Consider the following 72,089-nt stretch of genomic DNA (forward strand, 5'->3'; position numbering starts at 1 on the left):
ATACTAGAGCCCACTCTCAAGCATTTGGGGTAACACTGGGCAAATGGAATAGGATAAAAAATGGATAATGTGTTGGACACACACGTTAGAGACTCCCAAATTTGATATTGTAATGAGAAAACAGCAAACAAATGACACTGTACAAGGTGGAATGCAGAAGCAGCTGAGCTGTTAAGTGCAGCCAGCGTAACTCTTAGTCAGCACACTTGTACTGCTTTGAGACCTGGGTGGAGCTATTTTGGAGGTCTTGTCACTCATGATAATCAGTGCATAACCTGAATAATCTTCTCAGAGATTAAGAAGAGCAGATACCACACCTGATAATTGCCAAGAGACCTATCAATTTACTTTTTAGAAACACTTTAGAACATAATAAATACTGTATGCAGTAAATCAAAACACCTTCTTAAAACATTTCTCTTCCTAACATTTACCTTTTAAAAAGCTTCCTCCCTGCTTGACCTGATCTCAGAAAGCATTCCAACAAACTTCTTTCACAGCTATGAACCTACATCAGTATTTAAAATGTAATCCTAAAGAAGCACCTGGAGAATTCCAGTAAGCATCATCCTAAACAATTACTTTTTCAGATAAGTTATATTCTAACATCCAGCTGGAATTAAAATATCAAATATGTGTCAATTTATAAAAAAATATCCTAACAGTGCCTGCATTTATGTCATGAGCTGTAACAAGCCCTTGGCTATATGAGACAGAACCATGAATATTGCAATAGTACCACAAATAGCACCACACTGCCAGGTTCTTTTAAAAACTGAAACTTATTAAAAATCAAAGCAATTAACTACTGTATTACAGAAAACACCCACCTCTTAAACTCATTTGTCTTTGTGACAAGCTCTTATGAAAACTTTTCTTTCTTCATTCCAGCAGAAATTTCTGCACAGAAGACAGAGAAACAGTGATTCTTCATTTGGGGAAAAATATCAGGTGTAATGGTAACATTCCAAACCTTAAAATGGAACAGAACATAAAATCCATCAGAATGTTAGCATCATCATCTACAATCACGACCTAATCTTTCTTCTAATACCTGTGACCTTAACTGATTATGACAAAGACTGGTATTGCAATTGAGCTTTTAGTAATGATGCCTTATTTTATTATTTTGAGACCCAGTCCTGCAAGATGCTGAGCCCTGAGAACTCACCAATGATCAGTAGCTGAGGATACCCTGGTCCTTTCAATTCCCATAAGCATCATATTGTTACACTGGAATATTGCAAGCAGCCTCTTTACTATGACATTTTGGTCAATATTCATGTATATGCTATCAGACACAAACTAGTTTTGCCTGCATATAAATGTTTAGAAAATTACTATCAAAGTAAATTTGTACATTTGTCATCATACAGCATACTGCTCTTTGTTGCTTCTGCAGTATGTATTTGCAAAGTACATTAAAAATACATAAATTAGAAGAAATATTTAATATTAAACACTCTACAGATTCCTAAGATTTACCTGAGGACGTAATCCGCCACTTAGCCCAACTTCAATTGTGACTTGACAGGCTGCAAATTATGTATTTTAAGAGGTAATAGTCTATTTTACATATTGCCAACCGAGTATTTTACTGTTTAAAAATCATATTATTCATACTGAGAAATCATACCTTCTTGCTTTTAAAAATCTGTCAGACAACCCCAATTTCTATCAAACAATTGACTAGATTTTATTATCTGCATTAGAATTCTGAAATAAAGCATATTTCAACCTTAATTCTCCAAGTTTCACTTATTCTATGTGATCGTGCAGTTTTAAGAACACCAGGAAGTTCATCAAGAATAAACTTACTTTCTTTTCAATCTTGCAGAAGAGAATCTTAATCCTTAAGTTTTATGATATTTAAAATTATAAAAGTCTCACATAACCAAAAATACACTTAAAGGCTACCCTGCTGGGTTTGTGTTGTAATGCACTGTCCAGATTGGCAGTGGAAAATACAGAAAGCTTGTGAGTAGAGTTCCATAATCTTCTATGAGAAGCGTCCTTGGTAGATAAGCATTATTTATAGATGCTGTCACTTTTACAAAGTGACATTCCTACATTTCACACTGATGTAATCTTTAATTACGTTTTCCCATTTCTATTTAGACAGTGATTTAAATATAAATATAACTGAATGTAAATCTGAAAATACTATAGCTATATTATGCGCTAAAAATTACAATAGCACCTAAAAGGCCAAAAGTAGTCCTGAACTTTGTCCCACGTGAGCAATATTCCTGTATTTCATTAAACATCTACACACCCTTCAAATGGCTAAATTAAATTAATTAGTATTTTACTGATTTTTCTATTCATCTGGTTTAACAACACTAGAAGTGTTTTGTTTCTCTCATGTTCTTTACAAATGTAATCAAATACAACACATATCATAAAAGTTAGCTTCTGTATCATTGACAGTTTAATTTTGGTTCTATCTTTTCCTCTCTCTTTAGTCTCAATGAGACATCAAAATCTTTTCTGTAATGAAAGACGCATTTATCTCCTTCAAGGACATTTCAGCTCTGTAAATGTCAGCAAGGGTCTTTCTCTCTTTCCAGTTCCCTAAACTTTTAGTTCTGATAATCAGGAGAATGCCTAGAATTCCAAATCTGGACCACTCTCCTAACTTAGTAGAAAATTCAGCACCCATGAAATATTAACTGTAAGTATAAGACCGATTTCATGAAAAGTTTTCTTGTCTAGAAAAAATACTTGATAGCACCACAATTAAAAAGTTTTCACGTCACCTGCTATAAATAAAGATTATCTTTCTACAGATCCATATGTATGCTGTCCTTTTTCATAACTCCCATCAGTATTTTCGAGCTGTCAAACTCAGATTGCAAAACTTTGAACTTATTTATATATAATGTGGTACCTACATCCAATTTATCAACTTCTGTGTACCCAAGTGAACAAGTATCTGCCTTATTCCAAGTGCCAGCAATACATCTTGCAATACGGTGTGAAAAAATATAGTTGTAACTTCAGCCACACACTGAGAATACCCTTCACTATCTAGACAAGCTGTATTCAGTGTGTGCCACCATTTTGCTAATACTCTGATGCCTGCAGGAAAGATTTTGATATCCCTTCTCTTTTCTATCACAACCAAGTATTTACCCTGACTGCAGCCATCTCCATACAAAGAATTCAATGAGAAATGCAACTCACATAGAATTTCATAGGTTTTAAGGATGATTAAAAGCTTTGTTAGAGAGAGATCTTCACAATCAGGTATTTCCTTGCAACTTCAGGGCATACAGCAGAAATAAAAACTTCTCATGAGGACTTGATTTTTTTTATTATTTTTTCAGATACACTTTAACAAACAATTATTTCAGATACTAATTGCTAGTGATTCTCAGCAGTCTTCAGATAGTCTTTTCTGGTAAAGAAAATATTACTTGTCAGGTTGCTAGAGGGGGAAGGAATAAATCTATAATATATTTTTGTTTTCTTCTTGATAGATTGTTAAAATAAAGTAGAAAATAATTAGGTCATCTTATGCTATCCTTTTGAAATATATTTTGGTACCTTTTCATATATCAAACAAATTATTAATTTGTAACACATAAAAGTATCTGATGAGTTCAGGAGATCTGAAGGCTCATGTTTTTAGGGGCCTGGGGAATCACTGGTTTTATTTTTAACTTCATATTTCACTGATTTCAAAGACAAATATTCCAAGCAGCATCAGGAAGTGGAAAAACATACTGCATCACTGAAGCTCCTCAAAAAGTTTGCATTCTACGATTAATTTAATGTTTCATACACACGTATCTATGACAGACAGGAAAAAAGAAGGGAAAAAAAGCGTGGAGAAAATAACGGTAAGGAAAGTTAGCGGACTAGTCACTGAGGGGCTCTAGAAAAGATCTAAATGCCATCAATCCTGCCTTTGTGCCGTCAGAATCTATGTTCTTTTTTCACAGGAAATTGTTTCTTGTGAAAACACCATTCACTTTGGGGAACTTGAAGCTTTCACTGCTTTGGTATCCTTACTTTATTTAATATTGAATCCATATGAATATATGCAGCTTTTTTTTTAGTGTTATTTCATAGAAAATTGAAGTTTTACATGTTTTCTACAGAAAAAAAATACTAACTAATCTCCTTTCTGTATCTTTTATATTTTCTTTGTAGAAGCCAATTCAATAGAGTCTGTATCAGAGGGGATTCTCTTTCAATTGTTGATCCTGAAATGTCAATGCAAGCTTATTGATAAATTCTATAATTTCCTTTCCGTGTCATAAAGAACCATACTTTGTAGATCTACCTTCCACGGAAATGAAAGACTGTATCTTTGTAAAAGATACTGATGACCAAAAGGGGATGTCTAAGGTATCTTAGCATAAAATATAAATTTTAATCCACTCACAAAAGCAAATCTAGTTATTTTAATCCAAGAAGAAATTCAAATATATAATAAAACACTGTAAGAAAAATCAGCAATTTTGATCTGGGAACACTATGCCAAGACATGCAATGTTTTCAGATAGCCTGAAAGCAGAACAGTTTCTGCTCCATTTGTCTTTCAGCAGTGGTCTTAGCTTTTTAAGTCAAAAGAAACCAATCTTCTGGACCCAGAGACAGTGAGAAAACCATGCCCTGTCCACACTTATCCTAGTAAGACACTCAATGAAAACACCCTCTCAAGATTGGGGTTTGGTTTGGTTTTGTTTGAGGGTTGTTTCCTCACACTTATGTTTTGCTTTTTAAGGATACTTTTAGCTCATTTTTCTCTTTGGTAACATTACATAGCACCTAAAAAAAAAGCAGAAGTGTGTTGGCCTTTCTGTGCTAGCTGCTGAAAAAGCATATAACCTAGACCCCAGAGAATCTAGTTAAGACCAAAAAATCGCTATCTGAAAAGCTGAAAATCACTTTTATATTCATCTTGGCTATGCCATAAGCAAGATTACCCTGCCCATAGATCTTGAGCTTGAGTCTTCTAAGGGAAAAATAACTGAAACATTAACATAGTTTGCCCGTGTTAACACAATAGTTCTGTTATTTTCACTTGGGCCGTACTCAGCTGTGCTGAATGTGCGTCCCTGAGGCAGCCAAGTCACACTCCTGCCTGTACTGGGGAACTGACCTGCACAGGCAGAGAGGAGCTCACCCCGCGCCTCGGCTGGCAAAGCAGCACTGTCTGACTGCAAAGGTGCTGGCTGATCTAGAGAAAAGGAAACTTGATTGCATGTTACATGTCCTTGGGAAGGCTTTCAAGGGACTCCTCAACCAATGACCTCCACCAGCCTGCATCTACACAGGCTTTCCCACCTCAGCCAAACCAAGGAGACATGCTGGTCCCCTGCTGGCCCACGGTCCAGCTAGGGAGCAGAGAGCTGGCTCTCCCCTCACCAGGGCTCAGTCAAGCCCTGAATTAACTTTCTAGGTGGGGGAGCGAGCCGGCGAGATCCCCCTGAGGAAAGCCCTCTCCCCGCAGCTCCCCCCTTCAGCCCACCCTCGCCCCTTCCCGCTGCCACGGTGCCAGGTGCTCCTTTCCGAGAGCCGCCCCTGCCCGCCCGCAGCCAGCGCAGAGCGGTGTGGGCCGCACGCTGTGCCCTCCACAGAGGGACGAGCCCCGCCGGCCACTGCAGGGGGGACAACCCGGGTGAGGGGATCCGGCGAGCCGCCCCCTTGCACGGGGCACCCCGCGCTCCTGCAGCTCGACCGCGCTTCTGCCCAGCCCGCGGCTGCCGCTGCCCTGAGCCCCCGGCCCGGCCACGCCACCGCCGCATCCCCGGCGCCCCCCGCCCGGTCCCTCCCGGCGGCGCTGATGTCACATCCGCCGCCCGTGCCCGTCCAGCCGCGCTGGCTCCGCCGTCTCCCGGGCCCAAAGTTTGGCGGTGGGCTGGCCGGGGGCGGAGGGGAGGGGCGGGGGTGGGACGGGGCCGCGGAGCCGCTCTGGCAGCTCGGGCAGCGCCGGCCTCGCCCGCCCTCCCCGCGCCGAGGCTGCCCGCGGAATGAGCGTTCCCCGGGCGGCTGCTGCTGCCGCTGCCGCCTCCAGTCGGGCTCGGGCGGGCGGGCAGGGAGCGCAGCTGCCGGCGCGGTCGCTGCAGCGGGAGCGGAGTGAATGACCGAGAGGAGCGGCGCGGAGAGGCAGCCCCGGGATCAGGATGCGGGCGGCCGCCAGCATCCTCAACCTCCTGCTGCTGTCCTTGCTGGCCGGCCTCGATCCCTCCAAGGTAGGAGCCGGCCGGGCGGCAAGTTCTCCCGCAGCGGCGGAGCCGACCCGCACACGGCGTATGCGGTAGCGGGCGATGCGCTGGGCGGCCCCGGGGAGAGGCGGGTGCGTGTCCTTGGCCGTCCGAGGGGCCAGGCGGGAGAGCTCGTGGCGGGAATGGCTGTCCCCGGCCCCGGGATTCCCGGCCCGAGGCGGGACAGCCGCCCGCGGTCAGGGGGCTGCGGGCGCGATGCGGCGGCGCCCACGGCCCCGGTCCCGGAGCGCAGAGCGGACACTCCCCGCACCTGCCCGCGACCCCCGCACCGCCACACGCAGGAGCTGCACCCGCCGCAGAGCGGGCTGGGCGGGCTCCCCCTGCCCGAGGCCGGCAGCTGTCCAAGGCCGGCAGCTGCACAGCCGGAACGAGCGGCGATCCGTCCCACCCAAGGCACGGAGGCGTTTATAGTGCTGGGTGACTGCACCAGTGCCGGGGAGGCAGCGAGGCGCTGGGAGCAGAGATCGACAGCCTCCGAAAGGAAATAAATTTGTTTAGAGTGGAACCGGAGGCATCACGTGAAGACACTGAATTTGGTACTATAGCCACGCTCGGGGCTGCTGCAGAGCGCCGTTATTTTCAACTGTGTTCGGGTCACCAAAAGATCACATCTGATACTAGAGTACTGATAAAAGCAAACAATATGTTTTAGCCATGCAACCTGGTTTATGACGGAGATTTTAGATTAAGTCATTTAAAAAATCGGAATTGCACTATACCACTTAAGAGCAATAATGACTGAAAGCCCCTAGGTCTGCAGCTGTCTGTAGAGCTGTATTTTATAGATGTAGAACTTGTCTCATTTGCCTTTTTGTGGTGTGCAGTCTTGTAACTCTGAACATTGAGAAAACATTCTTATAGTATTGCAGTCTATTACCAGCAGCAGTCTGTACCGTGTTGCCACAATTTATATTGTATGTTGCTGAATGTCAATTTAACGATACCATTTAGGTACCAGACAACCACGTGAGGCAATGTTCAGCTCTTCTGGGAGGTTTTTCCTTTAAAATAAAGATATTAATCATATACAAGTATGCACTGAATTTCTAACAATATGGAAAAGATGCTCCTCTTTAAAAACATAAAAACAGAACCTAAAAAGGAAGCCAGTAGAAAACTGATTTACACATGCAGTATTCTGACTGCTTTTCAATCAGTAAGATACAGTGACAACTTAAAAAAGCAGGAGGTGGTAGAGAATTAATAACATTATCTAAGAAATCAGTTATATCAACTCTATTTAATAGGAGCTATTTGAAAGCATCAGCTATTGCTGTGTCTGTAGAGAGTCATCAGGCAATGCACACACAGGAGTTTCACATCTGTGCAAATAGCAGCACATGGTCACATTATAATTACAGGTTTCCACACATGCATTTTCTTTATTTTTCTGTCTTCTCTTACCCTTAGTGAGATCTATAAAGTTAAATACTTAGAGACACTGCATGAAAGCAGGAAAACCAAAATTTGTGTCACTCTGTCCCCAGAAGAGTAAATCACTAGCGAAACAAACAGCTGATCGAATTATTCTTTTAGTTCAGGCTCTGAAATAACAGTGGGAAGAAATGTTCCATCTTATGTGTCTGTCACCATCCAGCACTGAAAACCAGGACGAGGCACTGGAATGAAGTGGCATAAATTAACTTTTGAAACTTTGCTTCCAGCCCTTTTTGCTTTGGCATACTGTGCAGAAGGCATGAAAATGGCCTTCTATTCATCACTCTGTGTGACATTTTCAGGGATATTAAAATGTTCTTTACTGGCTATTTTGACTTTGTCAAGGGTCAGGAATAAAAAAAGCTAAAAAGTCCTTAAGATTAGATTAAAATTAGAATTCTTAGTCAAAATCTGGCGTCTATCAGAGTTAAACTGGGTTTTCATAAGCAAAAAAAAGTGAAGTCAAATTCATGCTACACCACGTTAAGCATAAAAAAGATGCCACATGGCACATAATTTATGTTGTTGACTATGAACAATATATTTTATATTTCTATGAAAAATTATATCTGTAAAAATGTTTACAGGCTATTTTTAGCAAAAAAGTACAAGTTCTGACTGAACTCTCACTTTAGAAATGGAACTAGTACTCAATTATTTATCTTGCTTTATGCTAAATTGAAATAGAATAATTTTCTGCTCTGCAGGTTAGGAAGCAAATATATGATATGAAGCTAATTGTAGAAAACAAGGGGATGTTAAATTCCTTCTTTGTGCAGTATGCTCATGATTAGACAACTTTTTACATGCCCTTGACACTCACAAACTATTCAGCTTATGGAGATAAATCTCATCAGACATTTCAAGTATACGCAATACCTTCCTATTGGTGTCCCACATAATTTTCAGGTAATTATTTATTTTACTGATCAATTAGTTTGGGGGAATAAAAAAGCTCTAATTTAATACCAGGCCATCACTGACTCAAGACTGCTGTCCACAGGCACTCCTATTACGACAGAGATGTTATGCTAAACTTACTTGGTTATTTACTAATAGTGAAGTGTTTAAGTATCGCCATCTTATGGTAAAATATGTAACAAAAATTTCTATATAATTCTTCAGTCTCTGGAACATGAACATTTTATTTCAACCACAGTAATTTATTGCCCATGCTTTTGAATTCTTTTTTTTTTTTTGCTAATAACCTTGATATAGAATATTGACCCAGTGAGGAAATGTTTCTTTAACAAATTGAAGACAGCTCACTAACAATAAATTTCAACACACTTAATGCTAATTACTGAGTATCAATTTAAGGTACTTATTAAATGTTGTATTTGTTAACTTTATTCTATTTTTTCTCTGTATTTACATAGAAAAATAAAAAAATATTGATGATATTTCATTAAAGGTCTATTTCCAGCAGAGTGATTAGACATTCAGCAGGAAGCCAGCTAAAGGGAAAGAACTTCAATATAAAGCCTTTCTTTTGTCTTACTCTTGAAAGAATTATCTTGAAAGAAGAAACTGTTCAAGATTAGGACATTTCTAAGAGTTACTGCTAGATGGCATATCTGTGCTGCTTTTCTATACCTGGAGTTTTCTGTAATGGCCTTCACAGTATGTAATGTGGACTTCTTTTGTAAAGGTTGCTTTGCTGGCCATCATTTGATAATCACAGTAGTATAACCAAGCAAGCATTTTACAGTCAGGTAAAGCTGCTCCACATAGAAACCAAGCTCAGTGTGTTTCCAAGTCTAGATGGCATTTTTTAAGTTTAATTTTGAAAATTTAAATAGATCTGAAAAATCTGTTCATGTTTCAATGCAGTTAATGAACTTCAGGCCTTTAAACTTTATAATGGCTATATATCCTACATCTGTTTCATTTCGTTTATTTGAATTTTGCAAAAAATGTGTCAGAAGACAAATGCCAAGTACAATCCCAAATGGAAGCTTAGTATCATTAGGGACAGTTACAGAAAGCAACTGTGATTTATGTTCCTTGCTCAGGATAACGGGATGTTTGGGGAATGTTAACACTAAAAAATAAAAGCAAATTTGAAAGCAGTCATCTATTTTTGCATGCTTAATTAAACTTTGCATTTTGATCTTTGGAATGGCTGTGTTTCTAGATTTTAAAAATTATGATTTTCCCACATAGTCACACTATACAAATAGCCACTAAAATCTTTCTTTTCCCTGCATTTCAAGAACTTTTCAGCAGGAAGAGTGCCCTGCTTTAGTGCTACTTAGCAATGCAAATTAATTCATCTCTATTGCAAGATTTTATAAGAATACTATGTACAAAAAAGGGTTACCACAATATACTATTATTATTGGAAATATGACTCACGGGACTACAATACACCACAAAATTTAATGGAAATCCCATTACCTACTTGGAAATTAATTGACCCTGTTTCCTACAGTATTAGTAGTTAGTCAATATGGAAATCATACATAATTATTTAGCCTGCAAGATTTAAGAATGCTCTAAATCATTAATTGCTGAATGCGGTCAACTCTCACTTGGTGCCTGTTCTCCCATTTCTGTGCAACGTGATTCAAAAGCCATTGAAGAACATCTATTACTATGAATATATCCTGGGCTTTCTCCCAGATGTCTTTCCAGTTACGTTACTCTCTCTCTAGTAACTTCAGTCAATGTGTAAAAACCAGTGTTAACACTACTGGTTCTTCCTGCAGTGATCAATCCAGTGCCTTCCGACCTTTCACTCCTGGGAAAAAAAGGATGCTTCATATATTTTCTGTTCATCTACACTCAATGTCATACATCCACCATTATGTTATATAAAATCACAGAGAGGTATTCACTACGTCATTTTAAGTAACATATATTAAGATATTGGAAGAGAATATGCAAAAACACGCACATGAATGACATCTGCTCACGTGCTAACTCTCCTGGTGCTATCAGACATCCCATGGTCTTTAAAGGCTTTTTAAAACTGTTGATGCTATGGAAAGAGGGGTTTTTTTCTCTGTTTAAAAACAGATTCCTCTTCTGCTTACTATTATGACTGCTACTCCTTTAAATACACTCAAAAAACAATTCTATGTGTTATATTAAATCTCAAAAAAAATTGTATATGTATGTATATATATGTATATACACAAACATATTCTCACAGGAAACAATCATTTTTCCATTAGATGCATATTGCCTTCAGGTAACTAGGCTTCCAACTTTCTTCTGTATTTGGCCAAGTCATAAGCCAGTGAAGGAGAATCAATTCACAAAATATGCAAGGAAGAAAAAGAAGCAGGAAAGGGGACTGTCAGGACCAGGAAATGCAGTACTGCAGCTATTAAAACAACATTAAAACAGCAGCTCTAAAAATGGTGTTTCTGCTTGGCTAATGATTTACCACAGTTGTAAATTTCAAGTTAAAATACATGATGTTCATAAGGAACCTATGAAGAAATGAACAGGGAGTCATCAGAGAGAGTCCAGTCTATTTTGGGCACTGAAGTCCCCTTTTTCAATACTGTAGTATGACAGAAATGCTTCAGGGCATCACTTAAGCATTCTTACTGAATCTTCACAGAAAACCAGTTAAAATTCAAAAGCCTTCTGTAAATCTTTCCAGCAGTAGTCTGGGAGAAGTCCTCTCAAGGACCGTCTTTCACAAGAGCAACAGTCCATTGTACTGCTTCACTCCACAAGGCAGTAGATTTCTTGTTTAAGATGAAACTTAGAGAAAGGTTTTGTGTGCCTGGGTCTAAATACAGAATTCTTTTCATAGTAAGAATTCAGAAACAGTGGAAAACTTCTCTTACTTTCAGAATTTCAGAAATTTGTGGATTTACCTCAGATTTCCAGACCAGATCTATTATTCCCATGTTTTTAAACATGTTTTTAAACCAAGATGTGTGACCCAAGCACATGGTTCTATCCACGTTAACAAGTCCACCTAAGAACTTAGCCAGCAGAATTCTTAGTCCTCTAGGTCAGTAAAACACAGAAATACAGTAGCAATACATATTACTCTTAAAAGTACTTTGAAATGCATCTTGGAGACAACCTCCTATGTCACATCATTACTTCCAAAAATCAGTGATACTTCACTGTAAGCACGAACTGCAGCTTCCACTTTTTTCATTAGTGACTCAAAAGCAACTGACTTTCCATCAGCAGCACAATTTACTAGAACACTTAAAACTATTTCAAAAACATTTTTATTGTCATTGTTTTAATTCCTGACATTAAGGAGCTTCTAAGTCTAGATTTGGTTTTGTTTGGAATTGGAGAATTCATATTTCTGTCTTAAAAGAAACACCATGACACCAGAATGCAGCATAACAAGGCCCTCTGTATGGATTAGCTTATCCCCATTCCATCCTGTTTGGAATAGGGCTAAAAGATTTTTCAGTAAATAGGGAAATAACCAATGTATCAGATAAAGAAAGTTAGTACCAGTTGTCTAGTGATGTATGTGTTGTCAAAAACTAGATGATCTCTAGGGTTCCTCTTCACTGGCAAGCTTCCAGAAATAGTTGCCTAAGAACTACCTTTTCCAACAACATGACTGATTCATATTAATTAATTGAATACACTAGACAATGTCCACGCTTAGGGAAGGAAACACAGAGCACACAATATTGGTGATACAGGCAGTTAACATTGAGAAGATAACTGTATTAATGGATAGAGGAGCACACACAATAATTTGCTTACTCGGAGTTTCATGGTGGTATCACACATAGCATATGCTTTTTTGTCATGCTGTCATCTGCTGCCTTCAGCTTCCAGACAGAGGTTTACTTCTCAGAAAGGCAAAAGGAACAACCAGGCATATTTTTCATAAGTCAGTAAACAATCATAAATTGGAACTTAAGTTATAGCCAAAGGCCTATTTAATACCAGACCTGTGGATATGGAATTTTGTAAATTCTCACCCAGCTGCTTCTATAGCTATGTCTCTTCACAAGAAAGAAAAACATTTTATGTAATTACTCATAAAATATGCACTCCTATTTATTTAAAACTTTTTCCTTGGGAGGAATTAGAGAAACTTTACTGTTCTGACCTCTTCTGAGCCTTTCTCAGACTTTTAAAGCACTTAAATAACTAAGCTAAAGCAACCCCAGATAACACAAATGTAGCATGTTTCATCCTGCATTCCCCTGAAGAACAGCCATCTGTCTGCTGCACTGCCTTCTAACTGAACAAATCCTTGGAACTGTGATTTAATGTTTCTGTTTTCTTATTTCACCGAAAAGCATATCAGTCAGCATAACAGTCCTCATAACAGCAGCTTAAGCAAATTCTGAAAGCGAGTAGCCCTTTTCACCGCTCTGGTGTTGGAAATTGTGTTTGCTTTCTCTGCAAGCTGTAAAGTAACCTGTAAGGGGGGAGCCAGAACAACTGGAAAATACTAACTCTGTTCAGAGTGAGAACTGAGTTATCAAGGGCCAATCACAACATGGTGAATATTATTCTTAAATTATTGGGACATGTTATTAAAAAAGAGTTTTGTAGAGAATTTCTTGAACCTCCTAGTTTAGAACCAATGCTACAGGAAAACACTTCAAAATGTGTTTCAGTGTGTCTCCTTTGAAGGAGACAACTAAGCACTTAAATAATTTTCCATATATGATATTGTAAATGTTATTTGAGTTTGGACTTCAGTCTTAAAAATAGATTTACACAAATATAAACTTCAGCACATTTAGAATACGTTAATACCTGTGGTGACAGCAAATAATATTGATCTGATTATAAACACAAACCTATCATATGCTTCCTTACTCATATTAAATGAGGTTTTTCAGTCTCAACCTCCCTACTGCAATTATTTTTTCCTATTCCTTTTGTATAATCTCTTAAATATTATCCTAACTATTCTACCTTCTTATAGTAAGACTGCATTTTCAATATGTGGTATCAGGATGTTTTTTCCAAGAAAATACATAGAAAAAAGTGTAGTTGTAACATTGAACTATTGTTACAAACAGTAACAGATAGTACATAGAATAGATGATGATACAAAAAATGTAGATACAGCTGTAGATACCTGCACTCAGTTCAAAGCAGGTGTGTTACAGGTTTGAATTTCTTATGAGGTCTCAGATCAGTATTGCTTGCTGTCATCACAGGTATTTCTGGGCACTTGCATAAAGAATATAGAGATGTATGTCAGGCAGAGTAGCCTAAATACAAAGATTGCCGCTGACCTGTTTTCCCTCCTGTCTCTGAATACCTGCATACTTACCAAAACACTAAAAACGTGTGTATTAACAATCTCCCATGAGGATCAGCTTTAGCCACAAGCAAAGATTATGGTCTCCTATATTTCTGACTTTTTAAAACCTCAATTCCCTTCTGACTCTTTAACCCAAAGGTTAATCCTGCTTCCACCTTTGCCTGCCCCATAACAGGCAGGAATCTGCTGACTTCAGATACCTCCTCAATCCCCAGCACAAATTTTGCAAGTGCTCTTGCTTTTCTTTGTGATTAATGTGTTCATATGAAAATGATATGGACATTACTGTTCAACAAGTTCAGCAGTATGTATGTTAGGAACATATGCAATTAAACTAGGTATGCAAAAAAAGTAGCTGAAAGATGGAAGCTATATTCCATACTGTGTCACACAAAAATTAGTTTCCAGTTTTATGGAAGTGTCCTGGCCCAGAAGAATATACTGAAACCAGAAGCAAAGAATAGAAGTTCCTCTAAGGTAGAAGGGCATGTAAATAATAGAATTGGCTATGTCTTTACTCCACTACTGAATTTGCATATAAAACTACTGAAGTTATGTATGCACCACATATTCCTATGGTCTGTGATATGACAGGTTCACTTATGACATCAACAAGTCTGTTAGTTGTGGCTCTTACAAGGTTAAGTAGCTGATTTGCATTCTAATCCTCTTTAATAAGAAGTTTATAAAAATAATTTTTAATGACCTTCTGCTATACTAGTTCTGCAGACACTGCTAAAATAAGCACTTCCATATTAGCAGATGGTATAGAAATACATTTCTACCTTGTTTCCCTTCCATACTACTTGCTGTGATCAGCAATCTATGCAGCACAATTCAAGGAGTTCAGATTTCTGTGCTGTAGTTGCTGTCTTTTGCTGATCTTTCTTTGCCCTCTGGACTTGCTTTTTCTCTTAAAGCCACATGCATATGCTGTTCAAGTTCAGGTCAATGAATGTGAGTATCTTCACTGCAGTGATAGAGTAAAATAAGCATATCCAAAGTTCCAGGTACTGACCTTATGTTTACATATGGGACCCTTCTGGGTTTAGATTGTTGCTGTTGTCCTTATCTGGAGTAGATGTTGCTGATGCAATTCTGTGAGAACTCACAATAGCTGCAATGTTATGTCCTTTCTTTAAAACAGCAAAATACAACCTCAGCCTGCAGAGAGATATATACAGATACTTGTTCCCCTTCTGTTTCTCAATGAAACAGACCGTGCATTTGAAGAAAATTTTGAATGGAAAGATTGTCTTAATCAGTGTTCTCAGAATGCTCCATTTATTTAGACCATGGTGTTTATCTTTTTCAGATATGAAGTGCTCCTTCTCTAAGGTGGTCTTTCTCACCTCAAGCAATCAGAATGAAAAACTGCATTGGCTAGAACACAATGGTCATTAAAAGTATTTCATGAAGCAATAACTTGCTTTTATGAGTGCCACCAGGGACTAGATTGAGGAATTTTAGAGCAGTCAGAGAAGTACGGTTTCTCCTCCCAAAAATACCTTTATTTATACTTCAGTCAGTGCTAGCTTTCCCCCTCTTCCTCCTCCCGCTGTGAGCTCCAGAGAGCAGCATGAGGAAGAAGCAAATGCTACATATCTGCTCTTCCAATTCCTTCAACATCATCCGTGTGTGGAGGGATGTACAGGCAGATCTGTTCCTCTACTTGTCGGACTAGACAGTGAAATTATCCCTGATGGATATGATGTGTTGGCTTAATTTGTGTTTCTTCCAGCCTGAATGAGAAGTGAAGAGACATGCTTCCTTTGCAGATTTCAAAACCAGAAGACAGAATGACATGGCTTCCCTGATATCTCTGATAAGGCCACTGTATAGGAAGCCACCAGGCAATACCAAAAGCATTTTTTAAATTTTTGAGAAAATGAAACAAAAGGGATTTTGATATAATACTGGTAGTAATATGTATTATTCAAATTTGCCCAGTTCTAGATTTGTCAAGTGAGAAAGCTACAGTAATGGCTATTACCCCTATTGTGCATACAGGAGAAAAATTTACCCAGCTGCTCCTGGCACTCATACTACATTCACCAATGTCTTTCAGGAATAAAATTAATTGCTCTTGCTGATAGCTCTTTCCCATTTAGAAATACCATAGAAATTAAATAATGTTAAGACTGGTTAGGCCATTGAGTCCATCTCCTTACAAGGGACATGACCAGTTTGTGTTTTCTTATATGGTTTCCCATATCACTTTCTAAGTGGATGATAATAGTGATGTAGTTATTGAAAAATGTGCCTGATAAACCCTAATTGCCTAGCTCTTCTGTTAAATAGAAACAAGGTTGCATCTTTTCTTCTTTGGAATTTTCCCAAACTATATGCAAGTATATATTGTCTAACACTTACATCCCCCTTCTCATTAGCATTCTTGGACATAAGCTATTTGTATTTTGTGATTTTCTGTTTTTAATAGCCTCTGATGCCTAAGAATGACTGATGTTATATTTTCTCTAATTAGTCTGGACCCCTACCTCCAGTAACTATTTTTGTGTTAAATTATCACTCTTTTTTATCCATTGCCATAAATTTCAATTACAGTTCTAAAGACTTACTGTATCGTGCCATCATTAGCTTCCCAAACTTAGGCAGATTTTATGAAACTAATAAATGTGATATTTTTCTTTTCTAATATTTTTGCTTCCTCTGCAAAAAAATCTGCTATCATTAGCTAATTTACTACCAAAGTCCTTAGGCTTCTCCTTTCTTCTCTCTCCAAAATGCTCATTGTTATTCTGTACCCACACACTCCTTGTTTGCAATCTTGGAATGCTTTCTGACTAGCCACGTTCCTTACAGGTGCCCCTAACAGCTAAGGCATTTGTGTTTGCAGTATTTAGTTGCCTTTAGAGGATGGCTGCTTTTTCCAGGAACCTGATATCTTTTGGTTTTGAGAGATTCTTAAAGAGTTTTGCTAAGTTTTGACAGATTCTTCCAGTCCCCTCTATATCATTTCATATGCTGAATTTTATTATTTTTATTATTATCATCTTTAAAGTAATTGAAATAAATTCCTCTGAGCTACAAATAAGAGCATGTCAAGCCAAATGCACCGTTTACCTAAGGAAAGTATCCCAGCATTACAAGAATTCACAATTGTGGTTCATGCATCATATATGTTTGATTTTACTTGAAAGTCTGTAACAGACAGACCTAGTAACTTGTTCATTGGACTGCAAAGACTTTCAGCTAGACTTCCAAGGGCATATATCCAAATTCTGGAGCAGTTACTCCAATTAGTATCAGTTTAACTAAAATGCTTTATGGCAGGGAGTGAAGAGAGGCTGAAGAACCCACCACTGCCTAAAGGTGCCTTTTTTATATATATTCATTGTTTTGGGAGGCCATTTTTTAATATAAGTCTGCTTGAACAAAGTATGGACTGTAGCATGAGGAACTAATGGTCAGCATACCTACCACCATCAACTTAAACATAATCTGAAGAAATATTTTAAATAATCTACTTGCTCATTTTAATTCTTTTTAAAAATTATATCCAGTCAGAAAATTCACATTTGCAGATCAGGCATGTTACTTCAGAGTCCCTGCATTTTCTGCTGAACTCTGAGTTCAGAACATTTTAAAATTGTCAGCATCCAGTCAGAGACATCCTCATGCCAAACAGAGCACATCCTCCCCATTTCCAGTCAGTGAGGCTTTGCACTTCTGTTTTCATGAGATGTGCCCAGACCTACAGTCACTGATGTTGGGGGAATTCTTGCCTGACAAAATGACAAGGCTTATTCCACAGCATGAGTGCCATGGTGTCTGTTAATTACAAGACTGCTTGGAGATCAACTTCCGTGAAGAGTAGCTGGCTGAAAGACCAGATATAACACTGGAGGTCATGGGAACTTTGGAACAAACCCTTAATTGCCTAATTGTGTATACAGGCTATGCCACTGCTGACTCTTAAAAGTGAGCTCTAAATCCAATTCAGAGCTATATGCTAGACCACCTGCACTGTTTACCTTGAAACTTCAGTTGTCAAATGGCACCAAAATTGTTAATTCTGAATTGTGTCGTTTGAAACAGTGCCTACATTATAAATGCTGAATGCGTGAGATATCAGCCTTATAGAATAAAGTGTAGAATCAATCTCAGTTGAAAAGGCTGTGATACAGTGAGAGCTTGTGATGAAAAGAAGGATGAAAGTAATAAGGACTTAGCAGAATGTGCTAAATAGTGGACACATTGTGAAAAATGTACTAGATATTCTGAAAAGTGGGAAGAATAGGCTTAAAAAGGGAAGATAAGAAACCCATATGATAACAGTGTGAGGATAAAAGAAAGAATTCTACTGGGAACAGCCTGGAAACACTGAAAATGGAAAAAGTTGGATGATATCTTGAGGGCTGTTTTGTCTTTCATAAAGGCACTGATCTATTAATAAAAATAAGACTAACGGTATGAAAATAGATTGGGACTGGGATATATTTCATTAAAAAATATACTGCTGAGTGTCTAAAGAAAGCCCTGTGGTTGTACCTCTCTCTGCCTGTCAGCCAGCTGTGAGTTAGAATGTTACCACACCTGTGGCAAGGTCAGCAAGCTTATGCCCATCAAAGATTATCTCTGCCCAGACAAGCACATGAGCACAAGATGCCTATGAAGGAAATGAGGATGAAAAATATCAAATGATTCAATATTTTTCTTTCCTAACACAATGCCCTCAGCAGATAGGAAAGAAAACAGAAATAAAATCTTCCACAAATAGTTATTCCAATTTTTAAACAAACCTAGGTTAAAAATTGTTTATACTACTTTTCTAGCAAGCAAAATAAATGATGGAGTAGCACATTACTGAATATTGTAATATATTTTTTAATACAAGTTTATATTTTTACTTGCATTTATCATTTATGTAAGGTAACAAATTTTGCATACTCACTTAAGAAATACCAATATACTTAAGGCTTATCAGTCCAAAGTAGCTCAAATTTTAGCTTTCAGACTTGTGAATTATTCATAAAATAGCTACACACCAGGAATTATTTATAGAAATGTTGCTGAAAATAGTACTCTGTCTGCCAACTGATTCTAGTAAAAGAGGAAGATAATTTTGTTAAATTGTTTAGATCAAATTATCTGCTTAGCCTTATTATTGAGTATACAGTGCAGTCTATTTTTAACTATAATGGCATTCTCAGCACTTCTCAGGAGAGTATGATAGAGCCTAACAAATTCCACTGCTTATGTTCTGTAGGCCTACTGTGAATGTACAATTATGAACAGATTCAGTATGAATTTACTTTGAATTGCACTATCTTTCACTGCCTTTCTGGGAACTGCTAAGCCATCCTCTTCTGTTTGTGTCCAGATTTTTGTCTTTTGAGTATATCATACACTACTGCAGAAGAATCAATATATCTTCCTATGAGAAAGAGTAAATAACATGACTTTTACTATGGGATTCGCAAGGGATTTGTATAGTACAATATCAAGACCATGAATTTCCTTATTCTATAGCTAGAAAAGGAATGTGCTGTAGTTAAGTTAGTCTGAGGTACAATGAAAATACATTAGGACACCTAGGCCAATGTTTCTGCACAAGGATCAATGGAGTTGCAAACAGTCTGCACTGCAGCAGGGAAACAGTGACAAAGACTATGGAGTGACTTAGAGCCAAAGAACATCAGAGAAGCATCTGATCCTAGAAGCTGTGTCCTACAGAACTGGTTTACAGTTTTTATTTATTCTTGCTGCAGAGTTATAAGACATTTTATCAGAAAAACACAATCACACTGCACTCCAAATCAAATTCTTAGGGAAAAAAATTATTTTATTTTCCTATTTCAGTACTCTTTTTCTATTACTCCTTGGGGGGGAGAATAGTTTGGATTTCTTAGATATTTTTGCTCTGTCATTTCCATTAAAGGAAAAAAAAGAAGCTTGTGAGCTCCCATATATGACATCAGGAAAACATAAATGGGAGTTAATTTCTTCATTAATACCAGACAAAATCATCGTACTTTAAAGGGAGGAATCATTGACAGTGGATCTTTTCAGGCACCATATTGCTTGGATGATTCTGTGGATTCAATATGTTTCAAAAGAACAAAAAAGAATTATACTTAGGAAGCCAGAACTTGTACCCCTTTTGCTTTGGCCATTCAGTTTGTATATGGTACAGGAGGATAACATAAAATTACTTTATCTCTGGTCTCTGTTTCTAATTGAGAGATGCTGCAGCCCCTGAGCTCTGTCAAAAGTCAAACAGGCAATTATACCAGTTGAGGATCTAACTCTAACTAAATTTTTTGTTATAATTTTGTAGTGTTACTGAGTCTAGACTGATTCTGCCATCCCCAAGCCAGTAATTACTGGCTGTGCCTGGGACTGACACCTGCACAGCACTAAAAAGTTAGATGAGACAGAATCTGGCCACCCTTATTTAACATCCTTGTCCCCATTTTATTCCTTCCCTCCTCCTCACTAGAGGAATCCTAAGCTGAAATAACAAGGCATTTTTCACATCACCACTGTCACCAGAGGTGACAGTCAGGCTGACTCAGGACCCATTCTAGTGCTGAAGCAAAGTTTAGCTGGTTTATGTGTGGTGGAATTCTCAATTGCCTTTTCTCCTCTGTTAGAAAGATTTTTAACAAAGAAAGTTATTCTATTTATTCCCTGCTCATCATTAGCTAAATAAAACTTCTCCATCAATATTTAGTTCTGGTAAGACTTTAATATTCAAATAAACCCATATACTCCAGCAAACATGTCCATTATTACAGGTTACTTGGAGTTGATCAGGCACGTATAAAGATTTTTTTCCCCTAAACAATATTTATTAATTATGTTTCAAAAGAAAAAAAAAAATCACCCTGAGTGTCTTCATTCTATATGTCCAGTGAACCAACGAGCAAAAGGAATGTCCAGAGAACAAAATCCTGACATCCTTTACAGTGGTGTAAACAAGGTACCACACTGAAGGCAGTCACTTCAGGGTTAGTTAGATACCAGAAGATACCAGAAGACACAATGGGACTCTCTACTTTTTGAGAAGACAGGTAATTGAATAATATACTGACGTTTAAAGCTTAGAGTCGCCACTAACAACCACCTTAAGGTACACTCAGAATTGCATTTCATACACAGAAAGGCTTATAGAACTAAACATCATTTATATTTGGTAAGGATTTTGCTCATCATTTTTCTATTAGTTACCATGCAGACACTGTTTCATTATTTGCCAACACCAGGACTGGAAATCTGCAAAACACAGATATAGTAGTTTGAATTCATGCTGCTTTTTTCAGCTCAATTTTCAGAGACTGTTTTGAGAACAGTGCAATATCAGAGTGTGAAAAAGAGAATGGTTCTGTTCTTTCTGTACACAGTGGCAGACAACATGATTTCTTTTACCGTGCACACTCACAACCAAGTAATTATGTTTGGTGAAGAGACAATATGGAGCAAAATCCTTAATCCTTATCCTGTCTAACTGAATAAGAATTTAGGGATTTAGTTCTGCATAACAATGGCCTCACATTATTAATATATGATTACCTGTACCACGTTTAGTGGTTAGATAATATGTTGTCACCTAGTGTTTAGTATTTATTGTACATAATCTAGAAACAAAGTGCATTTATCTGAGGTTGTCTCACACATGCACTTATATTCTCCATACATTGTGAAGTACATATAGACATGCTACTGAGTCATACACAAGTTATATTTGTATTATTCCAAATCTACAGCTTACAGGCTAGATTTTATCACAGGTGTATTCAGCTACAATCAGTAGATGTCACATTCAGTTCTACCTCCATTGCTGTCACTCCAGGGTTTTAGGAATTTAACTGTAGATTCATAACCATGACAGGAACACACATTGTTCATATCATATGGAAAGTAACAAGCTTTTAGAACTCCTCTTTTTTCTGGGCTGGACTGACCACACTAAAATACTATGACAGCCTTAGGTTAAAGTGTCTGTCTAAATTAAAATCGTTATTATTACCAAAGAGAAATTAAGGAGCAATTTTAAAGACAATGAAATGGAAAATAATTTAGTCAGACTTGATCCAGACTTAAATACTTAGTGCCTTTCTGTGAATTAAAATTTGGTTGAACAAAGAACTTGAGCTTGGATAACCTACTGTTAACCCATATGAAGCAGTTTTGTGGAGTCCCTCTGAGAAACTCCTATGGCACTTAGGAGATGGCTGATTAACTGCACTGCTGTGACAGCTTCCACCCCCATGGAGTTTCCAGAGCATGCCTGTCAGGAAACCCTCACTGGACAATTAGTCTGCTCTTTACTGACTGAACCTGAGAAGACGAAAGTGCAGTAGAATTATTTGCCAACTGACACAAGTTGATTCCTTGTCCTTAATGAAAATTGTGTTCCAAACCCTTCACGGTTTTCTAGCATGTAGAGTACAACTCATTTCCAGATGAATGAAGACCATTCTTTCTCTCTTTATAAGATTGTGAAGAAAGCCTTTGGAAGCTATATAGATCATCTACCTACAAATTATGCCCTGGGGATACAATTCTTAATGATCATTAGATGGGTTTACTGTTATGTGAACAGTGCGAAGAAAGAATTATTTCCCCCTTTCCTCCAAAGATGTTAATTGTTGCTGTTAATGTAAGAAAGTGTTTACTATTCTTGTCACACTGCCTCATTTGCAGGGGCAGATTATCTTGGGAAGAGAATTGTTTTTGTATTCCTCCCTGTCCTGAAATTCTATATAGCTCCCTGTGGGAAGAACAAAAGAACAGGACTCATTCTTCCTTATTTTGCTCAGCAGTCACACAGCTGATCTCACAATATGGTGCTGAGTTCATAATGCTTTCACATGTTTACCAAAATAAGAGAGAGAATTCTGTTTGTGTGTTTGACTTCGAATTATGAGAGATTTCAGGAATATATACTCCTGTATCAACTGGAGGGGTGAAGGAATGGTCCAAAGCTCAGTTTGGTTTTTAATGTTTCTTGCTCTTTCCATTCTTATTCCTTCCCTTTACACTAGAGGAATAATGCAGAAAAATATATATTTCAGAATAAATAGTTTATAGCAGAAAATTCTCTTCAGTTGTTGATTGGAAGGAAAGATGTTTCACTGGGTACTTGTCAGAGAAATTTTTATTTATATGTACATTTCTTTGTGTTTCAGTAAAACTGAATCAGACTTGGTGTCATGGTTTAGCCCCAGCCAGCAACCAAGCCCCACACAGCCACTCGCTCACTTCCCCACCAGCAGGACTGGGGAGAGAATTGGAAGGATAAAGGCCAAAAAACTCATGGGTTGAGATAAAGACAGTTTAACAGGGAAAGCAAAAGCCACGCACACAAGCAGAGCAAAACAAAGAATTAATTCACTGCTTCCCATGGGCAGGCAGGTGTTAAGCCATTCCCAGGAGAGCAGGGCCCCATCCCATGTAATGGGTCCTTTTCCCTTAAATTTGCATTTCAGTACTAGAGCTTGGCATTTCTGCTGCATTTTCCTAAAGATTACAGGTTTGCTTTTCAGGAACTGCTAACATATATCCAGTAAAAGAACGGAAGGGCTGACATGGTCATAAATCACTTGCAGTACTGCAGCCTTGGTGTTGCCAGGAGTACCTGCTTATCTTAGCAGAAACCAGAGCTGAGCACAGCCTGCGATGCCAATAAGTGTCTCAGAGGTCTGAGAAGACAGGGAGCAAGAGAGTCATATAATTCAGAGAGCACTCCATGCTCAGACATCCTTTCTCAGCCAGTGCAGGACAGGTAGAGAGTCCCAAGGCATCCTAACAAAACCCAGAAAGCTCCTGTTTCTTGATTTATGTCAGCCTTCATTCTTACACTTGTGTTTCATTCTGTCTGTGAAACAGCTCAGTGTTGAGCTACAGCAGTTTTCTTTGGCAGATGGTTAGCATGTTACCCAGTAGGAACACCGTACTAGGCTGAGGAAAAATCTTAAGTGTCACTTTAGAATAAGGAATAAAGAGCATTACCTCGTTCAGCTTTCAATAATAATGTTCCAGATTGATTGTTGTAAGCCTAAACACCCATTGCCTCTCTGATTTCTTGACTGTCCACAGTCTAAGACAGAATTATCCATTAAATCTCATGTTATTCTGTTAGTGCATACATTTCCTTCTGGTTTAATCTGTTGTTTTTATTTGTATTCTTCTCTTTTTTCTTCTTTAATCTTGTATTAGGTTATGAAGTTGGGTTTTTTCCCCTCTTTTACAATAGATTGCAGACAACTGTTTGCCAACCCAGAAGGCTTAAATTACATTATGAGTATAGACTATAAATTGCCTTAGATTCCTCATAATTACTAAAGACTGACTTTGTGCAGCAAAGTAACTGTCTGTATGAATGCTGGAAGGCTTTTATCCTAATGGTTACATTCATAATGCACAGGACAGTGTACTATGTTACAGTTCCATTGCAGCTCATAGACCTTAGGCATAAGTAACACCTTTAAGTAATAGACCACATTCTTCTTCAAGGGTGCTTTTCTTTTCCAAGATATTGGTATTCCTAACTGTCAGCCCTTTCAGTTTCTGTTTCATTTTTAAAGGGTCTGTATAGTCATATCAGCCACACTTATTTTCCTCACATGGTCTCACAGATAAATAATATGTTTTATTATCTTCTTTACAGGCATCTAATATTTAAAACTTGACATTTTTCACATGCAGACTCTGGGGCCAGTTTTCTCTCTTTTATTATTTGGAAAGTTCTTGAGAATTCTTTTATCTAATGGAACAGCACTTGCACTTTGTGCTTTGAAACAGTGTTGTTTCCAATTCATTACATAAGGAGAAATGAGGCATCTTGTGAAGTAAGCATTAGAATATGAAGTCAAAAAGTCTGCACTGCTAAGCCAGATTGATCCTTGGGGAAATTGGATATTTCCACCCCACTAAAAAGCTATTATAATCACATTCTTTCGACTGCTAAGCAAGCTGCACTAGAGAATCCACTTGCTCCCTGCTTAATACATCTGACTTCTAATACCTCACTTTTGAGTCAAAGCAAGAGATTTTGCCAGTCTTTTTGCATCTACTGATTCCCAACCTGCATTCCCATCCTGGTTTAATTAGATTCTAGCATCCTTGCCAAGTCCAGGACAACATAAACTTGCAGCAATGCAGGAACAATATCTTCTGAATTAAACACTGATTCCTCCAAGACTCAGAGTGCAAACAGAAGGAGTAAAAAGCATAAATGGCATTTATATCTAGATGGTACTTGTACATTCAATATTTATACATTCAGCCTTGGCTTTCCAGTGTTGTCTCTAGAGCACGAGGCTACTGAGGTAAAAGCTGAAGTGTCTCATCTTCCATGTAAACCAGTTTTTTCCTATCTCCTCCACTCTGCCTCCTTGCTTTGATGTGTTATCTGATCTTGTTACATTTTGAAAGGAATTATTTACAAATCCAATATATTCTGTCTCTGAGACTGATGATCAGCTCAAGGGATTTTTAGCCATAACATTTCCTGTATTTCTGGGAATTCATAACAGGAATGAAAATCATCAAGAAACACTGATCAAGATACTATTTTGTGTTTTTCCATCTGTTCTTATAGATAATGCACAGTCCAAAATTCATTTATAGGCAATTCATCATATCCTCAAGGAACAACTAGGAAAGTCCATACTAGGAAGGCTTAGACCTTAGCAAAGCTAAGTCTACAGTCTGATACCTCAGTTTCTCACTACTGGTACCCTCAAGTTACAACTCCTAGGAAAGCCTTTGACCTTGCAAGGAAAGATGGAAAATCTGGAGCCAGATTACAGAGTTCTTCTGAAAAAAGATCCATATCTGTGAGTCTCATTCTGAACTCAATTGTTTTCAATCCAGAAAGCAAACTGTAGCACAGAAGACTAATACACGTTAAGGGAGTGTTCTACGTCCATGTATGTACATAAGCTATGTAAAATTTTTAGGAAGATGTTATGTCACTTACTGAACCAACAGACAGAGCAAATGGTTTGCTAAGAGAAAAATTCAACAATTTATATGGCTTAAGAAACCAGGAGTTCTGAAAAATCAAAAACACAAGAACTTCAAACAGCTTCTGTACAGCTCAGACATGTAACTTAACAATAAACAAACATGAAAGGCAGCAAAACATTAGGTTAGATCTCAGGATAAAACAAGATTGTCTGAATGTCCCAAGTGAAGTGTGTTTTTGTAGCCTGCTTTCCCAGGCACTGGAGCATTACCATAGGCTGTGTCGCTTTTAGAGTATGGCTATATCCAGTAACCTGTCAAACAAAATAAGCATATTTCAAGTCTCTTATCAATTTTTCAAAAGAATTAAAATATAAGCTGGTATTTATTCTAAATTCTTTGAAAAAAGAATTTATTCAGGTTACTAATAAACTGTTGCATTTATGTAAAGCAAATTAATTTGATCTGAGGATCAAAAAGTCATTTTGACTTGTCTCTTTCACCTATTACCAACTGATTAAAAGGAAGCTTTCCAAAGTGTTTCTCTTTGAATCAAAGACATTAAACAAAATCTCCAATGATAAATTTAATATTTTAAATTCATCAGAATATTTTTAATTCATCATACTACTGATGGAAAATGTGCATGTCACTAACTTTATCTACTGAATTTCCTTTTAACTCATGAAATAACGCATCTGTATCCTTAGTATGCTGAACAGTGAATCAAAAATCTCACACTCCAGTGCAGAACTTAACAACATAAGCAAAGGTAATCTATCCAAACCAAAAGAACTGTTATGTACCTCTTGTGTAAATCTTGCAAGTCACACTTTGCCTTTAAACTGATTTTGATTATTTGACTATAATGAGCAAAAACCATTTGCAAAGTGACTGTCATTTAATTAAGTTACTCCAGAGCTAAAATTTAGCACTTTATTTTAAAACTACCCTTAAATCCTTCCAAGAAAATGTGTTATAAATTCAAGTTGAAGCACCCTTCAGGATATGTCTTGTATTATCTGTAAAACGTGTGTGTGGTAGTAAAACAAAAAGAGCTCCCAACAGAGATAATTTCGAAAAGTATTATTAACAGTCTTCAGGATCAAGTAGTCATCCCTTGCATCAGATATAAGATCTACAGAAGTCTGTTTCCTAAACAGTCTGAAATAGATGAGAAGCTGCAACAAGCTAATGTGTGGTTTACTGGGGTTTACTTCTATTGACAAAGCCAACATCTTTAAAATTATCTGTTACTATCTGTCCATTAGGCAAGTTTTCTTGTTACTACTGATGGTGCACTGCTAAAACCATACATTAATGTACCTGCTTTCCTTCCCTTTTCACCACAAGAGAGCTTATGAGAAATAAGAACACAGACAGCAGACATTTCCCTGCAGCAGCCTTATTTTATTCTAGAGAATGTATTTTCACTTTTTTTTCTCCTGCATTACATATTAAAGAAAAAAAAGACTTAATTCTTGCAAATAGCCCTGTGGCATTCCAGCTGGCTCCAAAAAAGACAAATATTTTCCCTAAGCACTGGCTGAGGTGGGTTCCATCTGGAATCACTTTTCTCCTTATTTTTGACAGATTGACTGTGTTGTATTTATAAGAAAACAAATAAGCAATAATTTGTTAGTCTATCAAAAGCAAAAAGTCAATAAAGAAAAAGTGTGGGTGAAATGCAGCTTCTTCAGTTTCCCACTTTTGAGTTCTGCAAAATTTTCATTCAGCATCTTCCTATTTCTGTCAAACCATCTCTTTTTGTATAGATTTTAAATAATTTTATTCTAGTTATAAATTTAAAATGGATTTCCAAGGCTAACAGTGATGGTCCTTAGTGCTTTCTTATTGCTATTTAATTGCCTTAACACGACCAGCACTTTGACAAATTGGATAAAATATATCCATCTATTTTCCAGTTTCATGTTAATAGTTTTTACTGTTACTGTTTAATGTCTTGATGCTTTTTAAAAGCAGAAGATATGAACCTTGGCTAGAAGCACACTAATGTAAGACAAAAAATCAGAACAGAATTTTTGCTTGGTCAGGACAGGGGGCTGTAAAATACAGAAAAGAACTGTATAGTCTGAACTGTACAGTAGTTTCGATTGAAATTTCCTTTTCTTGTTTTGTGGTCCTTGATGTGAGTTTTTGCATGTTTTTAAAATTAGATTTTTGGATTGAAAACACTTTTCAGGAGCTCCAGCACCAATTGTGTGTCCTCAGTTTTTTTTGCCCTTGTGCAAGTAGTTCTTTCACTTTCTGCAGCACTGTTAGCCAAGCTGCAGAAACTAATTACAAGATTTCGTAGAAATATTTTATTAAATTTCTCTGTCACTTTGCTAATAAGTTAGTTAAATCTCCCTGTAAAATTAATATCAAATCTTGAAGGTTATGTAAATGCCTTCATTAATCAAAATCTTGGTCCTTTTTTATTAATTAGATCTAAAAGTTTATGTAAAACTTCACCAGCTTTGCCAATTAATTTTATTCTTCACAATCACATTGCTAAGCAGTCCTTTAAAGACTCACTGACTTTATGATTCTTAATTAGTGAATTTCTCCTAATTCAGGCTAGAAAGGAAAATGCCTGCATTGAACTTGTTGTGGACAGAAACCTTTCTCTCTTAAATGAAATTTGTGCTTCTAAGGTATTCATTGATGCCCACTCCTCACACATCAGAATTTTCTCCTGTGAGATAATAGTGATGTCTGTAGTTTTTGATTTTGATATTGTAAACAGAGGATTATGACTGCACATAGGGATTAAGTTATGGAGATGATAAAAAATAGCCTTAAACTGCTGAAAAACCATTTAAAAATATAGGTTATGGAGAGTGTCAGTAAACAGAAGGCTTTTGATGCCTGAGTCTTCGTCATTTATACTCCTCTGTTGTCAGCTCACTAAACCCTGCAAAACTGCAAAATTTCCAGTCATCTCCTAAATTGGGAATGATCTTGTTTCCTTTGGTCATAAAATGCAACTGTTAAAGAATGAGTGTAATCTGACATGATGTGTACTGATATTTTTTTCAGAATGCTTTGCGTTTGGAAGCTGAAATATGAATTTTTGTGTGGGCTAAGTCATTGATCAGTTTGATGTCAGAACTGCTTACTGTGCTGTAAAAGCTTTGCTCCCTTTCACTGCCATAGCCTGTGGGATCAGCCTCTGTGTGACTGCAAAGGAACACAAAGCCCAGCCATTTCCCACCATCTCCTCATCTGCTGCAATCACATTCTGTGATAACTGAAAAATCACCCATTATTAGTCCAAGACCACAAATTTCTAACTCAGAGAACACAATACAAAGCCTGTTTTGGAGACACATGAAGAAGGGAGTAAAGAGTAAAATGTGACAGGGTGAAGAATAACAAGCGTTGAAATTATTAAGCTTCAAGGACCAGCATGAAAACTACGTAGTTATATTATGAACATAGTTGTTTAAACTCTCTCATTGGTTTTTATTTTCCACAAGTTTGAAAAAATATTTACATCTATCTCAGGGTTTACACTGAATCACAGAGAATTTTTTATGAGAACTTTCAATGTACACCACTCTCTTCTAATCAAAACAACATGGCCTCTCCTAATAGTTGCTAACTCCTGCCTGTATGGGTTTTTTGAGGATTATGATGATATTAAAAGTCTGCAGAGTGGTTTGCCCGTCACACCTGAATTAAACTGCTGGTAGAAATGAAGGAAGGGAAGTCAGAACACAAATTAATTCTTTCAAAACAATGCAGATATCTGTGGTTGTCCAACACATTTCTGAGCCTGAGTTCCTGGAAAATCATAAGCTGTATGAACTACAGTAGCCTTTTTTTGTCCCAAAAAAGAGGCAGCTTCCAATACTAAGAATATTATTCAGTTCAGGATTTTGTTAATTCTCGAGGAGGGATATCAGCCTTCACACAGGAAGCACACCTCACCCGAGGTGACAGGATGACCATGCTGAGGATGGCACACAACTGCATGGCCACAGGCCATGCACAAACACCACATTTATAAGAAAAGGTGCTTTGGATTGTATGTCTTCTAGGCATCTTTCTTTTGTTGTATTCAAGTAACAAGTTAGGAGAAAAGAGGCAGCAATCCCAAATATACCTCACCACTAAATATGCCTCTGGATTTTCAGAGTGATTTTTTTTCCCATCTCTTCCTTCCTGCACCTTTCTTTTCCTTTCTCCTAATAGTTTTATAAACTTATTGTAAACTTTTCATGTTCAAACTACCTTCTACAGTCTTGCTTCTCACCCATATGCGGAACTCTGAATCATCCACATCAAAACTTACAAAACTGGCATTTTGTCATTTCAGGAAAATAGTATCCAAGATTAAACCATATATTATTTATTTTATTTACTTTTTATTGTAAAAGCCACTGTTACTGCCTGAGAGCCAAGAGTACTGATCTTCACAAGATCTGGGACACCTTTGTGGAATTTTTTATATTTACATTTCAATTTGTTTGTTGCTGCACATTACAGATGTGCCTTTCTCACAGTACTATCTTCAGACAACAGCATCAATTTAAAAAATTTCTCTTTTTGCTCATGAGGGGTTGGGAACAGAAGGTTGGACCTTCAAATTTGACACCCAAATTCCTCATCCATGAAAAACTACAGTTGCCATAAGCATTCCAGCCCTCAGCAGTCCTGTGGAGGGCAGCACCCATTCCTCACAAGGACGGACCCAGCTCAGCTACCCAGTGTCACACACCAGTTTAAATAATACCACTAAGAAAAATCATAAAAATGAGCAACTGAATCCTTTAAAGTGAAATGTGTTTTAAAACTTCTGTTCTGAAAAATACAAGTAGGAAATAAAGGCAGCTAGAAGAATAGCATGTCATGTCAATAAGGTTTATGGGATACTCTGTTATTTTTCTGCAAGTAATACAATTTTGATTCATTTCCAAATAAATATCTTCAGTTCTTCTCAGCATTATTCAGATCAGAAACTTCCAGGATTGTTACAGCCTTACAAAATAGCAAGTGTTTGCTTTCTATACCCTTATTTAAACATTAAAGTATTTTATGGCATCTTTGATCTCAGATCGTGCTTTGCAGCATGTACATAGACTGTTTTACCCACTGCTAAAATGCAGCCATCTCTGAGGCAAAACACAGCACATGTTTCATTGTATTCAAAGCACTACAGCCTTTAGAACAGACTATAGTATCCAACTGAAACTGCAGGAAGCATTTTGCTAGACAGAACATAGTTAACTTCTGGAATTTGACCATGGCATTCTGATTAACACCTCTGTCTTGCAGGAAAGATTGCCCATGAAATTTTCTCAATATTCACTTATACTCCTTGTATGCTTTCATCCCTCTTTACAAGTAAACTAGTCCTTCCAGGATGGTGTCAAGAAGCAGTATACGTCAAAAATGGATTTGCTTGAAATGAGACGTGTTCACAAAATCTTATTTTTGAAGATTTTGCAGGAAATATGTGGTGCTTTCTGAACAGACACATAATTTTCCTTCTCAGTCTTTCTGCTTCCAGAAAGAGATCTTCATGTGTCAGGAGGGAGATGTTAATGCCACCATTGTCAGAAAATCCTAACGGTAGGATGCTCCAGCCTTTAAATGCCTTTAAGTGCCATGCTGGTTAAACCTATAAACTTTTGATTAGTATCTATATATACCATAGCCTGTGAGGTGTCAGACCACTGGGAGTGAGCACTAGGTTAGACTTCTGAAGAATTTTTCTCTCTTTCATCCTTATAGAGGAAATGACAGCAATGTGTTAGCAGAGGGAATCAGTATGATGTGACAGTTTAAGAGACTTGCCAAAGACTGTAGGAAACATCATGGGATGAAGGGCAAGTCAGCAGGATAACCCTCCCCACTTCACTTTTTCATGAGTCAGTCTTGACAATTATCTGCATCAGGAAATACAGGAGGATAAAGCCAAATATTTCTGTAATGTAAAGCTGTTAATTTACATAACAGACGAAGACCAGTTTGTCAGAATGCAGCAGAAATCAAACAGTAGATGGTTCCTTTGCTCTCAGTTTCAAAGACAGCACTTGGCCAAATGCAAATACAGCCATGCTACTAAATAAAATGGAGATGAGATTCTTTCTGGACCTTGAGGTACAGCTCCTTTCCACACAGCAAAACTACTCTCTTTCCCTCTCGAAATGCTGCATCCATGCCCAAACCATGTAACCCTAAATCATGGCCTGGCAGAAAAGGAAAAGGTAATCAGGGGGTGTGGTACCAACAATAGGGTTTGCTACAGGCCAGTGTCCAACCCCATGCCCCAACCCTGTTGTATTCATAAGCACAGGCATAGCCCATTAAGACTTTTCCAAAATACAAATTCCCCTTTTACATGGAATTCCACTTTTCTACTGTCTTAATTTCTGTCTTGTGGATGTTCTCAGCAAGACAAGGGATCCCAGTATCCTCTAAAAGCATTCAGATTTCCAGCCTCTCTTGAAGAAAAAAGGAGTCTCTCCACAATCCAGTAATTCTCTACTAAATAGATACCTGTTTATATTTTAGAAAAGAAGTTCTTTTTCTTCCATTAGATCCATCATCATATCACACATTTGAGGGAAAAGCTTATGAGGTTTTATTGAGTATCTAATGTAAATGCTATTGAAAATTAAAATGGCAGAAAATCACTGGAAACTTTACATAAACAAATTCATATTCTTTCACTGTTTTCAAATTCATTTCTCCAGTGAATTAGGCTTTTTTGAGTATTTGAAGCATTTCACAGCTCAGCTTGCTCTGTAACTACCAGAAAACATTTCAGACTTGGATACACAGATTTTCTTTCTGTTTTCTATCACTGAAAGACTTCTTATAAGATTATATAATAGCTCTTAATGGGGTTTTTCAGTTTCTTTTTAAAAAATTAATTTTACATGTGTCTTTAAACTGCAGACATTTATGGAAATAATTTGGAACGCATGCTGGAAGAGAAATGCCTAGCCTTGATTGGTGTATGAGCTATCAGAATCTGAAAAACCTTCTGCAGGGGTTTAGTAGCTTTAATTAATACATTCACAATGCCATACACCTATAAAAATACAGCCCCTCAGTTTCACTACATGCAGGTTTCCCTTGTACAAACTGCCAATATTCTTTAAGAAAAAACAGAGTTTTTTGGAAGTAAATTCAGAAACAAAGTTCCCGACTACCTCTGGAGGATATGCAGTAGCCTGTCTTTCTGCAAACTTTTAAGCAAGTTTTTCTCTTCAATAATTGCTATTAGAAGTCCTTGTTCAGCACTTCTTCTTTTAGAAATAATTCTTAAAAAGTTGCCCCAATGACACAATGATTTCTACACTTTTTTTATTTTTCCCCCCTACACTTGCTAAATATATGAATAAGATAAATTGCTACTGAACCTGGAGATCATTCTACAGCACTAGAGAACAACGGATTTAACAGTGGAGACAGAGGAAACCTCAAAAATGCTACATGTGCAACCCCCAGTTTATCTTCTGATCCCCTCCAAGCAGCAATGAAGACATACTGAGTCTGCCAACCCTGGAAGTAATGCAGTAACTCTTGATATAAAAACTTGTAAACTAACAAGAACACTGAGAAATGTGAATCTTTACTGCTTTGTTGTTCTTTTATGAACAACAAATATCTTAATAACAAGGTCTACAAATAATAAAGTCAGTGCTGTTTGTAATTTATGAGAGATCAACAAATCAGGTTTCTGGTGCTTTGATGGGCAGGCTGAGAGTTCTCCCATTCTCCCTGGACAAGTACAGTGCCATTTAGAAACAAACTGGAGCATTTTTCTACCAAAGAAATGATGGGGAGTGGGGGGTTATTTGTGCTTGGGCTTTTGCATTTCAGACAGGAATACAGACCACTCTGCAAGGACTGAATTAATTAAGGGCTAATCGACTGTCTAGCACCTATAAAGAGATAATTCACCCATGCCATCTCCCACTAGAAACTGCAGTGATTATTGGCGTAGAAAAGATTGTTTATTTAGTGGTCAGCATAAGATAGTCATAAGTATTTGTTAGAGCAGAAAGACAGAGGGCAAATGAGGATATGAGTGTTTTTAATGGATGATTAAATCTGGGGAGCTTGATCTCCTTTCACGCTGTGGATGTTGTGTGCTGCAGTCACGCCTCTCACTGCCAGCCTGCTCTGGGATGATAATCACTCACTATGAAAACTCATTAGCTCCACAGCAATGAGTCCTCCACTGCTGAAGCTTGGTGCTGTTCTCAGTACCATGGCAATGATCTCTAACTGGATGTCCCAAACTCTCCCATCTCTGGTAGGACTAAATACCACCAGAATAACCACTTCAGATACTCTAGTAAGTAGCTGTGATATGTTGCAAGCCATCTTAATGCTGAATTAGTATTTAAGTGCCAGCAAAAGCTTCAGTTTGTTGCCTCTTTGTAAATCTCTTTTTAAGCTACTAATCTTCCTATCATCTCTTAATGCATGTTTCTCTATGGGCATCATAAAAGTGCACACTGGTGAGCATGTTGCAGTCTTTCTATGCAAGGAAAGATTTTAAAATAGCATCCTTAAATATTTAAGATCAAATGCCTTCATCTTGAGCATGGAATTCTAAAAAGACTACAGCTCATTTCATTTGTCTACACTTCTCTTCCTATGCTTACTGCCCCAGAAAAATGCATTGCATTATAAAGAAAATTTCTATTTGGCAGTAGGTTTCTTTTTGAAAACTGTATAGTATTACATATTAACTATTCACTACAATATCCAAAGAGTCTGATTATTTCCTACTTTTCTTTATTGGAGTACAGTTAAGCAAATAAATAGCTGAATAATAAGTAAAATTGGTACCAGGAGGTTGGATACCAGAATTTAGAAAGATTGATAATAGGAATAATACAAATTACAAATATCACTTTGTATCATTGATGCTCATATACAGCAGCCTCTGTTACTGAAAACTTACAGAAAGGCTATGATTAACTACTCATAAGAAGCCTAAATATTCAAGTAACACTTTAATTGGACAAGAGGGAACACTATACTGGTATTCATAAATTAAACTCCAATGTCATTTTTCTAAATGCTTAGTAAAACACTCTTGTCAGTGTATCTTTTTGTGCAACTGCAATCAGATGTTTACATAATAGTATGTTATGTAAAATATAAATGTAACTATTTGTATAGTAGTTCTTAATCCTCAGAACTTAGTTTTGTTTTTGTAACTCAAAATGATGCATTTACTAATCAGCGTTTCATTAATTGAATATATGCATGCAGGAAAAACACTACTGCAGAAAATCACTGTATTTAGACTTTAAATATTACTACAAAATTAATTATGTTGTAAGAAAAAATTCTTTTGTCTTTTAGAGCAGCAAGATGAGAATACAAGAAAAAGCTCTATTTTATTTTCCTTAAATGTGATTTGTTCTCACTGAGCTACAGTATATTTTGCTAGATCTTGTGACAGTATGATATTACAAGTAAAAGTTCACAATCGCATTTATATCAAACTTTAAAGTTGCAACTATGAGAGGTACACTACCTATTATAACTATATATATATATATTTATACACACCCACAGGTTTATATGTGTTTACACTGTCATGTCCAGATTTCAAGTAGTGTAAAACTGTCATGCTTCCCTTGGCTACAACAAGGCACTGCTGATATAAATGCCTAAGTATTAATTCAGGAATGCTCTTTGCACTCCTTGAGTTGGAGTTATAAGAATATTTTTTGTTTCAAGAAGGGTAGCAGGAGTGTCAGGAGAGCTGGGGAAAGCATCATAAAAACTTGATTATATGATCTTGGCAACATCTGCCAAGTAAAGAAAATATGAATTTCAGTCATGGGGTTATTTTTGCATATAAAAGCCCTGTAAATCTGCTGCCTTTCTCTAAACTTTAGATGCTGGTTGAGAGACTTTGTGCTCCAAGTGCTCAATAATACTGGGGTCATCACTGATGTGTTTTTAACTGCCATCAAGAGTTACCCACTGGCAGCTTCTCCACTGAACACTGCAGCACACACACTTCTCCAGAATTTCTCTTCTAGCACATACATAGCTCATAAATTGTGTATATTGTACAAGGTAAAAAAGAACAAAACCTCCCAGTTTCCTCCCTTCAGCTGGAGGGATGAGGGGTCAGGTAAAGGACATCCTCTTTTGAGCTCTGTTTTAGTCCCAGGATTGAAATCGCAAGACAAACTGGAAAATACTGTTTCTATTTCAGCAAACGTATTAAGTACAGTACTGCCATTTGCCCTATCACTATAGTAACATCAGAGGTAGCTATAACAGTTTAAGCAGAATATATGAGGGCAAGAGAAAAAATAAATCATTTAGAGGTAAGTGAAGTAATCCTATAGTAGAGCAGCCTGCCAAGGCAGTGGTTAATATTGGGCTTTAGAGGGACTCCTCTGTTTTCCCCAGATTTTCAAGAACTAGCATAGTTTATTATTGTTGCTGTTCTCCACTTGTTATTTCTTTTCTTGTTTGTTTACTAAGGCCTGTCAGCAGTAAGCCTGCATTTGAAGAGTAGATGCAGTATCTCCTTTAAGGTTTTGATGCCTTCTGGCTCTTTCTCTGCATGGCACAGCAGTTTCTGCTTGAGGGATTAAATGTCAAACTAAAAAAATAACAGAAAAATAAGGGAAGTACACCTCCACACATGTGCTTGTTTTTCTCTGCAATCACTCATATTAACCCATCTTAATTAATGAAGGAACCCTAAAGCCCCAAGTACAGGGAACCACAGAATACTGCAAAGAACTGTAGCCTGAATTGCTTGGTACTGTGCAAGTGCTTAATTTATGCATGGGCAGTCAATAACCATGCACTCCTGTCAGGCCTGACAGTCTCTCACTAAGAGAAATATTTTCCCAAATAGCAGCTACCTTTTTTGATCAAGTGTTTGTTAGACACTATAAGAAAATATCTGCTAAGTTAATCAATGAAGTGGTTTTGGGTTTTGGGGTTTTTTTCCCTTAGATAAAGCCAAAAGGGACACTCATTATGTCACTGGCATATATAAGTACCTTTGATAACACAGCCTGGATTATAATGGCTTTACTACAGACTGTGCAGGATCCTGCTTTCTCACACGTTCTCCACTGCAGAGCATTTACTTGAATGCAGTAAAAGCAGTTGCTCCCAATCTAAACATAGCAGGTATAAGGCTCAAATATCAGAATTTTTCATAAATTTATATTAAGTAATTTCTAAAGGAATCAGAAAGGAATCTTAGGTCCTGAATATGTTCCAGAACTTCAACAAAAATTTTGTTTCCATGCTTTTGCATGATGACACTGTTTGGGCATAAGCTCTACAAAAAATCATGGAAATTACTGGAGTAAATAGAGCTTACACTTTACAAGGGTTTTACAGCCTTGAAAGTCTGCTTGTTCAAGCTCACAATTTTAGTAGCTGTTCAAAAACAATTGTAATTGCCTCTGCAGGTGTAATTTTGTTTCGTTTTATTGTTCTCTATCTTAAAATAGATTCCCTTTGCCACAAAAATTAAGATGAAGAGAGCACCAGTATAATTTAGCACTGAACTCTGGATATAGCTTAGGGCAAGTTTCTCTTTTTACAGTCAGAGAGAGAGGTTGGAAGGGACCACAGTGGGTCATCTGGTCCAACCTCCCTGCTCAAATTTCTCCTAGAAGACATTGCACAGTATTACATCCAGAGGGTTGTGGAATATCTCCACTGAGGGAGACCACAACCTCTCTGGGTCATCTGTTCTAGTGCATGGTCACTGCACAGGAAAGTTCTTCAGGTTGTCTTCATGTGGATCAGTTCCTGCCTGTTGCCTCGTTCTATTGCTTGGCACCATGGAGAAGAGTCTGGCTCCATCTCGACATCCTCCCTTCACATACTTAGAAACATTGATAGGGTCCTCTATCAGCCATCCCTTCTCAAGGCTGAAAAGGCTCAGCTCCCTCAGCTCATCAAGTCATCTACAGTGTGACACACTGTTTTTCCTTGCAAAACTTAGGAACAACACAATTTTGATTTTTCTGTTAACTCTGCAGTAGAAGGTCACTGTCAGCTTTAATGACTTCTTCAGAAGAGTCACTTCTGAAGAGTCACTTGTGAAGTCTGTGCTCTTTTCTTACCTCAGTCCACAGAGATATTGCACCTCTTCTGAGGTGAGGAACTCTGCAACTCGTTCTGCACTAAGCTGCCAGTAAAGCATCGATATCAAAGCTTGCCAGTTTGAATAATCACCTTCTCTGGTGACACTGAGTACAATTTTATAATGTAAATAGTAATTGATTCCAACTGTGTCCAAAATTACTTCAATGGCATCCATTAGCATCTGTACTATGAAATTCAGCAGTCAATACTATATTATTCGGAAAGAATAATGCACAACATTAAATTATAATTTAAAATGAGTTTAAAAATTACTTCTTCTATCTATCGGTTTTAATTCCATCACTTGAATCTTTTCAATCCTCTAATTATATCACTTCCTCTCATTCTTATGCCATTTCTATACATCCCATTAAACAGATACCTACTCCCACACAAACTTTAAATGCAGTGCTGTGTTAGGCTGCTTTGCAAGCAAACGTGATTTTTTGTTGCCTTTCTTTCTCGATCATGGTTGCTGTATAAAAGAACAGTTGGGGAATTTCCAGAATTCTCCCGTCCCAGTAACGGCTGTGCAATGTCTTAACTGCCCTGTGCCATGCTTGCCATGAGCCCCGTTCACCTGAACTAACCGGGCACTTTTCAGTGCCACCCTGAGCAAGCCTCTCTTCCCTCTGGTGTGTGTGCAGTGATGGAGAACAGTTCCCACCTGGCACAGCTTTAAGGGCAAACCCATAACCCACATCTGAGCTGTGCAGAGCCAGTTCCCCATGCCTGAGTCACACACTGCACTCTCTCGCTGGGCTTTTATGTTTGTACTTTTCTGTCTTTGTTGTTTCCATTAGTCTAAAGTAAAAGTCATTCAGGCTGAAAGGATATGTTTGTTCTCTGCTGATGAAAACTGTAATGTCCTTTTGCAAAGAATTGAATCAACTAGTTTGTGCTGAATCACAAGCAAAATACTGTTCTCATCCACCCTGGAAACAGTGTGTCCTGGACACTTCTAGACAGCTACTGCAAAGGTGTGAGATATGGCAAAACTGCGGGACTACTGAACTAATTAGTGAAGAGCAATAATTGCTTACTGGGAGGAACCTCATTGCAAACATGTACTGCAAAAATAAACAAAAATATTCTGAGATAGTGTTTTTTCAAATAAAAAAATGTGCTCAGTTCCTTTTATTGTTATTATTTTGTTGTTACAGACTCAGATTAGCCCCAAGGAAGGGTGGCAGGTTTATAGTTCAGCCCAGGATCCTGATGGCCGTTGCATTTGCACTGTTGTTGCACCTGAACAAAACCTATGTTCAAGAGATGCCAAAAGCAGGCAACTCAGACAACTGCTAGAGAAGGTAAGTCTTCAAAAAAAAATTCCTCCTCTTGATTATTAAACTTCCCACATAAATCTACCCCTTTCCCTCTAAATTTAATATATAACAAACTACTGAAGAGTTATTTAATAGAAATATTTCTTCAGAGTATATTCCCTACCAGCGTTCTCACCCCGATCATTTACTTGTCTGTTTTCCTTACGTCACACCTTTCCCAACCCAAGTTGCATCTTCTCTCTTGTTTACTCCTCCCAGATTGTTCCTTACACACCAGGGCAGATTTTTCTGTGTAAAAGCAGTTACAAATCCCACCTCAAACTAGCTCGCTGCTGTGAGATTTAAACTACAGCTTCAGCTTCAATCATGTGAGACTGCTGAAGGTCATTTCTTGTCTCTTACCAACAAGTAATGACATATAGACATGACAGCATCTTGAAAGCAGACTATGCAGATGAGACAGTTCTAATTTTTTCATTTGCTTTTTCCTCAGATATTAGTATTTATTCATTCTCTGGTGGTGCAAATTTCCCCCAACAACCCAATTCTCCATTCCAGTATTATCATTTCCAGTATTATCTGCTATTGCATGTATAGTAAAATCAATGAAGTGTTTTGCATTCACAGAAAAAATTGTGCAGTCATGAAAAGACAAATGAGTCTTCTGCGTTCCCTGTACGTAACCAAGGTGATAGTTATTGTATCACAGCAGTACAGAACCTGAGGCTTGAGAGAGTGTTTGAACAGCAGCAGAAAGCAACATAAAATGTAGATTTAAACATATATTTTTAGGATACAATTTTCAGTATTTTTCTAGCTATAGAAAAATTATTCCAGTGCTAATATATTGCCAGATGCCCACAGATTTTTGCTCCCTGCCCTCCCGTGAACTTCAGAAGGCACTTAGTTTCAAGTTGTGACAGAGCCCATAGTGTGAGTTGCATGGAGAGAACATTGATGAACCAGCACAAGAGGAGTTACCTCCTGTCATGCTGTCTGTTTACTTAAGAAAGGAAGACTTCAGTCTTTGCTCCAGCATATTTCCCAAATACTAAAATATTAACGTTAAAAAAAATTATTTTGAGGTGGGGGCTGAAAAGATGCTTTAAGATCACAACATAGTTTTTGAGCTGCCACAGAAAAGAACCTAAATCATTAGTCTCTAAAAGCTGTTTTCTTATGATTGGAACTGTGGCAGACATGGATGTGTAATGGCATATTATTACTTCACTAAGTCCATGCAGTCTTTTAATTAGAGGCTCTATGTGAATGCTTCTTCTACCAGATGGAAATGCTCAAAGCTCTTCCAGTACCCAAAGGACTTTGTTTGCCTGCTTTGAACAATTAAAATGCAAAGAAACAAGAAACATTGCCTTTTTCATTAAAAATCCTAAGAACTGCTAACAGTGACTGTGCAATAACTAATGTATACTATTTTTAAGAGTATTTTCTGAATCCACACATTCTCCAGATCATGTGTTAGTTTCAAACATGAATATCCATTCAAACATCACATATTCTTGGCAAACAACAGGAATAGTGCTGGGTTATTAGGAAGGTAAATTTTTTTGTTTGTTTTTTTTTGAGCCAGATCTTCAACATGGTGCCTTACATTTACAGCAGTCTAGTTTTTTCATGTTTTGGGAAAACAGTTTTTGAAATACAGTAACTGCACTTGGAAAATGTATCATTTTTATGGCTGGCAAAAGCATTGCTTTCATAACAGAAACTTTTAGAAGTATGTATAATTTACTCTAGACAGTTACTGTTGTCTCACTGTGGTAAAAGTGCTCACAATATCTACAAAGTTACTTCCTCTACAAAAGTTACCTGAACATTCTGTACTTTTCATCTGAAAAAACTGTGGGTTCCTACAGCTGAAACAATTGGATAAAATTTCTAATTTTACATTTACTTACAGAATTATGAGCAAACACCTATTTGATGATTGACACACCCCAGCTTATGTCTGGATAATCTTATGAATTCCTTATACTGAATTATTGTATAATTGCCTAGCAATGAAAAGCATGCTCTTCGTACTAACAAAAATCTCTAAATTTCAGTCCTGTCCTCCCAAAGTGCTTGGGAGGAAACAAATGCTGTATAGCACTTTCTGAACAACAGGGGCCTGGACAGGTGTCAAAGTAGACTCTATTGCCTGACAGCTTTTTTTGAGCCCATTGATGATGGTGCATAAAGGGTCTCTCTCTCTTTACCTCACAGAACTAGTCCAAATAATTTATGGCTTCAAGGTCTCGCCCTGTTCCCCAATATTTGTACTGTCATGCAGTTATGGAATTTGGAACTGTACTGTGGTATGAATGACTCACAACTAAAGCACTGACATGAGCACGTTTTATTGCCTGACATTTAACCGGGGGAAAAAATAAAGCAACAAAAAGTGCATTTAGAGAGTGTTCTTCTTTAACAGGTTCAGAATATGTCCCAATCTATTGAAGTTTTAAATCTACGGACTCAGAGGGATTTCCAGTATGTTTTAAAAATGGAAACACAAATGAAAGGGCTGAAGGCCAAGTTTCGGCAAATTGAAGATGATCGGAAGACATTAATGACAAAGCATTTTCAAGTAGGTTTGATTTTAACAATAACTTTGAAGCCTGCTGGAAGCAATGTACTAAGTAGCAATGCATGGACTGCTAAAGTCTCAGCTTGAAATGCTCATACAAGAGCATCATTAAAAGGAAAAGCATAATAAATCTTCCTTTATGATGACAATCTTTTGCTCTTATCAATTTAATTGTAATAGGGAGGAACTATTAATTATTAAGTCATTACAGAAATGTCACTTTAAACAGATTCCTGGTTTTTTGTGTATCAATGTGCATGTCATACTGAGACATTTATATTCATTCAAGCTCCAGTGATAAATGGGGAGATCCAATGGAATTAATAGCAAACAACAAGAGTTCTGCGCTTTTAGTGTTGCTTGACATTTACTGCAGTTGAAGGGAAGAAAGCCTATAATAAATCAGGTTATTGTAATTTTTATCCAGTATAATTAAGATCTAATTTCATCTCTGAAGGTTTGCTGTTTTGAATTTGGGATGGGGAGGAGGGCAGTCATTCCCAGTCACATTTGTGTGATTAAAAAAAGACTTCCAGAGAATTTTACTGACAACAAAAACCACAAGCTTCTTTTGTGAGAAAGAAGGGTTGCAGAGATTACAGAAAAGCATTGTGTATTCTGAAAAAGCTACCTGAAGTACTCTTAAAGGAAAAAACATTACAAGAGCATATTTAAGGTCTTTAAATAGCAAGTCTGATAAATTGACATTTCGAGACTGCAAGACAGTAAAATAGGTTCTAGAAAATACATTATGAAAATTATATTATGTTAAATACATATTTTTGAAGTGTTTATAAAAGTTCATATAAAATGAACTTAATTTTCTAATTGGTGCTAGAGTTATATACCTATATAATTACATAGCCAAGGGTTCTAATTTATTTTTCAGAGACACTGAATATCCAGTGGGTCTTAACAATGTCAGGAATTAAGTACACTAATGATCTGACTACCAAACTTTATTGATTATGTCATTGTTCTCAGTTCAGAGTTTGAGCATATGCTTCCATTTATTTTCAAGTAGGAAGAAACATCTCCACCTTTTTTGCCTTTCACCCCTCGTTGCCACAATAACAACACATTTGTATAATACCATTATATATTCTGTATTCTCATTATAGTTTTCCTTGGGAACAAAATATCAAAATTTGAATGTCTGATACACAATGTCAAAGGCAGCAGATTACTCCAGCACTCTAACCTTTTAAATATTCGATATTTGTATTGGCCAGTCATTTAACTTCAGTTTGACAGTTTGCCTGGAGTATAAAAGAGTTCCAGCCAATCAAGTTACAGAATAATTTAAAAGGTCAACATAATACAATATGCTGCTGGCTTTCTGAAATTTGATCTACTAAAATTCCAGTGCTTTATCTTTCCCAAGACAAAGAAATTCATTCTGGATGTAGCATAACCTCTCATATCAGCAGGCTCGAAGAGCCAGAATACATTTACCACCTATTGGTGTTGCAACACAAATTAGTCCTTGTACCACTCATCGTAGCAACAAGCTAGGAGTGTCAGGAGAAAACAATAATTTTTTATTTTATCATGACAATGCCAAAACCAACTTTATATCATTTACTGAAATGAGATCTTCTAAAGCTGTGTTTTCATATTTATCAGAACCAAAGAGTACAAATTTGATCCAGATCACACTTGAGCATATGGTCATACTTCAGTCAACTCTGCATTTCCGCCAGGCAGGAGGTACCTGTTCTCCACAAAGTTACAGCAAGTTTCCTCAAATGATTCCTCATCTGGCATAAATCCTACCAGGAACTCATTACCTTCACTAATTCTCTTAAAGACATTTTATCTTCATGAGTTTTCACAAGCTTTGCTTTTTTTTTCATTATGGTTTACCCATGATCTTTGGCCATTCACTGCCCCACAGAAGCAAAGCCTAAATTCATGATTTCAAAATGAAGTAACAAGAACTTTGGTTTCTGGAGCTCTGTTTTCGCTCTCACAAAGCTTACTCCTCTTGTCATTGAGGAAAAAAAGCTATTCATTTTAACAGGCATAAAGTAGGTTCAGGTTAAGCTTTTAATAAAAACAGACAAATAAAAAAAATTTGAACTGTAAACAAAAAGACTTCTCACTTCTTCCTTTCCATTTCAGTAATTCTGCTACCATAACCTTGAGAACAGAACCAATAGAACTAATACTCTCAAATCCCTGTATAATGACATACCTACTGATAATTTAAAATGCAATTTTTCAGCTATTGAGATGACCTGTGTGCAAGATGCACACATGAAAGTTTTTATTTTGAGGTAATAGTAATTCCAATATAAAAAAATTGTTAAGACTATATGCATATATTAGCTGGGTGATGAGATACTGCAGAGCTCTCAAGCTGTCTTTGAACACGTTTGAGAGGCAAAAATTCAGAGATAGATCTTCAAGCAGCCCAAATGCTGACCCTGCCTACCAGCTTCTTTCATATCTCCTTAGCGAAAATGCATTTGGCATCATCATGTAATTTATTTTGGAAATGTCCTACCCTGTTTATTGCATCTTCTGAGACAAATGGTGTAACAAATATGTGTGTTTCTGCACACCTCAGTGACCACAGCAACCTCTGACCCATTTGCTACTCAGCCTCTTTCTGGTGCCTGGCCTTCCATTTAGTTCTCTTCTGCTTTCCCCTTTAACCTGCTGAATACTCCAGCTATTGATTTTTTAACCCTTTCAATAACCCCTGTGTCCTAAACTGTTCCCAATCTCTATTACCACCTAATGCTAATATCTAACAAAGCTTTATTTCCATCTTTGCCTTGTTTTGTCCACCTTGGCATCTCCTCATGTCTGTCTGGCATTTGCTTATGGAAGTCCTGCTGTTCCCACATATTATAAAAAGATTTCCAAATTTCTTCATACAGATGGATATATCAGGGACAAACCTGTCTACTTTTCAATAAAGGAAGACCTTTTGACTGCAGGTTCTTTGAGGTTTTCTATGGAATAATAACATAACAAAAAACCACCTCAAACAATTAGGTTAAATTTAATAAAGCCTGTATTATTAGCGCATTTAAGAGAATAATTAAGAAATGAAAAATGGGCAGCCAGTATAGGTTATAAACTAAGACAAATTCTCAAAGTAGGAGACACGGCAAAAAATCTGAGGAAGTGGCAATCTGAGACTCCAAAGTGGAGCCTTATTTTATTTAATCAATGTTTAAGAATAAGATTGTCAATGCAACAACAACTGCATGTGGCAAAAAAATATTTATGGTAGTTCAGAAAAGAGAGAACTGAGGAAGTTTGAAGCCACCTAGTGATGTAGCAGGATGACTAATACAAATCACAGTTAACAACCATGGATTTTTTACTTAAAAAGGAAGAGGCATATATCACTGTGGCTGGAACAGAACTGAACAGTGCTCAACACGCATTGAGAAAAAGATTAATTTAGTATTTCTAAAGAATTAAATAGAAATTAACAGCTCATCCTATGTATGACAGCACTGTAAACCAGGTATGACCTCCTTGAACACTACTGTGCATTTAGGCCTAACCATCTTCTGAAGAAAGACACACTTAGTGGGGGTTTATATCCTATAGATGGAAAGTCAGACCTTCAACAGGTTTGGTTGAGATCCACTTAAAGGTAATCCTGTCCTTAAAGTAGAAAAACAGTTCTCTCATGCATTTTATCTGCTGCTTACTGTGATTAAGTCTGAGGTTTCTAACACTTTCAAAATAGACTAATTGTAGATCTGTAACTAAAATAAATAATCATTTTCAAGTCATTTCAGTAATCAAGCATAAACATTACATTAAAGTAAATTATGGGATTGAACTCCTTTGAACTGCTTTAATGGACATATGATTGCTTCTAACAGGAATTGAAAGAAAAGATGGATGAGCTCCTGCCACTGATCCCAGTTCTGGAACAATACAAAACTGATGCCAAATTAATCACCCAGTTCAAGGAGGAAATTAGGAATCTGTCTACTGTGCTCACTGGGATTCAGGAAGAAATTGGTGCTTATGACTATGACGAACTACACCAGCGCGTCCTCAGCTTAGAAACCAGGCTTCGAGACTGCATGAAAAAGCTCAGTAAGTTAACAAGTTCATGGCAAATTTGGTTCCTTGGCTGTGTATTTTTAGTTGTCTCTCTTAAGAAAGATTAAGTTTTGAGCTTATTTTTGTTTGATGAAAGACTACACATTATATTCTGCTCTGTGCTACCCTAATAAAAGTCAAGAGTAACTGAAGCTAAGGTCAGTTACTTTGTGCCAGTGTATCTTAGATAATGACCTGCCCTACTGTATACAGAAGGAATTAAGATGGAGAATTATAACAGACAGCAATTTCAAAATCTAAGAGTTTTGCAAACCAGTTGGAGAGCTACAAATATTCTATCAAAAAAGCTCAGACAGGCATTGCTACTAGAGTCACCCTTGGGATGTCAGTGTAAAAAAAATTTAGTGGGAAGTAGACTAGAATCAGTTTTGAGATGTCCACGTCATAACTGTCATTTTGCTATGAAACTTGAGAGGCCACTCTGGCTGTACTGTGTTTAGACCTGTAATATTAGCACTAAGAGAGATGTGCCATTCTCCAATTTGCATATCAGTGTAATTAAGCATTACGCCTAATTTAAGGGAACAAAGGATGATTTCTGTAGGAAGCACAGCAACAAACCCAGTGAGCACTGCACTAGGTTTGTATCAGGCAGCCTCCATCTCAGCTGCTCACATGCTGGCTTTAGTTAGAAAAAGTCAAACATTGAGCATCTCTGAAAACCAGTGCTAGCTCAATAATAGCCAACAAAACTAAGAGCCTAAAGTATCATTTTCAAGTGTCAGCCTTAACTTCCATTACCCCTGGAGGGATCAGTAGAACCTACCTGCCTTACAAACACAATGCAGTCTCCCCTTTCCCCAGTCTATCCATCCATTCTGAGACTCCTGAATGGATCACTATTGCAACAATCCAGCCCTGCTATGAAAAACAAACACTTTGTATATTAACACTGAACATCAATAAACTAGAAATTCCAGGGTTCAGTCCTGTGATCGGTGTCTCAGTTATCAAGTGTGGGATGTTTACTTTTAAGTGCTACACATTACCTTAAATATCTTGTTGACAGATAAGCAGAGCCTCCTTATTTTTGTGATGCAATGGAATGAGAAAAAACTAGGTTAAGTTAGCCTCTTAAATTATTTATTTTCAGTTTCTTTATTTTACACTGGAAATAGCACAGTGATGATACACTAAAATGCATGAAAGACCTCTTCAAACACAAATTTCTTATGATCCTATTTTCCTCTCAGTACACACACATAATAGCACATTACTGCATTGACAGGAGACAGTCAGGAGAAAATATCTGTGTTGCAATACCACAGCAAGCAAAGCAATTCCTATGAATAGACAGTATTTTCTGATAGTGAGGGTTAGAGTAAGTTATTAAACACCAAAAATCATCAGTTTATCTTTAATGAATATCTTATTTTTCTTTGCTTTTACGCCATCTTGTAATATTGATTAGTGAAGTGACTACAGTGTGAGATATATACCAGAATTACTAGATATGTTCTCATCCTATCTATCCTGAATTCCTGCAACATATTGTATTTCTCTTGATGTACCTAATGGAAAAAACTCCTATTAAAATTACGTATATTAACAGTAGAGAGAAAATTTTTGTATAAAATAAATTATTAAGCATATCCATTATCAAAAAGGAGTGGACTTTTTCAAGCTCTAACACAGATTCATTCATCCTTATTGGCATTACTCCCTAGTCTTAGATGCTTAAATGACTTTTATGCTCACAAGCTAATGGAGTGGCTGGTTTTTTCGCCTATCCCTGTGCACCTTTTAAAGTACAAACAGCTTCAGTTAGGCCTGCTGTAACTCCTGAAAGTTCAGATCAGGAAGCATAAGGGGAAAACAGCTTTCGAGCCTACACCTTCTTCCCAGCCACATTCACCACGCTGGAGATGGTCCAGCTGTGAGTGTCCCTGCCAATCTGACGGCCAGAAGCCTATGGCAGCAGTAGGCTGCCACAGGATCTGGCTGCAATTTTCACAGATTTTGTTGCATTTCACAATATAATTATCTAATCAGCATGTGCAATAGCTATTTTCCATTCTTCTCCCTAGCAGGTGTTTTCCAGCCATATAATGCATTATTTATGTTGTCCTGGCCACTTATAAGGGATCTTCCATCTGCACTGGCAACACTGTCGACATCATTAACATATAGTAAGCAGTTGTCTTACTTTCAGTGAGGTTTAGTGATTACCACAACAGTTGTGATGACTGGAATTTGCTTCTTTGTGAAATAAGAGAAAATCCAGGAAGAAGCTGATGAGAAATTTGTTCACAAAGCTTTAAAAGGGTGCATGCAACTAAACATGTAGGAATAAAGTGCATGTGATTGCACACATCCCAAATTCACATAGATTTAAGTGCATATGGGTCCTTTCCTGGCAGTCCTGTAAGACATGTACATTTAGAAGGGAGTGCAGCTTGCACAGTGTGCTTGGAACCCTCCTATTCTTGTCATAATGTGTTTATGAAATGAGGAAAAAAAATAAGTAAGGCTATCATTTTTCTTAGTGTACCTGAACTTCTTAACATTTGCTAGTATGAAGATACATTTGACCTACCTTCTTACTAGCATCTGGTCCTTCTCCTGTCAGGGAATTAAACTGCTATATTGCTATAAACCAAAACAGAAGAAAAGGGTTGGCAAGGAGGCTTTAGCCACGTTGAGGGAAAAAAAAAAAATGCATAGGCTAGTTTTAACTCTCCACCACCTCATAGCTATGGAAAATTCATAGTCCAGAAGTGATTCCCATTTCATGTTACATTTGTCTATGTTCCAGTTCTCTACATACAAAATGAGCTAAAGAAATGCCACAACTGAAAACTAATTGGAATTTTCATTCATTTCAGACTCCAAGACTTGCCATGCCAGAAAAATGTTAAATAAATTATCCTCCCTTGAGTATATTAGTATTACCATTCCCTAGCAAAAAACCTCAGTATGCAGGATTAATTTTAGTATAGCCACACAAACAATTAACAGGTTCATTCTGCAGCTGAGAATACAGACTGGGTTTAGATCAACATGTTTTACACTTAAGTAGAGAAGAAGAAGCTGTTACCAACTTCAGTGGAGGAGTAAGGGAAATTTCTTAGACTGAACACAAAGTTGGAAGTGCTTAAAACCACAGAGGAAACTCGCCTTGTTTTGTCAGTGAACTGTTAGACATTATATTGAGCTCTACTCTTGAGAGAGTTGTCATTCATTTAATTCCTGTATCAAATGCAAGATCAGGCTTGGGCAAGCTGGAAGAGAATTATCCTTATAAAGTCACTATAACCAATTATTTCAATGTTAAACAGATTCATAAACTGCATACTGTAGTAATGTATCATCAAAATGCTGTGATACTCACCTGGAATAAATTACTTCACTATGTTAGTAAGTCAATAACACTTCAGTACAGACAGCACACTTGCTACTTTATAATGAACAAAACATAAATTGTTCCAATTCTGCCAATTTTTATAGGTCTGCTGTAACAAATGGGTGGACACATTCGAAGGCAGGGCTCCAAAAGACAGAACTGAAGAAAACAACACCGCCTTTCTCTTGAAGAATGAGAAATTAGATTTACGGTTTTCATAATTGTGTTCACTCGATTCTCTTAACTTCTGATCCAATACTGGAAGCAACACTGCATTAGGGGACTGTCTGACAGTTTGACAGAGTAAAACGTGAACTGAAGGGCAGAGGAATTTCATTGAGAAGAGGAGGAAAATTTGGCCTCAGTCACTTTTTTGAGAGAAACGTGTCACGTTTCTCTGCATCATCTGTCAGCAATAGGTTCACTGTATTCACAAGACCAGTATTTAAGCAAGTATGTTGATTTGTGGAATACCTGGGACAATTTACTTCTACAGAATTTACCTTTGCAGCCTTAAACAGTTTAAAACAGCATGAGCTGATTTATCAAGGTTGACCATTCAACCAAGACTTGCTTTGGGGCCTTGTCCTGTTCTTTCAAGCAGTACTTTCTGAACTGAAAGGACTTACTGCTTGGTTTGAGTTCTCACTACTCAAAAGAGGTGACATGCATGTACTTGGCCCTGAACATTTTGCAAATTGACAGAAGACTGAGATTTTGAAACAATCTGCAGCTGGAGTAAGGGGGAGGGTAAACAACTGTAAATAATATTTTCCCGTTTTTAAAAATCATGTCAATAATTTTATTAAAGGCTGTCTGCAACTAGACTTAAATGACTAGACTTTTGGCAGAGACTTTATATATTAAGCTCCTGTGCTGAAGGATCTTTCAGCTGTAAGGAGACTGGGGTGACAAGACAGAGGTGGGCACTGACAGCTCTGCTGCTTCCTTTTCACTGTACATGCTGTGAGCAAGTAGGTCAGCAGACCTCAAGTACTGCTGAGTTTTACAGAAGAAACCTGCTAATGGGATATGAATTATCACTACAATAGGAATCACTTACCATATATGGAAAATATACTTGTAGTATTACTCCTTAGTCTTAAGTACCAGTTCCATCAAATTATAACACAAATAGGCAGATCCATGGGTTTCTGTTAACTGAACAAGGAAAAGGAAAGATGGGTCAGACTGTAGGGCAGGAGGAAAAAAAATCCTCATGCCTCTTACAATATGCTCTGTTTTGTTGTGCTGAAAACTGTCACTTTTTCAGTCAGCAGCCACCCCTCAGCTATAAGCAGCTGTCCTAACAGTCTTCCTTTCTTGATCACTGCATGTTATCTGAGAATAAAAAATTGATCATATAAATACACCCTGATTCAAACTGATGATCATTTAGTGGCTGAAGTACAATGTCATTTTTTTTTCACTGAACAGCATCTCAATACATTTTGAAAGACTATTCTCTGAAAGCATCTGACTCCTGTCACAGGGGAAGGCAGCTTGGTTCATTTCAACTGGCAATCAGTGAACTGTACATCCAGGATAAATAGGAGTAATGCAGCAGAGGAACCACACTACTAGACACTTAAACATACAAATTTCTGAACACCCTTCTCTGGCTAGACTCAAAGACTCCACTCACATATGGATCACCACGTGCACAAACACCCACGGAGCTGTGTGCACAGCCCCCCCCCAGCAGCTAGCACGTTCTACAAACACATCACCTGCTTTTACACCTCTGCTGGAGATGTGGGGCCTCGAGCTCAGTGTGTGCCTGTGCTGCTCCCCACAATCCACAAACACACCCACGCTGGGGAGCAAACCTGTGAGTTCTCACACACCTGCCCTGGCTGAGGGACCCAACCCACTGCCCCCATGCTCTGCCTGCCCTCACTGAGTGCTGGCTCTGCCTGGCCCTGGCACTGCTCACCCAGCCACAGTTTGCACATTCAAGGCACACTGTCACGCTGCCCTGCCTACCCCAACACAGCATTACCCAGCCCAGACACAAACCTGGGCTCTGAGAGCACCCTCACATCTCTGCCATGGGCCCCTTCCACAAGTTTTCTCCATTCAGAACCAAAATTTCACAACTCAGATATGATTCCACATTTAACTTCCTGGATTTCTTTTTTTGATAGAAGAAACGTTGTTTCAGATTCCAAATTCTTTGACTATGTTTTCTTACTAATTTAAGTACTGTGTTTTAAAGGCAGGAATTAGTATACCTTATAACTCATACATTCACTGTATTTTAATTATTTTTAAAACTACAAATTCAGCAGTAATTATTTTTTCCAATTTCATTCTACTTATTAGTATTTTTCTGATAATTTTATTCCAAATTAAATATTCCAAATTCCAAAGTTAACCTTTCTGAAGGTTTATCTCATGCCCTTTTCTGAGACTATTTACTAACATACCATCTAAAAATAAAAGCCTTCACCCTCGTGGGATATAATCCTCTACCCTTCAAGCTAATAGCAGTTCATAGCTGTAGAATAAGAGCACTCAGTGCACAATAACAGCAGCCTATCTACAGAGAAATCCAGATTAAAAAATCTGTACAATGATAATCAACTGTAAAAAAACTGTAAGATTCTTTAAAATAGGTAATTCCAAAAATATCTTCAAAATATTACAATGTCCATAGATTGAGATCTGTAAATAATAGTGCCTTTTAACTGACCTGGAAAATAGACACAGCCTACCCTGCTCATTGAGGTCTCAGCCTGTATTCAGTTATCTTCATTGCCAATACACCCCACTTCCCTGGCTCTGAACAAAAACTCCACGAGCAGCCTCTGAGTTGCAACCACAGCATTAACCCCATTCTGAGTGAGGGAAACAGACTGGCACATTACACTCCTTGCCACTTACAGAGAGTAGAAAATTCAGGCTTAATGTGACCCTCTTTTGAACTGAATAAATTCATTCACAACACCAGATAGTTTGTTTTCCACATTTCCTAGATAGGTAGGGTTATACAGTACAGCACAACCATGTAGCACAGAGAAGTACTTACATTTAGATTAAAAAAATTAGTGAAAGATTTCACTTCTTTTCACATTCTTATGGAACATCTTTTTTGTAAAACCATAGTATTTCACCTAATCACCTGCACACCACTATGTGATATTAATCCTTGGTAAATACAATGAATTCCACCAGGAGCTTGTTGCTAATAGGAATGTTATTAATGTCCCCTAAAATATAGATTTTTGGATTGTTAGGAAGGTCAGCATCCAAGATCATATCGACTTTCATTATTTCCTCCCGGACAGTCTAATATGAGGCAGTCTAATGAAATAGAAGCCAAGTGATACAGCCAAGCTTGCTGAGTAATTCTCATACTTTCTTCACACAGCCCCCAGTCCTGGAACAGCTACATGTGTGCAACCACAGGGCAATCAGGCACAAGCTTTGTGTAGAGCTTGCTTTGTGTACAAGCTCATTTTTTCCTGTGTGCCTTTAACCACCCTGTTACCCTGGTCAATGGAAAACTGAAACATCCATCAGTCCTAGCTGTACATTGAACTTCCTGAAGGCAAAAGTGACAGAGGATTATGTCTTCATTTCATTTATCATTAACTGTTCTTCACTTCAGCTCAGAAGATATGGAAAAGTTCCTTCAGTGAAGATGACAATTCATCTTCAACATAAGTCTGAATCCCCTGGAGCCACAATTTAGTTTAGAGCAATTGGTCCTGTGCTCTGACAGATGTCAAGGAGAGTTGTGCAATTATTTGCATTAATGCATTTGTTTTTTTAATTTCAGCATGTGGCAAATTGATGAAAATTACAGGCCCCATTACAGTGAAGATATCTGGAACCCGATTTGGAGCCTGGATGACGGATCCATTGGCATCGGAGAAAAATAACCGAGTATGTAAAGGCACTGACTATCTTTGTGCCCCCTTTTTTTTTTACTTGCTTTATTTTAATCCTTAAAAATGTATTTTCCCCCTAGGAAGTTACACTCCCAAGCATGTTTCTTCTATTTCAGTCATTTTTACACTTAACATCGTCAGAGAAAAAGCAACAGTGTTTGTGCAAAACTATCCAAAGACAAAAGTTAGCTAAGCACCTTTATGCCTTCAGCTTTTTCAGGGATGACAAACATCTCTCTGAACTGACTACACTTCCTTTTTATTTCCTAACATGTTTAATGGAGCTTGGGTCTTTAAGAACTATAAGTACTATAAAACAAACATCCACACTTTTACTCAAGAGCACGACTTGTAATTCAGCACAGTTAAAATTTACAGGATTAGGCCCCATATAATCTGTATTCAGGCCATTTTCTGCATCATATCCAAGTTACGTTATTGTTTGGATCTAAAATAGGACACAGCTTTAAGGAGGTGCTCTGTCCAAAGGGGTTTGGAAGTCAAAACACGGTTTCATTTGTATGAAACCCACAACATTAGCTTTTTGGCTACAAAAAAAAAAACACCAAAGGCTACATACAAATAGCAATAACTAAAGATTTGTGTGCAGCTCTGCCCTGCCTGCTGTGTCTGTGCAGGTTTACTACTGACCCCAGAAATCTCAATTAACTTTAGGAGAGCAGCAAACTCTACTCAGCCCCATCTTATCCTGAAAAAGTTTCTTCTGATACCTCAGAGTGCCAGTGGCTGCTCCAGAATCATGCTCATGAGCCCTTGTCTCCATCAGTACCTGCTCCCTGTTCAGTCCCCTCCCAGCACACCCTGCCACCCCCTCCCCTGACAGCCACCACCTTCAAGTAACACACAAATTACTTGTGCACGCAAACCATGCAAAACCCTCCTTGCACCAAGTAATGGGCAGCCAGAAGCTGAACTGGTGTTTATACAAATATTTTGTTCATGTCAGTTTTGAAATTGGCATAAAAAACCCTCCAGAAATCATTCTTCTTTTTTTTTAGCCGGGATTTTATTTGTCCTCTGACAAACTAAAAGGAGAAAAGGCAAAATGCATGAAGGAAAAAATGGGGGAATAGAAGTTGCACATAGCACATTAAAAAGAATTATTGATTCTGTTTTAAGGAGAAAAAATGGTTTCTAAACTTTACTGGTTTCATTGCTATTGTTTTTGTTTTCTTTACTAAAAATAGACTATTTTTCATTGATTAGAGATTCAGCTGAAAAAAATTCAACCACGTTTATTCCTAAGTATAAATTCAAGTTTAGCTCACATACCATTTTCCATCTCTCTCTTAGATTATTAGTCTCTGGGAATATCTTTAAGCAAGCTCCATATAGCAGAGATCCAAACACTGAATAATCCAAAATTAAATTTCTCTGAAAATGCAGACACTGTAGTTAGTAACAGTTATATTTAAAGTTCACCTGTATAGGTAAGTTTTGATTCAGAAATTCAAGAGTTCCTCATGCTTTTGTAACAGCAATATCGGCAGTATTGTACTATGATAGCCTGCTGCATATCTATAACCCGTTTTCCCTCTTTTCCTGCAATTTATCCATCATGCCATATCACGCTCATGTACCACAGACTGTGTTCCAGATGTTTACTCCCAATCTTTGTTTTCTTTCCAGGTCTGGTACATGGATAGTTACACTAACAATAAAATTGTCCGCGAATATAAATCAATTGCAGACTTTGTCAGTGGAGCTGAATCAAGGACATACAACCTTCCATTCAAATGGGCAGGCACCAACCACGTTGTCTACAATGGCTCCCTCTATTTCAACAAGTACCAGAGCAACATCATCATCAAATACAGCTTTGACACGGGGCGGGTGCTCGCGCAGCGCAGCCTGGAGTACGCTGGCTTTCACAATGTCTACCCTTACACCTGGGGGGGCTTCTCTGATATTGATCTGATGGCAGATGAAATTGGGCTGTGGGCTGTGTATGCCACCAACCAGAATGCAGGCAACATTGTCATCAGCCAGCTAAACCAGGATACTCTGGAGGTGCTGAAGAGCTGGAGCACAGGCTACCCAAAGAGAAGCGCTGGAGAATCCTTCATGATCTGTGGCACCTTGTACGTTACTAACTCTCACTTAACAGGAGCCAAGGTCTACTATTCTTATTCCACAAAAACTTCCACTTACGAGTATACAGACATTCCTTTCCATAATCAGTATTTCCATATATCCATGCTTGACTACAATGCAAGAGATAGAGCTCTCTATGCCTGGAATAATGGACATCAAGTCCTGTTTAACGTCACCCTCTTCCACGTCATTAAAACTGAAGATGACACATAATTTTCTTTCCCTTACCTCCCTCTGTCAAAGCAGTCTCATTTGTGATTAACTCTAAAAGCATCCATCTCTTTCAGTTCCTTTTAATTTACATTTCTTTCTTCATTAAGGAAAAGCAACATTTTCTACTATGTAATGCATTTCAAATATGGCTGAGCCTGTCTAAAATGACCTGTCGGAAATAAAAGCATCTTAACTCATGATTCTACAAGGTCTGTCAAGACCTTGTCTTGAAAAGCACTAAAGAGAATTTAAGTGGCTAAAGACAGTTTTTAAAAGATTATGATCTGCCTTATTTTAGAGTCAGAGACTAATGTTGGCTTAAATGCATGAATGTCTTTTTTTACCTCATTTTTTTGTTTTAATCTATTGCTTAACTTCAGGAAGCATTTTGGTAGTGTCAGACACATATTGCACATTGTATTTTTTTATTTATTCAGAAAGATTTAGGAACTTAATTTACTTAGACATGGAGTATGATTCATTTTGCCATCACCCAATTTCAGATGTGGTGCTGTACAGTATGTTTTTAAATCTCTTGCGAACATTTTATCGACAGTATGTATTTCTACCATTGTAACCACCATTGTGCAATTGTATCTCTTCACTTATGTGAAAGTAAACTAAGTACTATTTTTTATAAAATATATTGAAATAATGCAGTTCTGGTTATGGGTCAATTGAAAGTGGTAAAAATCTGCTAAAAGGTTGTTATTTCTGAGAAAGACCAGTAGCTTCTCAGATGCATGATTCCCGTTCTCAGCTTTGCTTGATAGATCTCTTCTTCACCACTGGCACTTACCGAAGCCTCATACCCGTCTCAGCTTTACAACTGTTTGCCCTGCCCAATTTTTAGCTCATACTGCTGGCTTCTCTCTCCCTCAGTCTCTTTCTCCCACTTTCTTCCCTTCCACCATTTTACTGCCCTTGTTTATGCTCACTCCCTGATCTGGGCTTTCCAAGAGAGAAGCAGAAAGCGGGCTGGTGCCCATGTCTGCAGCAAGCGTGTGAGTCCACAGCGTGTGAGTGCTGTTCTGGGGCAGTGAGGAGCAGTGTTAGAAGTCAAGTTGCTTTCCCTAATCTGCCTATCTTCTTACTCATAATAGAAGAACATTTATCTTTTGACAAAACTCTTCTCTGGGATGACCATAATCGAAGAGAAAATACAAAGGAAAAGGTACAAAGCCTGGATGATCACTGTGGCACTGGGTAGCCCTTGCTTGGAAATGGCAACAACACTGAGGCCAACCTCTTGCAAAGAGGTTTGGGTTTTGCTAGCAGTAGAATTGTTACTTATGGTCAAAACTGATGCCTTTAAAAACAAATATTTATGAAAGCTGTGTGGCTTGCAATACTATCTCATTAGAAACTAGGGGATGGGGAGAGTGCACATTATATTGAGAAAAAAGGAATGAGGTGCTATTCATCTCTTTTGGCATAAATGGAAAGAAAGTAACGTTATTAAGCACTAGTAATAAGATTTTTTATTAGCTGGGCTCTCACAAAATGCAAAAAGACAAAAAATTCAGTGAAAGCTGAAGCTTTGTGAAGCTCACAAAATCTGGGATTCTCCTCTTTATATCCTTTGAAATTGAAAAGCCAGATCTGTTTTGAACACATTTTATTTGCTGGTTCTACCAACGTGTCAGCTGAGACCACCTTAAGCCTCATTAATGTTTTCATTATTATAAATATATATGTCTGTTTATGTTTACAAATCTGCTTTATAATATAACCCCCATATGAAGATGAACAAACTGCCTTATTTTTCATACTGGCTGCAAAAAAAAAAAAGGAAGCTATTTAGGTTTCAAGAACTGATAAAGGGGAAAAACCAGCAAATTACATTACAACATGACCAGAGAAAAGTTACTTTCCTGCTTCCATCTCCCCCCTCCTGCCTAGCTGAAATGATAGCTGTTATCCCTTACAATCAGTTACACAGAATTTCAAGACTCAGTTCAGCTAAACAGACAAATTAAATCACTTCCCTCCTGTAACCAACTTTCCTGTATCGACAATGAAATCTTCTATGTGATGTGTGAAAGTGTATATGACTACTCATTAAAAAAGATATTTTATGTCATACAGGGATGTTTTATGAAAATGAAGTATGTTCAGATTTTTATCAAAAGCCATAAAGCAAATCCTAACCTTTTCTCTCTACAGAGTAACTTCAACAAAATAGAACTTTTTCACCGAGACAGCATTCTTAAAAACATTAGTAATTAGATTGAGAAATTAAACTTCTTTCTACTGTATCATCATAAACTAGACTAATACTCATGATGCGAGGATAACTTCATCTGAAAAAAATTATTACTACCATATTTCTTTATAAGAATGTCATTCTATGTAATTAGCATGCACACACTAGTACAGGTTGATAACAGTTCTTACAGGAAGATTAATCTCACCTGATTTCAGTGCCATTTAGTGAGCCTTTTAAAGGGTAACACACTCCTATTAGTCAAAGGAAAGGAAGAAACGGACACTACTACAGGGTGCTAGAGATGGATGGATAAGAGGGGTGGGAAAGGCTCCTTCAAAAGGTGGTTTGTCATACCTGGATAAATCTTGCCCTTCTAAATTAGTAACAATGAGCTGGATTCCGGTAACTTTAAACATGATATAACAGCTTGCATACCACCCGTACAACAAAACACAGCGAGGCATTATCAAGTAACACAACTTCCTGCTAAGGAGCATTCATTTTTCTGTGACTCAGTGTTGATCACCTATCTTTTCCAAATTGGAAATTCCATAGTCATATTTCCAAAAGGCTGAAAACACCATGCCTCACTATAAGCAAATTTGTGTTACAATCTTTGCCTTCATAATTGAGCAGCACAAGCAGAAAATCTTCCTAATGTAGCAGCAACCCAGAAGTTTTATTCTTATAGTTGAAGCATAGGCTGTTTGTTATGAGGAGGTATCAGTACTCTAGGGGGAAAAAAAAACCTATCCTTAAACATGAGGAAATTAATTTTAGAGCCTGTTTGAATATCTTAGTGTCCTCCTGCTTCAAGGGATAAACATGTAAAAGGACCATGTCACTCTTGCACCCAGACCAGAATTCTTAAACTTCCCCAAGCTGTGCTGGCAGCAGAGGGAGATGCACACAGTCACAAATCTAGCACAGGAGCACAAGTCTGCCAAGCCACCAGGCACGCCTGTCCTGAGGGAGCCTAGGGAACGTGGATGATGCACACCACAAAGCCCATAGCATTCTCCCTGCAATGGACTTACTGTTCCCCTGGACAAAACAGGCAGAACAAACCTCCCCAGAGAAAGCTTCCTGAACAGTAATAATCTTTTATAGTCCCGTCTGGCAATTCTTGCCCATGAGTAACTCTCAAGTCTATTATTACACACACAGGCTGTTCAGCCTGCCCTGTCTGTCACAGTGTGCCAAGTAGACCACTGGCAGGGTGACTCTGTGGAGCCTCCTCAGCACTGTAGTCACTGCTAGCAAAAGATGGCATTAAATTTGAAAAATTAAAAGAACCTAGTTGAGTGAGACAGGTTGATGCAAGGTTTTAATCACAGATTGTTTATATAAGAATATTCCTTTTCAGACAAGCTCAGGGGCACTAGCTGTCACTCAGCTCAGCAGGCTGGATCTGCAGCAAAAGCTGTTTGTTTCAAACCACAGCCTGAATAAACCTGTTACCTAGTAATTTGTCATAATAAACAATTGCTTAGAAAATGCTAGAGTAGAAGTGAACAAACCATTCACAGAAAATTACTCATACAGTAAATTGTATCCTTTCTCAGTTCAAGAATTGCCAGGAAACAGTCTTGATACATACTGATGTTTATGCTAGTCAAAATATTTTTTTGGAAATCATTTGGATGAGCATCTCTTCCTACAAACCATCCAAGCATTCCCTGCTGTAAATCTTACATCCTTGACATTTGCTGAGCACTTGGGCATCTTTTCCACAAAAGACAAACGAGGGCTGCAGCTGCAGAGCTTTAGGACAGAGCTGCATCACAGCCCCACTGTGCTGACAAGCTCCCCACTGCACTAATTCCAAGGAGACCTACTCCTGCTCCACGACATCCTGTAGCAACTGCATCCCACCAGAAGCTCACACTCAAACGGACTCAAGTACGCAAACTAACTTCCACAGATCATAAAGCCAAGTCCTGAAACTCACTTCCCCACCAAGAATAGAGACCATATTATTGCCAAAACTAAAAGCAAAAGCCCATTTTCTAAGCTGAGGTTTCCTCAATAATTCTTACACATGTGACCATATACATGCACATCAACATGCAAGCAAATAAACTAATCCTAGACTTATAGAACAATAAGGTTATTTCTCCCACAGAAAAGAGATCATTTAGGTTATGCAAAGATCATTATTACCGGGGTGTCTACTTAATTCACTTAATGGGAAACAGAGGAAAGACAATTACTCAACACCAAGTTGTGGAAGCTATACAAAAAGGACTATTTTGTATAGTATGACTTTTGCTGGGTTCTAGAAAACAGATGTACTACACTGATGCAATAGTTGTGACCACAGATTCATAAAACACATGTGCAGGAGTTTCCCCCAAACTGCAAATAGAACATCCACCTGATTATTTTGGTATTATGATTGATTACCAATCTTATAATCTGTGAACTCCTTCAGACTTTCAGTTGCAGTCATTCAGTGCATTTAGTAAGCATTTTAAGATAACTTCTATGCTCCCACATCTCTCTTTTTCTTCAGAAGCCCCTCACACGTGTAGCACATATTGTGTCGGACAGGCCACAAGGGTGATGAACATAAGGGACACATCCTTTCTGCAGCTCTTATTCAAGTCAGCAGGGATTATTCAGAAATGTAGAGATTGGCCCCAGGTATGAAAACTCCGTTTTCTCCGAAACTACCACTGGAGGAAATCCTCACTCTTAAAATACAAATCATGTTTATTGATTTTATATCAAGAGGAGTTGCACCAGCTTTTCATGAAAGTATTCAGCCTCTTAAAGACCAAGTATATTTGTCTCTGTCTTTGAAATCCAGACAGGGGAAAAAATTCACATTTTCTTTAGAATCAGAAATTTCTGTTAGACTCACATGCCCCTTGTCAGCTGAGCATCAGCAGAAGAACTGTGGAATTTTCCTGTATCTACTGCTTCAGAACATTCAGTTAAAATAATTACATCGCAGAAACATTTCAGCAGTCCAAGTGAAACAAAGCTTCCTCAGGATTTTGTTTCAAAAATGGCAGAGTTTAAACACAGCTCACTATAAATGCATATAATATTTAGATCAGCTGCATTCTGAACCAGCTTTGAGTCCACTGTAGCATTCTGCCTAAAAATTGTGCAGGGATATACCATAGCAGCACAGAAAAGTATATGAAGACAAATGAAAATGACAGCTAACAGGTCAGATTTGGCATCTCAAAACACAATCTGTTTTACTGTGCTCTTTATGTGGAAGCTTGAGTTCTTATTTACACAGTTCTTGTGGTGAACCTGAACAGGAAGAATCCACTGGGTCAGAAATACTCATTTTCCTTCACACAGTATCAGCCTCTTGCACAAACTACTCCAGCTTATTTTGGTTTGCATTTTCTCTTCTTTTCTTGGTTCTAACCTTATTGATCTTCACCTAAACCTGCCCCAACCCTTTTCATCTTGCAGTGTGTTTAATAAGGACTGTTCAGACAGAACTCAAACTGCACAGAAAATTTATAGCACAGTAGGCTTTATCTGGAGAAGGCGTAAATTTATTTTTCCAGTTATGTAAAATTTAGTTCTAGCATGCCCATAAAACTGCCTACAAGCAATACTGATTGTATATCATGGGTTGCTCTACAGAAATAATTTAAAACAGATCCAAGATAAACTTTCATCCCTGTTATTTATTTATTTTAAAGAAAATATTTTGTTTCATATCTGCCATGGTGAGACATTAAATTAAATTCATCTTTGTCCACAGCAGGTTTAGACATCCATTTCTCCCTTCTGGATCACACCCTCAAGGTGGTCAGCAACACTTCCATCACCAGGAAATCAGGCCTCACAGTAATTGAGTGTGCATGCTGTCAAAGGTGCTTATGCCTTTTCAGTGAAGCTCCAAGTCTGTGTCACACCATGCAGACAGGTCATTTATTTAGGCCTCCCTCATCTGGGAAAACTGGGCTTGCTGTCACCTTGAAGGACATCACAGATTAATGGTTACTCAGGACCATCTCTGTCAGTGCAGCACTTGGAGGCACAAGTGCCTTTTGGAGGCAAAGTACGCAGGAGAAGCACTTTAACTCATTACTGCAGCTGTAACAGTAGCTCATTCCAGAGGAAGAGCACACACTACCTGACATTTCTGTAGCAGCCACCTCCTCAGGACTGCAAGGTAATTTACAGACACTAATTTAGACCATTTCCCAGTCTGTCAGGAAAGAAAGGACATTTTTACAAATCTCTTTGTTGAGGCTGAGCATCTTGGACAGAGAACTGCTCAGCTGAAGCATAACAGTTTCTTTGGCTCACCAGCTGTTGACGTTTGATTTTCAATTCTCAAGTCAGTGTATCACTCATTAACTCTCCTGCAGAAAGAAGTATCTGTTCCAAAAGTTCAGTTCCCACGCTCTTACACTGCTTTTTAATGGCTTTTCCTATTTTCTTTTCGGTCTAAGGAGGCCTGTGTCCACTGGCAAGGTGCTACCTCAAGAGTTTCAGACTAGGGGGCACATATTGCAGAGATGGCTGATTAATCCACAATTATGGAATGCCCGTTATGGATAATGGCCTCTAATGGTTTCTGTGGAAAAAAAGTCACTTTATAAGGAGTTTCTTTGTTCCCTTCATGAAGAAGGAATCCAAAGGGTGCTGTATGGAACTACTTTTATGCTGCTCTTATTTTGCATACCTGCAAAGGTCTACAGACTGACTTAGAGTAACTCCAATAGTGCTGCGCTTCACTAGCTTCCTTTGGTCCTGAGGAGGATGAGCCACAGTGCAGAGCATTTTATCCAAGCCAAGCTGCTCCCAAGGCAGGGCAGTGTAAGGGATTGGGCATAACCTCCACACAGCCCTTAGCAGAGCTCTGCCAAGACCTGCAGCATAGATCAGCTGCGTTCAGGGAGAACAGTGGGTATCTGCCTAAACATATTTTAGGTTCTTACATCTCTGGACTAGCTCTCTTCACTTCAGAGCACAATCTCATCAAAGTATATGCAACAACAGTTGTGTTCACCAGGCCAAATGAGGGAGGAAAACATGACAATTTTTATGTGCTTTGACACTGATTTGAGAGCTGAAGTAGGACTTGGAAGATTCACAGGCCTCATCCTGGCCCTATGCCCAGGAATGAATTACACTCTGAAAGACTAAACTGCACTCTTATGGCAAATGTTAATATGCTGTTGTTCTAATAGTAATGCAATATCATGATACAGAGCAGAAAAATGACACCATATACAGCAGAACTCCTAATCAGAAAGACAATAACATTGTAAAAAATAATATATTTTAAAAAATAAAATTATCCCAACTGAGTGTTTTGCAATGCATGCTCCAGCTTAATAGCACTCGGTTATAGTTTTTCAATAGAATATACTAAATAAATACCAGCTCAGTTGATTTTATTATTATTTACTGAATAATAATATGCAGTACATGCCTAGGTTGTTATGGAGCTGGATGTTTATGTACCATATGAAAATGGATACTTATGTCACTCAGCTGATTCTCAAAAAAAAATTTAAAATCCTATAATGAGCATAGAACACTACTTATTTGCCATATTAAGCAAGAGTAGGAAAACATATGGAAATAGAAATATTTTATGCCACAGTGCAGGATGATACTTCTCTTAAAGATAAAATTTAGAAATCAGTATATACAGTGCATCAAATACAGATGGATGAAAGAGCTACATAAATTTCAGGTTTGTGTTTTCCTTTCCAAATTGCACTTAGAAAAAGCACAGAACCAATTTTACAGATAATCTAGACATAGATGCAGATGTCAATACAGATACATGACTGTACATGAGTTCTGTGTGATAATTACAACCATATCTGGAGAGAATGTAGCATCTCTGGGCAAGAGCTCACACACGGACTGAAGCAATAACATCCAGAAAACAATCCAATCTGCAACATAGGACAACTACCTCCTTGTTAGACAGACTCCCCAGAATGGAGATACTGCTACCTGAAACAAAATCTGTGATGCCTTGCAGAGGCTGCAGCCTGCCAGAGATCGTGGGACAGCCATGGCCCCCAGGGTCCAGGCAGCTACCACCATGCAGTGCACACAGCAGTACATTCATCCTATGGAAACTGGAAAGCTCTCAGTAGATGGTCACGAGAAATCATAATGCATCTCATAATGTTCACCTGAATAATCAAAGGAACCTTTGTAATAAAGTCAAGCAAACTGCACAATGTGACAAGCTTTGTGAGAAAACAATCCCAGTGAAAACAGCTCCTGTCCAACAGAATAAGTTGTTTGCCAAAGTTTTATGCCCCTGTCTAGCTAGTCCACTTGGTGGCACAGACTCATGAACAGGGCATTTTTCCCAAGTTTGCCACCTGGCCTCTCAGGAATTAGGGGAGAAAGATAGAGATTTATTACAGAAGTTTTGACAAATGAGCAGATAGCTACAGCAGGCCTAGAAAAGCTAATCAGGGTTCTTTATGACTTTTTTTCTAATCTGTATTCTTTTGGAATACCTTACTCATCTGCTACTAAATAGGGATTCCTCTGGCCTGCCAAATAACCCACTTAATAAGCATAGCTTTACATATACTGAAATAGAAATTGGCCCCGCTGTCATATGGTCTTGTCCGTCCTCTTATCGATATTTTCAGCTGAATTATCTTTCACTGACATTACTGAGCCCACTCATGTAAAATTTCTGAGCCCTTTTACAAGGTGTTTCACAAAGTTACAGACAAGGGCCTTTAGCATTTCAAGTATTTAGGTAAAATTAGATATCAGTTCAATAAATACTCTGTCTCCATTCTTACATAAACAATACTGTCCATTAATCTCAAAAGGGGCATGAAGAAACAATTTCTGAAGAGAAGACATTTTGATATCAATAGGAGCTGTAAAGGAACTGACTGAGGAGATTTCTGTACCCAGCAATGTTGAGTTACCATTGTGAACAGTCAGAAGTTTCACCTCAGTTGTGATTCAGTCAGTCCCAAGCTATTGGACTCACCGAAGAGCCAATACTGGAGTCAATTTTGGAGTAACGCAATGGTCTGTGATATAGGAAAGGTCAGATCAGGTAACACATTATTCAGTACAGCCTCAAACTCTGATTGTATGAATCTCTGACATATTTAGATCTAAACCATTTGTCAGCATTTTGGGTTCATTCTTCCATTCAGACTTATAAAGACTGAATAAACACACAGCAATGCTTCAAGAAACATAAAAAGGTCAACATTTAAACGCTGTCCCATTGATTTGGACTTTCCTGCACTTACAGAATTACTGATCTAGAAAGATATTTATGAAAGTTGTTATGAGTAACCCTTCGTGACTTTGTGCTTCACAAAAGCAGAGAATATTAAGCAATGGTTACTTTGGGCTGTCTTTTGGCAATATATATAAGATACCAACATTTAATCAATTTTTAACAATTTGTCCTTAACATAAAAAAATCAAACTTTGTGAGTTTACTGGATAAGTAACTTACTCAGAAAAATCATGGAGTGATTTCTGGTTTTTTCAATGACTGTTAGAGACCTGGCAGGAATCAAGACTGCAATCAGGTTTTTACAAAGAGTATAATTTTACATTTCTTTTTGGTAGTAATAAATCCAGTTAAACAGCTTCCCATGTTTCTCTTCCTGTCTGTTTCCACCTTTCTACTGCAATTCACAGCCTGTTTGAGCTGATACAGCTGTTTGTGGGTTATGCTGTGTGATTGATAAATGGAATAACTTATAGTTAAGTAGGGGAAAAAAAAACTGGAGGGAGAGAATATAGACAACAAGATAGATATTGCCACATTAACTGATAAAAACAGCCATAAGTGTCTCATGAGGTAGAAACATGCAGTACTCATTGATTTGGATTAGAAATTAAGTTGAACAGAAAAGAAAGATTTAGTATCCATGTACTTTTGGGATGTAATTAGAAAATTGGATTACAATATTGAATTTCAACAAAATACAGACTCTTCCAGACCTCTGTCTTGACTATAGGAAAGTTAACACGGCACACAGAATATAAATGTTAAAGCAAGAACCACAGACAGCAGGAGGCAGCAAACTGACTTTCCCTTTATTTAGTTTAAAAACTGCATTGATTAAAAAAAAAAGGCATGTTAAAATAGCTACATAGGTGAGATCATGGTGAGCTACTGATGGATTTGGCTGAGTAAACCTCTTAGGGTGAGGAGAGAATCATTAGAGGGATTGTCTCAACTCCACCTGTCCCCCATGCTGGGGATTCTCCCAAGTGGGTCTGCCCTGCTCAGATGCTTATCTGACAGAAAAACAAATCTCTGGCATAATGAGTAGATTCACCTTCTCTTGGTATGGCTTAAAGAAACCCAAACAGTCTGGAAAAATACAAGCCAGATAATCCTGACAGGTATTAGCCACCAGATAACCCGACCTTTACTCCTACATATTTATGACCGGCTGTTTAGTCACTGGGGTGTGTGCCTAGATAATACTTGTTTTCATTGGGTTTTTTTTTCTTTGTTTTTCATCCTTGAAAATGCAATAGTAGTCCTATGAGAATATTTTCTTTGTTTACTCAGCTTCCAAGTCACTATATTAGAATGCCATGGACAGAAATATTTCTAAGAGAATATATGAAGACACCTTTCTGATTTTTTCTAGGTATCTGATTTCTCTTCTTTCTAAAATAGCTACCCTTCCCTCAGGAAGTATTTTCTTGATTAAATGATCAATGCCTATCCATCTAACTTCAGCAGAAAAGGCCAAAATAAATACCTTTCAAACTATTTTATAAAATTACATGGAATGCAATTTAGCAGATAACCGTGAATTTACAGAAAACACCTATACAAAAATTCACTTTATGAGACAATTTTCTGGCTCAGTAAACCATCTTCAAGAATCTCCAAACTTGTACTAAGTAAACAATTTTTGCTATTTCACTAACTCATCTGGCAGACAGCTTTTACTGCATTAATATTTTAAAAATTCTTCTATTATTTCAATTTTACAGAACCCATTCATCAGTATCACAACAATACTGTGTGAGATGCTATCCTAGCATTCAGCTATAATTTCCAGAGGTACTAAATAGGTTTTCTGAGGTTAATAATTCATTACTGAAGTTGCTAGACCATATCAGTTGTGTTGTTCACAACCCTTGAGGCCTTTTGGGGTGCAAATGGTGCACCAGCTTCACAGTCACCTTGCGGAAGGAAAAACCTATATAAGTAGCCAGTTTTTCAGCTCAGTTTCTACCTGTGTTGTCACACCAAGGTGCAGCAGCAGCTGCATCAAATCTGTCACCCATGGAAAGGGGAAGGCATTCCCAGGATCAGTGCTGGTAACAAATGCACACCCTGTGGAGGAGCTCAGACCGTACCCCCCCATCAGGGCCCACTGGCTGATGGTTACTTCAGCACTCTTTATCATTCACCAGCTGTGGATGATTTCATTCTATTTTACTGGGACTATATCAAGCATAAATTTAAAGACTGTATCAAATGTAGTCTGTAACAAGAAAGAGAACAGACAATTCAAAGCCTTAAAAGAAATAAGCCCATATTTTCTCTTCATGGTTTTAGTATGCAGCTTCTGTAAAGGTCTACATTTAAATACAATAATACTTTGATGGGACTTCCTTTCTGTGTTTGAGAGCTGGATCTCTGTTTTGTACACTTTAAAGTATCTAAATGCTTATAAAATATCTTTGGGAAAGAAAATTCCCACTAGAACTTGCATAGTCAGTTAAGCTTTTCTACTGAGAATATTATTAAATCCCACTAAATCCTATTTTCATTCAGTCATCAGCAGCTCTGTGCATAAGCAGATAGAAAGAATGCTATAAGGGATTATGTTTGTTAAAGAACTAATCAGATATCATCCTTGGCTTGTTCTTAAGCAACAAAATAATGATGATTCCTAAAAAAATTAGTTTTAATCTCCCTAAATCAAGAAGTTACTGACAATACTATTTTAAATCACATAAGTACCTTTAAGAACTTTAGAAAGATCAAACCATGAGAAAAACTCCTGGAGATGTGCACTTTTCTTACTGTAACTTGCATAATAGTCACAAATACATAATGAGAGATTATATTAGATTTACCCCAAAATACTGTGAGCACTCTGAAAATTAAAGATGTCATTAAACATATAGAAAGATGCATTAAAGAAACTTACCTAGAGAAATTTTTTTCTAATGTAGTAATTTTACAGTCTGATATGAGCTTCAGAACTTGTGTTGCTAACTGTGTGCTACACACACTAATGACTTCAGGGGTTCTGGAAAGAAAAAATGGGGTTTGGTGCTATTCTTTCTTTTCTCTAAGGAGAAAAGTATCCTTGTATCCAGTATCCTTGGAAACTATTCAATTCAGTACCAACACTACAACGGCATTTTGTTTGGAATAATACAGTGGTGGTGGCTGCACAAGTCTTCCTCTGCTGCATGGGTGGGATTTCAAGAGCATTTCCTTCCTGTGTTTGCTTTATAATGTTCTAGAAGTACCTGGCTTTAAGACCATTTCCTTCAGCAGTTTCCAAATTCATACTACTAAAAAACAAAAGTGTAGCAGCTGACAAGATGATTAGGTGATAAAATAGAGTAAACTGTATAGTTTACAGACTGTTTCAAAGCAAATCAATGAAGACTAGGATGCAGCAAAGAACAGAATTTGTTCCCCAGGTTGACTGTGGATAAGTAATTTTCATGCCATACCCAACAGCAAGATGTAACACAACATGGGATTCAATGAGGTGGGAAATCACTACCTGAACAGAACACCCACAGAGATGTATTATAGTTTAAAACCACCTATATTTAGTGCCTAGCATCTTTTTCTGAATTAAAACAATTGTACCTATCCTTCTACCTACTGTAGGTACCTACCTACCTTTCTGCCAGGAAGTAATGCAGAATCTTACAACTATCAAATAAATACTGGGTATGCAGGATAAACACGTCATAGCACTTATTGAAGCCTTTTTCAAATATTGGAGATGCAGAGAAATATGTCTAATAGTTGTGAAAGCATCACAGTATAGATGAAAACACGAGAACCTGAAGTCCCATACCTTGACCATCACTGACCATGAGGATAAATAAGACAAATAAATTAAATGTGCACTGTAAAGTTAATTATATTCATAAAATGAGAAGTACAGTGAAGGTTAACTAACACTGAAGTCCATTCATTCACTTCAGTGCATTGTAAAATCATTGGCTGTGATTAATTTATGCATTTCATTAACATAACTTATTTACTCTACAAGGGGTCTGGTTAACTGAAATTACTTGAATATATAGTTAAACTGTAGTTGACAATATTTTTGACTGTGAGTACAGCAAATCTAGATTTTTTTTTTCCACCAGTACTTAAGCTCAGACAAATATTTTTAATCCTCCCTTCCTAAAGCTGGGACATTTTTCTAGTCTGACCTTTATAGGGCATATATGATGGATAAACACTTCATTGACAGTACAACCATACATAAATTTAAACTGTCACAGCATGAAGAAAAAACAATGTACTAAGAGTAGTCAGCAAAAACTGTGAAGTACTGTGCCCATTCTTTTCCCCTCTTTGAACTAGAAGAGTCTGTAGCTGTATGCAGTTAAAATACCTGCCTTTCTTTAGAAGATGACATGAAAAAATGTTTTGAAAAGTCAAAGTGTCACAATTTTTTTTTCATCTTTGGAAAAACGAAAGGGAAACTTACAGTATCTATATGAGTAGATAGAGATAAAAGCTGTATTCTTTACTTTTCCGTCCATGAAGTACTAAATAAGACTGAAAAATAAATGTTATTTAGCTACATAATATCTGGCAATAGACAATAAGCCCAAGTGATCAATTTGCAAGGGGAAATATTTAGCAGTGTTTACTTTAACTCCTTTTTATTTATCCAGTAATTAGTGTTCTGTATGAAAAACAAACAAACAAAAAAGCCCAACAGAATAAATCCAGACTCAATCAATGTTTCCTGTAATAAAATTCATTTCCAATTGATGAGATTTCCCTACACTCCAGACTGCCAGCACTAATGTGGTTTTCTGTACCTGCACAGTGTCTTTCCTGCATTTCCATGCTTTGTCACAGAGTGTGCAACAGAGACTTAGGCAGTTTAAAACTCCCTTCTGCAAAATAACAAAGAGGAGAACCAGTATCTCCCTTGGCTATGGAACAAGGAGTACTTTGTGATCATGTCCTCATAGAACAAACAGAAGAAGACATCAGGCAAGTCACCCTCTGTTCTTTCTTTCTTCATGACCTCCAGTCTACTTCAAGTCCTGTTGTGTTTCCCTAAGCCACGGTGAGCCTCTCCAGGACAGGTTTCCTTACACACTGTGAGAAGTATTACATGTGTATGCTGGACAGTTTAACCTGGAATTCCCATGTCATTGCAGAGAAGAAAGGGACAAAAGGATGAAAAAGGAGAAAATAACTGCTGCCTTCACTTCAATTCCCATTCATACACAGAAGCTGAGGGCTACAAAAGGCCAAAGAGATCAGATAAATTAATGAAGAACAGACATCCACATCCACGTGCAGTGCCACACCTCCTCCCAGAGACTGCCCCTCGCTCCTCCTGTTCCATGAAGACAGCAGACAACACACAGCTTTGTGTCATTCTCTCTTCACACACATTTCAGTAGATCAATAAAGCCACTAAAACACTCTTTGTTCCCTACTTCCCCGCAGCTAAACATCGGTTTACAGTCACTAGAGTCTCTGTGCACATCTCTGGTTCTACAAGATAAAAGCATTTTTTATAGATGGTGAAAGATTTAGCTATGCCTCATCAAGCAGTGTGAAAATGTCAGTAGTCTTTGTGAAACACAGCACGTTATTAAGCATAGATTAAAAATAAACACATGGCAAAATTAAAAAATGTCTACCTGTTTTACAGGAATTTAAATTACAGTTACATTTTATAACTGTGGGGGTAGACCATGTGTACACTTCCTAACTTTTGGGATATACTACACACATTGTCTTTTGTCTACAGAAGCAAATCTGTAGAAATAGTTACAGTTTATTGTAATTAAGTATCTCTTACAGAAGTTTTTTTGCAGCAGATGGAAATTATTAAAGTTATATCTCACAAGTCAACGGAAATACTTCCCCTGAGTGGACTGTGGCAAGAAAACTGCACTGTTAGTTTTCTAATAAAATAAATAACTGAACATCTGATGTTCTGATTCCCCTTATGAGAAAGGAGAATAAACTTCATTTTTACTGTCGATTTACCTGTCACATCTCATGGACTTCCATTTCAAATTCACAACATCTCAAATGTACATTTTCAATGTGCATACATACGCTTATTAAGGCATAGACCGAAATTAATATCCAAGTTTCCCAAAAAAAGTAATTATTTAAGCATACAAAGCTCAATATTCATCCAATTCACATTTGAAAGATAACAGAAAAGCAGTCCATGCCAAATTAACAAAAATGGATGAACCAAATCTTGTAGCTCTGGAACTTACTCAAAGGGGCTATAATGCTGCAGCTGATTTACAGCATCCCACTCGAGGAAGATGAGAAACAACTGGATGAAGTCCAGGGGAGATCATCACAACATACTGGAATCTAGAAAACCTGACCTTTTCAGAAGAGGTAGGTTTCTTTACCACATGGAAGAAAATACTGAGTCACACACCAATAGGGGTGAGCAGGATTAGTAACAACTTTAAACTGCAAAGGGAGATTTAAGCTATGTAAAATATTCCCAACTAAATAGAGAAGCTGTTCCAACTCTCAACCCTAATCTATTTTTCTGTTAGTTGAATATACTAAATATGTGGCCAACTCTTACGTATTTTGAAGTGTATGAGTTAATAAAAAAAGAAAAATTATTAGGCATGAAAAAGGTGCCAAGTTCACTAAAGACAGCAGCAAAAAATTCCATCAGCTTTTGCAGGCTCAGGATCTTGTCCCATAAGAAGATGCAGTGCTGATATAGCTGTATTTTCGTTTCCCTTCCCAGTTGGGTATATGCAAAAAGAGACAGAGTAAGAAATATTTGAGTGAATGCATAATCTCCCCAGCAGAAATTAATGTTACTAGCAGTAGTTCCAGAATTTATTTTTTTAGCCAGTAGTACATCAAGAGGGATTCTGTAGTGCTTGGAACAAATATTAATAATTTTTTCCTAAAATTAGAGCCAGAACTGTATTTGAAACATGTAAAAGGTAATTACAACAGTGTTTAATAGATTTCATGCTGATTGTGCTACTTTTTCAAACATCTTCTTTTCCTGATACTAAAAAAAAAAATTGTAAATATCAGAACATTCATGAGACATCAAGTGTTAAGCTGACAATTTATGTTTTTGAAGGCCAGTAACCATGTGCTGGTGGTGTGTTTTTTTCCTTTATGGTTCGTCTTGCATAAAATCCAATTTTACTCAGTTTT

General features: G+C 37.7%; 1 protein-coding gene across 2 annotated transcripts; it reads left to right on the forward strand.

Moving 5' to 3' along the window:
• The first annotated feature begins 5,915 nt into the window (after window positions 1–5,915).
• Window positions 5,916–56,168, forward strand: OLFM3 (olfactomedin 3). 2 transcript variants are annotated; one of them, XM_064664573.1, is made up of 6 exons: window positions 5,916–6,206; window positions 39,129–39,275; window positions 41,686–41,841; window positions 45,696–45,915; window positions 53,070–53,176; window positions 54,832–56,168. In XM_064664573.1, the coding sequence occupies exons 1-6, from the start codon at window positions 6,138–6,140 to the stop codon at window positions 55,507–55,509; spliced, it is 1,377 nt and encodes a 458-aa protein (XP_064520643.1). In that variant the 5' UTR covers window positions 5,916–6,137; the 3' UTR covers window positions 55,510–56,168. The 2 variants fall into 2 exon arrangements, with proteins under 2 accessions (XP_064520643.1, XP_064520644.1); XM_064664574.1 differs by lacking the exon at window positions 41,686–41,841 and having other exon boundaries at window positions 5,997–6,206.
• Window positions 56,169–72,089: the final 15,921 nt, after the last annotated feature.

This window comes from Pseudopipra pipra, chromosome 9, assembly GCF_036250125.1.
Source record: "Pseudopipra pipra isolate bDixPip1 chromosome 9, bDixPip1.hap1, whole genome shotgun sequence".
In the NCBI taxonomy this organism is placed as follows: Eukaryota; Metazoa; Chordata; class Aves; order Passeriformes; family Pipridae; genus Pseudopipra; species Pseudopipra pipra.

Bases quoted from the DNA above. Each gene is read 5' to 3' on its own strand.
- OLFM3 (XM_064664573.1), top strand. From the start codon at position 6,138: ATGCGGGCGGCCGCCAGCATCCTCAACCTCCTGCTGCTGTCCTTGCTG. The intron at 41,842-45,695 runs GTAGGTTTGATT...TGCTTCTAACAG, and splicing joins TAATGACAAAGCATTTTCAA to GAATTGAAAGAAAAGATGGA. The intron at 45,916-53,069 runs GTAAGTTAACAA...TTTTAATTTCAG, and splicing joins AGACTGCATGAAAAAGCTCA to CATGTGGCAAATTGATGAAA.